The sequence below is a fragment of the Sinohyriopsis cumingii genome, chromosome 15, assembly GCF_028554795.1.
Source record: "Sinohyriopsis cumingii isolate HCF-2022 chromosome 15, ASM2855479v2, whole genome shotgun sequence".
In the NCBI taxonomy this organism is placed as follows: Eukaryota; Metazoa; Mollusca; class Bivalvia; order Unionida; family Unionidae; genus Sinohyriopsis; species Sinohyriopsis cumingii.
The window spans coordinates 36,520,047-36,592,135 of record NC_142975.1 but is presented as its reverse complement, the minus strand read 5'-3'; the positions used below and the strand labels follow the sequence as shown (position 1 = coordinate 36,592,135).

General features: G+C 36.6%; 1 protein-coding gene across 2 annotated transcripts; it reads right to left on the bottom strand.

Annotated features, from left to right (window-relative positions):
- Nucleotides 1-18,849: 18,849 nt before the first annotated feature.
- On the bottom strand, nucleotides 18,850-50,460 carry LOC149781613 (E3 ubiquitin-protein ligase MIB2-like). 2 transcript variants are annotated; one of them, XM_089935658.1, is made up of 20 exons: nucleotides 50,314-50,460; nucleotides 43,456-43,606; nucleotides 41,456-41,657; nucleotides 40,971-41,142; nucleotides 40,304-40,410; nucleotides 38,102-38,299; nucleotides 37,222-37,358; nucleotides 35,688-35,792; nucleotides 34,986-35,090; nucleotides 32,539-32,719; nucleotides 31,901-32,106; nucleotides 31,463-31,614; nucleotides 29,170-29,326; nucleotides 28,355-28,509; nucleotides 27,742-27,868; nucleotides 26,368-26,470; nucleotides 25,601-25,680; nucleotides 24,778-24,956; nucleotides 21,085-21,299; nucleotides 18,850-20,494 (listed from the first exon to the last, which is right to left on the bottom strand). In XM_089935658.1, the coding sequence occupies exons 3-20, from the start codon at nucleotides 41,655-41,657 to the stop codon at nucleotides 20,454-20,456; spliced, it is 2,622 nt and encodes an 873-aa protein (XP_089791784.1). In that variant the 5' UTR covers nucleotides 43,456-43,606; nucleotides 50,314-50,460; the 3' UTR covers nucleotides 18,850-20,453. The 2 variants fall into 2 exon arrangements, with proteins under 2 accessions (XP_089791784.1, XP_089791785.1); XM_089935659.1 differs by having other exon boundaries at nucleotides 50,303-50,442.
- Between the last annotated feature and the right edge of the window lie 21,629 nt (nucleotides 50,461-72,089).

Sequence of the window (72,089 nt, the reverse complement as noted above, 5' to 3'; positions counted from 1 at the left end):
ACAAGCATCAGAAAAAAATATTCCACACAATAAGGAATGTTTGGCTATGATATTGGCTTTGCAACACGTTGAAATGCATATTAGTTCACCAGCTTTTCCAGTTATTGTATTTAGTTGTCATAACCCTCCTACTTTCACTGGCAAGATGAAGAAAAAGAAAAACATTGAAGATCATTAAAGTGGAGTTTGCTTTTGCAGGAATGCAGTATTTGACATCATTCTCGACAAGGGAAAAGCCGATCTAGTATCATTGCACTTTCACGTGTATAGAAATAGTATTCTGTTTCATGTATACTTTGTGTTATCCATTAGATTTCATCTTATGTAATTTTTTATTACATGTAGATTTGGCTAATAGTTTAAAGAAAGCTATATTTGATAAATCTTTCTTTTTCCTTTTACGAATGGAGGTGTGACGTATATTTAATTTGCATTTTGGTATTGCTTGTTTCCTTTTTGTTCTTTAAATTATATGATGATTGTATTTTGGGCTTGACCGTATCCAAAATCAAGTAAATTTTAACCTGACCCTAATCATTAATTTAGTTTTTTTAAACATATTGATCTCATTCTGAGTCCAGAACATTGGAAATTCTCCATGATTTGCCGGTATACCTGTTGTTAATCACAATTTATTTTATACGTTTTAGTAACAGACCTTCTGATTACAACCCAGATTTTATCTTGTAAACCTTTGGAACATTCCAGAATGAAATTTTCCATTATGTACTTGATTTTGTTTATAAAATGCTATAGGACTATATGATCCTGTTTATCCAGAAATATTTCATTTGTACTGTGAGATTTGAGCAGAATTTGTTGTATTATTGTTGTGTACATTATTTCATTTGGTCTGGAATTTATTTATTCAGATTATTAAATTAAAGTTTTTCTTCTCTGTAATTACAAAGTGTTCAAAAATAGCAGTCTTGGAAATATGTAATTTTACTTATATTGTAATTCAAATAAGGACATTTTCTTGGATTGTATTATTATTATTCAACAAAAGATTGTTGGCACATCACCTTTTACACAGACCATCACAGGCATATCAACACGTCCAGCATTTGATTCATTTTGTAATACCTCTGCAGTTTATTCAGAACTTGAGTCATTATGACTTGTGTTGGAAGTTCCAGGATTATTTGGGATTTGATTCGTAATACCTTAAGTTCTTTCTAATTCATCACTTTTAAATTTCCAAAACGTGTTGGTTTTAGCTATTTTTATGACTTAGTTTAAAACCATAGAGTCGTAACAGTAGCTACGAAAGTAAGTTAGTAAGACTGTATGTATGTATGTATGTATGTATGTATGTATGTATGTATGTGTGTTTATATGTGCAAATATATTTGTGTGAATATATGTGAAAAATTTGCTGAATAATATTAATATCCTATCGACTAAATCAAACGATCAAATCAATGTTGTAGTAATGTTTGCGGGACGTAAAATGCAAATAGTTCAAGTTAAAATCGGGACAGTATAATTTTTTCGGGTGTAAAATGTTACCTAAAATTTTCTTAAAATCCGAATTTGCATTCAGTTCAAGAATGTAAATACATTTGCGGTCGATAGGTCTCCCGTTCAGAGTATTGCACATTCCAGGTTTAATCGGAGCAAACAACCCCAGGCTCGTTGTCTCTACGTGTTTACAAGTTTAAAAGCGGAAGTCAACACGGAAGTTTAACTTAATTGGGTTTATACTGGCCAGTGAAACTCGAGCTTTCTGTGGAAAAGGAAATAATTAATGATAGAATTTGTAGAGCACGAAATCAGCACACGTGTTTTCGCTGCCATTGCTTGCTCTTACCCTGTCCATCCCTATTCCCTGTTTATAATGTTTCCTATGATCCCATTACAGACCAAGAATGTACTTGTTTATGCTAAACCAGGTGATTGAGAGTGTGAAGTCATTTATGATGCATTCATCATTTGGACCCAGTAGATGTTTGTATTATGTATAAAGTTAAACATCACGTTTGTACAGTCTTGGTCATGTAACGCCTACAGAAAGTTACTTTCTGAAAATATCATGGTAGAAATTTGACCCTAACTGTAGTAGTATAAACCCTTCTAAATAAATATAAACAAGAAGTCGTACAAGATAAACGATATACGTCGTTTATCGGATCCATAGGGGACATAATTGTCGCCCAGATGATCGAATTTTGATCATGAAGAGTTAGTATGAATGGACTATCTGGATTGAATGGATTCGATAATTGCACGTTGGACTGTATATGCACGAATAATTAAGAAAATAATAATGGTTGGTATACCTTTGTTTAAAAGCAGAAAAATAAGAAATAAATAAGATATTATTCAGATAATTTAATTTTTTTACCTACACTTATCCTTTGAAATTAATGTTAACCTCATCCAATTTTTTTTCACACTATCCATTACCATTGTAGCTACTAACACTTATTTCTTGAAAAATTAGAGATAAAATAAAATTCATTTAATTCACACCTTATATCCACTGAATTTAGATTAACTCAACTTTACATGATCCTTAATTATATCTGAGTTGACATTTAATAAGGATGGCATTTTGGTCATTATTTATAAAAGAATACCTCTTAATGAATTGTAAAATCTTTCAACAAAACTATTCTTCCAAAACGTGTTTTACAGTAATTGGATGCTGAACTTATAATTTGTTTTTAAAATATGACCCTGATAGTCAAATGTTATTTAAGATCTAGTGAATTTGTCCTATAGGAGATAAAAGAAAGCTCAACAAGCTCTCTAACTACCAGTAACAGATGTAACAATGAAGCTTTAATACCCCAAGGCCTAGTCTCCCAACATTTTACAAAACTGTCAGTTAGAAAAAACGTGATTGAAATCGCATAATTAATCATAGTAAAATTAAAATATCCAAGATGATTTTAATGAGTTCCTTCCCATTAGTGAATAAAGAATACAAAGTTTGTTGTGTTTGATTAACAAAAAGAAACCTCATTGCGGCATTGTAGATTAATAATATCTCTGGCTAAGTTTTCATGAAGCTGAAAATTTACTATCGTTTCAATTAAATTTCCAAAACTGAGTTTTGGCAAAACATCTTTACATCCGTGGGTATATTATTGAATGTCAATCATTAGCAGACAAAACTGATTAGACAATAATAGCCATTGTGCATACTACCCAATAAATGTGCGCAAGAATAAAATGATCGCCAAATTTCAAGTGAAGGGTGACTATACGTTTGTGTGTGTACGTTGTTTTCGTTTTGTTCAGCCTGGGAGGGGAATGGGCGTCCTGACCAACACTGACATTAATTCATTACCATGCCTGAAGATTCGAGACCTTTTGACTTTTAAGGTGTGGGCGCCTGACTCCAAGAGATCTTGTAGTTATCATCGAAACACCTCACAAGTTCCTGGGAGGGTGACTAGTTCTCGGACCCATAACCATTCAAAGCCATAGACACCCTTATCACATAGAAATTTGAAATATTAATCATACTTATAGTTCATATCTTAAGAGCAACTATAATCTAGAGCTCCAGCGAAGTCAAAGATGTGTGTGTGTGTGTGTGTGTGTGTGTGAGAGAGAGAGAGAGATATTCCAATAGTGCAACTGATCAAGAAGTTGGCACTAGCGAAACACAGTTTAATTCTTCTTTATCTCGAAGTAAGGAGATTATTAAAGCACGTGCCAACGATTGTTTTCAGCCATTTATTGACTATATTGCCTATTGTGAGCACTGTGCAATGATCAATAATTGAAAGGAAATGATAATGGTAATGCGCTTCCCCGCATCCTTAAGGAATTACGCCCTCCAATTCCTCATGACCAGGCCGGTAAAGTCGAATTTGAGAAGTTAAAAAAAAAAAAAATTGGAAGTGCGCTTAGCGCTTCGTAACCAATAAGAATACTATATGGTATACATTGAAAGTCGTTTTCAAATTAGGGCAATCCATACAAAACTTCTTTCGTTTAGGATGAGGAAGTGAAACTAACAGTTTGCAGCAAGCAATCAGAATCGGGATCGAATGACAGGCATTTTCGCTTGCTGTTGTAAGGCTTGCTTTTAAGAGTCACGAAGAGTCCAAAACCAGGTGTGAGAAAGATCGTGCCGATGATAAAACAGTAATCGAGAAAATCTAAGCGAAAGTAGAGTTAATAATAAAACATAAAAAGAAAGTGGGCGAAGAACATAAGTAGAGATAAAACCAGCTGCGCCAGCAGCAGGCTTAGGGAGCATTATAACATGCCATCAAAATCCAGTGATAGAAATGTAATGTTTGGTGTTAATTACATTATGAGCGTACCAAACATTTAAACATAGATAGTGTTTCTTTGAGGGAAAGCGACCAGGATCAAAGAAAACAAAACATACAGAGAAACACAAGCCTGTAATCCAGTATATGAATGAAGAAACATGATTGTACAAGCAGTGTTTGGTTAGTGGGAAATAGGTCTCTTTGCAAGCGGACACGGGCGCCACTGCTTCTATCATCAGCAAGCCTCCGTATGAACCTTACAAAGACAAAGCTCATCGCCGTTAACAGCCAACTCTTAAGTGTTTCCTGTGACAAGATTGAAACTCGTGGTTAAACTGAATATTTGATTGCATTTTAATTAATGTTTCTCTCCAAGAATATTAGTATGGACTTTGTAATTCCAGTGAATAATACTTTGAAATAAAACATCCACCCAAATAAACAACTGAAGACAGCAATAACACCGATTCTTCTTTAAATGTTAAGGCATGAATGAGTTTTTCCCCAGTAGACAAGGTTATTTACGCTCTACTTGACCAAGGTCGCAAACGCCATTTTCTGAAAATACTCTGTAACGTAATAAGAAATCTCTATTCTGGAAGTTTCTGATGTCAGAATGAAAACTGTAACATGTTTGCTACTGTCAATGAGCTGATTATTTTTTTTCACAGTAATAGGGAACCCTTAGCTATCTATTATGTTGTTAAAATCACTGGTGAGGTACAGCATTAACTTAATTTTGGGTAAAGTAAGGTGCACAATACAGATGTACATAACATATAATCATTAAGAAAAGCACACAAAAAACCGAAATACAGAAATTGATTGCAATATACACTGATTCATGTTGTTTTTCGGGAATTTCATGTTTTCTTTCATTGTTAATATACAGGACGGTACGATATATACAAGAAAGTTTGAATGTCTGTCATTTCAATTTATTCGTTAACTTATTCGATTTTGAAAATTTACTCTATTCCTCTCCATCAGTCTGTATTTCTCCCTCTCCTTTTCTCAGTTTATGATGTAGCTTTATTTCACCAGGACTGGTGATTAAGTATGTGGTTATTAATTAGCGTTGCATACAGTGTTCATAGTTGCATACGTGGAAACACACACACACACACACACACACGCATGCATTAGCATAGGTATAATGCCTATACATTGCCTTTACGACGTGTATGCAAACTAGGCATATTCATTGACGGTGAGGGTTGGAGGCCACAAACTAACATGATACAAAACAGAACTGTCATCAACAGCAACAAAGATAATGATGACGATAATAATGAAGAGAAAAAGACTATTGTTTCCGTAAAGTATCATTTTGTAAAAATGTTCAAAATTGTTTCAAAATTGGAATTTATTTTACGAAGGTGGGCAATATTGTCTTCCTAATTCTCCATAGATGATGACAAACAGTATTAAAAGTAGATCCATTACAAAAAAATTTATGCATCGCGATTATGTACCAAACATCTCTATCTTCTGACAGTTCTAGATTTCTTCGAAATGTGAATTCTGTTATCAAAAGCCCATACAAATGCAGTCAATGTGTACATGATGAAAATACATATCTTAGAATGTTAAGTCAGTGATGTGGATATATATTTAGACAAAAAAATCAAGATGAGGTTAAATGACTTGAGAATTTATTTAACATCATCTTGACGATTTTGCCTAAAAATATCATCACATTTCTGACAAAACGTTCTAAGAAATAATTTTCATCAAATACACACTGTCTACATCAAACTGCCAATGCATAGGCTAATAGTACCTTATAACAATGCAACATGACATTTACCCACCATGTTTTCTTAAATAATTATAGATAGATCATATAAAATAAACACTTTATCTGCTGTAGAATAAACTTCAGGTGATCCAGTTGTGCCTAATATTCTGAACTGTCTTTGTATCTTAGGTCTCACTGGACAGTTTATCTGGTGAATTTTTGTCCGACAATGACCAATTACAGAAAAATGAGAATAATTTTGCACTGAAGATACAAATAAAAACAAACTAATAATTTTCGTAGAAAGCATACATGTGAGATTTTGATTCCAGTAATCAGGTTAATTCCTGATGCAATTGGTGGTTTCTATACTGAATCAACACTGCCACCAACCCATAAATTTTACATTCATTTTTGACAAGAAATGGCTATTTTGAATATTTTTCTGTGACAAGGCAGCTAAAAGAATCAGTATGTGCCTTATGCATTAATAAAGTTCACTAGTACTATAACAAATTAGCATACTTTTCCAAGCCTAACTCAAAGTAAATGTAAAACACATTATAGATTTAGCTTATGTGTGAATTTATAAATGCTAGGATTGTGATAATTTAGGTTCATGCCTTCTACCTTAAAAAATAGGGGGGTGTCAAAATACGAAACTATCCAGTGAGACCTTAAGGCTATGCTATCTCTGTCGAACTTATAGTGACCTTTAGAAATTTTAATTGCAGATATCACTGCTATGTTATGCTTTCTGTTGACTGATCTCGATGGGTTTGCTGCATCATGATAATTGATTCAGACATTGAGTCTATTCTAACAGATATAACTTACAATCTTATCCACGTTTTGAAATAATAGATCCTTAAGATTTTGGATAGACAACAATACTTCTTCTCTGTTCCATATTTTATTATCTATTACTTTATCCAACAATCACTTATGGTTTGGGGACTCCAGTTGGGATTGTGAGCAATTGCAATATGTGTTATATCAATGAAAGTGTGGCCAGGGGAGGAGAAGTGTTCTGCGACTAGGCTTCTGTGCAGCTTCATTGTCATCCAATCAGATCTATAAATGTTGACCCTTTTGTGTAACTTTTCAGTTTCTCCGACATAATGAAGGCTACAGATCTTAGATGTGATGAGATAAATGACATTCTCTGTTTTGCACGTTTTGCTTGGACCATGTATGTTTAATTTTTCTCTCGTCACTGTCTTAGAAAATGTCCTGGTCTCTATCAAATGTTGACAGGTTTAGCACTTTTTATCGCCATAGGGGCCAGATTGACATGGGTGGTCTTGATTAGTGATTGGCGTTAGCTTCGCCCTGACTGGGATATCCTGAGGTTTTTTGGTCACCGGCAGGCCACTACATGTTTGTTAGGGATGATTAACTTTAGTGCGTCCGACGATTCCACGATGGGTCAGTGTTTCCCGATGATTTTACCTACTTTGGGTTGTCTGGATGGTAGGTCAGGATAAATGGTATCCTATCAGCCTTTTTATTCTTTCTATATTTTAGTAGGTCATCGCGGTTTGTTTTGTCGTAATCTCGGTAAATTAAATGTTTAGATAGCTTTTCAGACCTTTTCAGGAATGTTTCATCGTCGGAGCAAATTCTGTGTATCCTCAGTGCCTGGCTATATGGATGTTCCTAATGCCGTGTTTTGGATGACAGCTACTTGGGAGGAAATACTGGTGTTTGTCGGTTGGTTTGGAGTAGATGTCTGTATAGAGCTTCTTTTCTACCAGTCTGATCGTTCTGTCCAGGAAGACGTGGTTGGAGCTGGAGATTTCTGCCGTGAATTTTCATTGACGGATTGTATTTGCCTTTGAAAAAGACTCATTAAAGAGGCGAAACCGCTCAGGGTAGCTAAATACAAGTTTCGCACTGTTCGTTGTCAGTTTATTGTATTTATTTTAATCAATCCCAGACACACGTCATACAAACATACATACATACATACATACATACATACATACATACATTAATTCATACATACATACATACATACATACATACATACATACATACATGCATGCATGCATGCATGCATCCATCCATCCATCCATCCATACATACGTATATGCCTTTGTCTGATACATATATACGATTAGCGATCCTTAACCCAATCATCTGCTATAGTTGTAGACGATGTTTCTCCATAGTGATTTATCTCCCTTACGTCATGATTAGCCCAAACATAACTTCTTTGTCTTCCGTAAAATTAAATTCGTGAAATAGGTCTATAACACTATAATATTTGATACAATCTGGCTGAATATCCTTATAGTTATTACAATCACCCGAAAGTATCATCTTACAGTCAGTATACTTAGTTCACAAGTAAATTATTTCATTTCTCTACCAATGCATTTACATTTTCCTCTGAGTGAACAGAGGAGAATACTAAGCATCGAATCAAAGAAAAATACTGGCTAACATAAATTTATCAATATCGATTCCGTTTGAACGTTCTGATGTGTGTAGGTAATATCACGCAACGCCTCTTATATGTTGTTCAAACTTGGAGATCTTTATAGCGGTTTAAGAATTTCTCTAAATATCAGGGGTGGGAGGGTGGAGCGCTGCTTGGAGTTATGGACACGTGTGAAAACATGTTCCATATAATAAAAGGATAACCTTTGAGAAAATCGTTGGGTTATCGCTGCTTTGTGACAGACTCTTAGTTCGTAGGATTGGATTACATGAAAGGACGATATTAGTCAAATTCCACAAATCTGACTGACTTATCGCCCGATTTGAACCACACGCCCGAACTTACATCTTAAACTGTTAACATGTTTCTTCAGTTATATTGTATTTGCATTCGTGTCCACTGAGCATGATGAATCTTTATTTTTGGTGATGTGAACAATCATAAACAAATAGCTTCAATTATTAAACTGGAAAGAAATCACGCAATTATGTCTGTCTGTCTGTCTATGTGTGTATGTCTGTCTGACTGTGTGTATGTATGTATGTATGTATGTATGTATGTATGTATGCATATGTATGTATGCATGTATGTATGTGTGTTTTTTTCTTTATATTTAATGGAATATTTAACACAATATTGACTCTGTCATACTGACGAAATGGGATGTAAGTACCCTCCCAAAGTTCACATAGAAGCGGCCGACCCAGAATGTATAATGACAAACTGATAGTGATGTAAATGCATGTCCTTTCGAAGTTTGGCAACATTGTTGTTTACCTGCCTTGGCTATCTCTCCTTTTGTCCCCTTTCTTCGAAACTTTATCATGTAACTATCAGTATATCTAATTTGGTGTTATTGTTGTTGTTTTCTTTTACTTCTGCCGCTTGTCAAGTTTGATTTGTTTGTACCACAGTATTTATTTTGGGAAGGGCTTACAAAATATTATGACACTTTGTAGTCCGTCCCATTTGCATAAACTAGCAAATACAATATGTTTAAAGACATGAGGCATGAAGCTGTTAAAAAGAGTCATTCTATATAACGTAATATTCTCGGACAATTTCTCTTTCATAGTCTTGTCACTTTAACACTTGCCAGAAGCTTTAATGGTATTTTCTTCATTGCACAGTTTCATCCCTCAATGACGTTTCATATGATGACTTTTTCAATCAACACAATCATTTTAATGAATTTCGTGTTTAAAACATTTGCATTTAAATGCATTTCTTGTATAAAACATTGGCATTTAATTGAATCTCGTGTATAATGCATTTGCATTTAGATACATAGTTCGGTCTGTAAGTCTATATTTTCTTCAAAACTGGTACTTCTTCTGATTAGCTTTATCAGACGATGGTGATTGTAACGTCTGCGTTAAAACGGTGAGTTTCGTCGGATGCATTTGAACACAAATTTCTTTATAAAAAGGTCCAAAGTTTTACACAGTCTATGATATTTAAATGCAGTAGCTCGTTTATGTGTTGAACATGTTGAATAACGTTTCTCTCAAAAAAGTGAAGAAAAGACTCCTAATGTGAGTCTTTCAATCGAAATAATTGCCTATCATCGTCCTCAACGTCCTGTCTAATGCTAACATCACTTTCATCACATACATAATCCTTTATATTTTGATCTATTGTAGGATTTATTTAATGTAGCAAGTTTCACACTAAGAGAAACAACTCTTTGGAAACCACAACAAAATTCACCATCTGCTGCTATTATTTGCAATGTATGTTACGTTCCCATCTTTATCATTGAAAAGTCCACAACTAAAACATGTATATCAAAAACTGTGCCCATTTCAACAAAAGTCACACAAAATTGTTCGGTGTTACACAGATTTTTAAATTACGTGTGAGGCAAATAGTATTGCCATCATGCATTGTATCGACATTTAATATTTTTTCCAAATTGACCTCCTGCATATTGTACATAAAATCGGCATTGAAATCTCCAACGCAAACCAAATCAGCTTCGTGATATGTAGCATTTATTCCAAGTTCTCAATAGATAATTCAATTCAATTATTTAAGGAGCGTCTTAAAGTGAAATATATACAAATATAAAAACCATAAATTTGATATTATTCGGTAAATAGAAGAAATATCTAACACAACTCAGTCTTGCATATCACTCTTTGTTCTTGATACTATTCCTTCATTTACGTCAAGTGCCTTGATTAATACGGTTAAACGATATCAGTTTCTACCGAGATTTTTTCTTTCTACGTTCAAATCTAACAAAATTATATTCCTCGAGGATATTATGAAAATCTTCTTTCGACATACCTCGTATTTTTTCAATAGAAATCCACTGGGTTTGTCGCGAACTCTTTCCCCTTCTTTGTGTCATCGGCGTTTCTCGGAATTTCGTCGTCAGTCTATGTGCCTTATTGTTAGTAATGGTTAGTACGTCGTCTATGTCCGGTAGGATAGTTTAGACTTTCTTTACGTATTTATTCCGTCCTTCGTAAGCAGTGCCCGATAACCATAAATATGAAACCATTTCTTCTAGATTGTACCTCATATTCGTTCATCTGTTTTTGCGTCTTCTTAACTCGATTCTCCATTTTGAAAGTTTTGTTCACAAAATTCTTTATTCTCCTGCCTTAGATCGGTGTATCGTTCACTGCAATTTTGGTTCATGGTTTTAAGTTCTGCTACAATACTTGTCAGAATCTGGTCAGGTCGGTGGCATCTGTGTGTCCTTGGAAAAACACTTTGCTCCCATTTTCTTGGCAAGATATAGCCTATAACATCCATTGTACTAGCTTTCCGTCCTCACTTTTACACATATTTACTGGTCCAGACATATACTTACAACCTCTTGTTACTTTGAAACATGTCTCAAAGACGCCAATGTAATCTGGTTGTAGCACTAATATTAGTATCGATAATAACATTGCCAACACGATTTGCTTACTTACTTGAATATTCAATTCTTGAAACGTTTATTAAACCATTTTACATGCATTAGGCAACAGCACATCGTCGTATATGCTGATTTTTGTGGCTTAGACATAAGATGCAATGTTACAGAAAGATGAATCGGTGCATGTTATTCTAGCGAAAATTTCGTTGTCAGAGATCAGTCTAGGACTTAATGAAACAAGCGGAAGAGAATTTATTACGGTCGACCCTCAGACGTTGCTGTCCATCTTAACCGCGCAGAATCGTCGGTGAAATCACTTTTAGCCTTGTAATCACGTGTGAGATAGGATTATCTTCCAGTGGCTTAATCTGGATCAACGATAAGTAATAAATGATTTAAAGTTGTAAATCTGTCAATTAATCTATCAATGTTCTTGTTACAAATAACATAAAATGTCGGACTTTCGATCACTAATCTACTAACCAAATTTCTTTCAAACACGTTTGTATCAGAAAATTTAAATAAATCAAAATCTGGTCCTTTTACATTGAGTCCTTACCTTCGACATTGTTCCATTTCTTAGTAGGGATGACACATGGCCCTGTCGATTTTGACGCTGCTGCACGGGAGTAATGCGACAGTTGCCATTACTCACGGCAAGGGTTCAATTATAACGAACTGTAACGCCCTAACATGATAGATCATACTGGTATAATTATATATATGTTTATTAAATATATTCCTGTATCCTAACATACAACTTGGTATCCATGGATAGGGGCTTTTATCTCTGTCTGGTGTATAGGTCTCAATTTATAACATAATTTAATTACGTTGCCTTTTTTTCAAGAGACATTCATTAGGTTTATACATATAGCTGCGTGCTAAATATCGTTTGCCTGTCGAGAGATTTCTCATGTACCTCCAGTCCTTACCTTGGATCTTGTTTCATTTGTTTTTGGGGACGAGTTGCATGAGTTTAATCGCTGGTGCGTAAGAGTTGGCGCGATAGTTGCCGTTACTCGCGACATGGGTTCTCTCTCTCTCTCTATCTATCTATCTATCTATATATATATATATATATATATATATATATATATATATATATATATATATATATATATATATATATATTCTCGAAATGCAAATGCAGATTCTACTACACCTTAGCAGACTTTGAATGGGCGTTTAAAATAATAGAGAAGATTTATGGCACAAAGAAAATAAACCCCTATAAATCAGTAGCCAAATAATAAATAACCTGATATGGATTGAAATCATGTGTTAAGACCATAAAAGAGCAGACTAATGCCTTTGAATTCCCTTTAGGTGCATGTCAATGCTTCCTTGTCAGCATTAATTGCTGTTCTCATTTTATATGACCTTTGCGGTACAGATATTGATGGCTCTTTATAATGCTTTATCTTTTTACTATATGCAGATAATCTAGTTACATTTGCTCACACAACTGTTTAGATAGATCAGTTACGTAATTTACATTAATCTTATTATAATGAATTAAGATTACAATACTATGAACAAATAATGGTCTGGTTGTCATCAAAAGAGGCTTCCTATGAATGCATGATTTTTTTTTTTTAAAATAACACGTTAAAATTGGTTTCATATTACAATACCAAGGACTGATATTCTATTCACGTGCCGTTTAGAATAACTGTATAAATCTTTTATCTGAACAAGCATCAAAGAAGGTATTCAAATCAAAGGCACGTTTCTTAGCTTTCGACAACTACCAATATACATACTGTTTTAGACGATTTACACTAAGATAATGCTACCATATTCTACGGAGCTACAGTTTGGGGCTTAGTAATGTATCTGGCATTGAGAGAGTGCATATATATATATATATATATATATATATATATATATATATATATATATATATATATATATATGTTTTTAATTTACAAAATTTTAATAATCATGAGTCTCATGGTTAAACATTCTTTTCATTTACCAAGGGTATATAAATCTCGAAGACCATCACTGGGGAATGAACACTGGGGAAGCAGATGCAAGACAAGGATATAGGAAAGAAAGAAGTTGATTTTCAATTAGAATGTGTCAAACATCATGTAGAAAGTTAGGGTAGTGACAAAATAAATAAATGATTAAATAAATAAATGGGAACAAAAAGCAAAATTAAAAGTGAACATTGCTTCCTTCAAGGGCGAGTCGATGTGAAGGTGATGGAGAAACACTTGGAAAAATAGTGGAAATTATGTTTGCTGCTGTTCATGACGCGTGCTAGTTTATGTGTAATAGTAACGTGCGATTTAGTCAATCCGTCTGATTTTGTGATAAATTTATGAATGTATCGAATATACGAACGTTGCATGAAGAATTCAAAATTTCCTTTTACTCCGATAAAAATATTTGGGGATATAAGTGTCGCAATCATATAATGTGCTTTTGAAGTTGTAACAAAGTTATTCGACGAGTCTCAATAGATAAAGTATTTCATTCTTGAATGGCGAAATAACGAAACAAGTTGTTATAAGGACTTGTTCTAGCTTGTAGAAACTAGAAATTGTTTACATTACGTCATTCAAAAAGGTAATATCACAAACAGCTGGAGGAATCAGACATGGAGAAAGGGATGGCTTGCAGCGGTTGTCATTTTATAAAAGTTTGAGCTTTTGTCGTCTGGATTCAAGACGTTCCAATCCTGTTTATTATTGTAGCGCTTCACTAGATAGTAACTTTCAGCTTCCTTAACTGTTTGTTTGAACATATACAGTGGTAGATGAAAGCATTTATTAAATTTTCTAGAAATTTCCAGTGATTCAATTTGACAATGGTTGAAAGATACAAGTGAATTATTTGCCCGATGATAATTTTTACCAAATCCAAGTTGAGGCAACTAGCGGTTACGAGGGGATTATCTACGATTAGAAAGAGAATTGTATCATGAGCAGTTGAACTTATACTGGAGTGTCTATCATATACAATATCATTAATGTATATCAATAAAATAAGGGACCTGAAACGGATCCCTGTTGCATACCAGTTATCATAAAAATACCGCTCAGAAAACATGGTCGGAACTATCACTCGCTGTTTGTTGCTATGCAATAGCCAGAGAATCATTATACGAGGCTTATTGTGATTCCGGTAGTTTTCAATCTGTGAACATCCGTTCGCAAAAACAACTTTAATTTTATTAGTGAAAGCTATTGCTTTGCACAGCGTATCATAGAGGTATGTTAACTATTTAACTGTAGAATAACAAGGAATTAAACCAGACTGGATATGTGTAAGAATGTTATTTTCATGGAAGTTATTAACTGTTGTTTAAAAACCAGTCTTTCAAAAACTGCCAGTAGTACTGAGAAGAGATCTTGGTCTGTGATTAGATACAAAGGAAGGGTCGTCTTTCTTTAAAAATGATTCTTTTTATATATCTGGAAATGCTGTTTTCGAAGAGACTGGTTAAAAAGAGAACAAAGTGGATGAGAAGTTTCATTACATTGCGGACATCAAATTTCTGTATTGAAACTTTAAAAAATCTTCTACAAGCAGTTATTGTATGGGTCTTTAATCGACATATATTATGAAGCCAATAACATACAAGTTAAAAGTAACAAAACGTTTGACAGATTACGTCCAAGATTCTATTTTAATATTCAAATTACAGTGGTCGTTCTTCATCCAATTGTAAATTATATGCACATGAAATTATAAAAAATATTAATTTGTTGTGGTTTTGGAGAAACCTGGTAGAACCAAGGCGCAGAAGATGAACTAATATCCCAGAAATCGTTCAAGAAAAGATTTCGTAATACTGGCATAAAGATAATGAATGCGTAAATTGATGTATTAAAAATTTACAATTTAGAAAACTAAAAAGTTAGAATGTAGTTGAGAACGATAACGTGATACTATAGAAAATCGGTCGTACTTTAACATTATCTACATCAATATTATGTGTTTTATCATTCATGATCATAGTTTTATGAGCTAATTAGTTAATATATTTTAAATACTGGTTTTCTAAATGAATGGGTTAGTCCCGTAGGATGAGTCATTCCAATAATTCGTATATTCATTTATACGTTTTTTTATGAAAGGCCAGGCTGACCTAATTTCGGATTAGCCAGTGTAACTCACTTGACCCTGTTTACTTGTTCGATGTGTAATATAAATGAGTCATTGAACTGTCTTTATGTTTTAGATTGCGTTTTATTAATTTATATATCGTAATTATTACGAAGGTTTAGACATTCTTAGTAGCATTACCAGTCTTGGACGTTATTCAGTTATATTGACAGGATTTATTCATTTACTTTTGTTAATCATTCGATGGAATTACAGAGCTATAATTGTTCAGATTAATTGGAATAATTGCTGTACCGATTACGGTGAATTCATTTAAAGACTGTTTGGATTTGTATCTGTCATGGGATTGCTGTGAATTTATTTAAATACATTATGGGATTATATCAGAGTGATTCTTTTGTGCTGTTAATACATCAGTACAGTCTGTAGAGAACATCATTCATAATAACTTTGGAATTCATTCGGATTACTAGATATTTTTGGAATTGATACAACATTTAGAATTGTATGATTTCATCCACCATAACGTAGCGTATTTTTATTTTTCCTTTTGTATTTTAGGGGAATAAATGATAGTTTCAGATATATAAAAACGTATTAGTTTTCGCTCTTTCTTTTTATTTTTTGAAGACCAAATATTCGAACAAAGAAACTGGGTGCTTCGTCCGAAATTTGAACATTTCAGAGATTTAAATATTAAAGAGAGATTGCAATTTCTTTTTTAAATGTAATGTTTATTTTGGTTTGAAATCTTCTATTCCTTGGTATTTTGATTTCACTTGTCTGGAGAATTTATAGCCAGACCAACGTGTTTTTACTATGACATCTAAAGTAAAGGACTTTGGTTCAGATCCTATCCAGGAAGGGGTAGATCCTTTACAAAAGGATTGCTTGCTTGAACTTGCCAAAAAGTATGATCTTTGTGAAGCAAAAAGTAAATAATATATTGATTCATTATTTGGTTTAATAGGGAAGCCTCTATCGGTTCGGACAAGAAATTAAGGGAATGGCCTTTAAAAAAATGCCATATGGAAATTGAGTTAAGAAGGCTTCAGCTTCAGCAATAAGTAATTTCCAGTGCAAATGCAGAGAGAGAAGGAATCAAGAGAAATGCAATAGGATGTTGAAGCAATGCAAATCAAATGCATAAGGAAGAGAGAGAAATGCAAATGCTGAAAAACGAGACAGAGAGAGAGAGACAGACAGACAGAGGGAGATGCAAATATGACATGACGAAAGAGAATGAAAGGAAAATGCAATTTAATTTAACCGAATGAATTAAAACTGAGAAGTAGAGCACACTGTTCCCCTGTATACACAATTCCAGGTTGTGATGCTACCAAAATATTAGATTGTTCCTCTTTTTTAACAAAATGAGGTAGAGAAAGTTTCCTCATTTTGAGAAATTGCTGAAAGTGTGAAATGGCTAAGGGAGCATTATTACAAACTGTACTTACTGGTAACACTCGTGAAGACTAAACTGCACTCTCAGTATAACAAAGTGATAATTATAATGTGGTCAATGAATATATCTTGAAGAGTTATGAGCTGGTACCTGAGGCTTACCGTAAAAGAAATTGTAGAAAGGGGACTAGTCAGACTCATGTTGAGTTTGCATTGGAAAAAGAACAACTGTTTAATACATGATGTACAGCTTAGAAAATTGACAGATTATGATAACCACAGACAACTGATATTGATTGAAGAGTTCACGAATTGTGAAAATAGTGACGTCAAAACGTACCTTGATGGCAAAAAGGTTGAAACTTTGGAGGATACGGACAGCTGATGACTATTCTTTGACTCACAAAGTTTCATTGATAATTAAATCTTCGTTTCAGCAGAATTTTATTAAAAGTTATATTTCAGTGTCCCCCGAGTACTTCCAAATTTCAAACTGATTTAACTATTAGAAATATAACTTCTGATATGACTAATCAGAATTCCTTATCTCTTCCAGCTTGCACTTATTGTAATAAGAAAGGGCACGTTATTTCTTATTGCTACGTATTAAAATGTAGGCAGCAAAATAAATAAAACGTTGTTACGAATGCTCTTGTTTTAAGAGGTCAAGGTCACGGTCACGTATTGAAGGAATTATATTTGTTGGTTCAAACTAACCACAGTCTGACTTTCTTGTGGAGAATTATGAATCTTTCATGTCAAAATATTCTGTATCACGTATTGGTGATTATGTCAAGTCTATTCCTATTATGATATTAAGAGACACAGGGGATTCTCAAAAACTCTTATTGTCAAGCACTGTATTCTGCCTATTTCTGTAAAGTATTCTTCTAGTGAAAGTGTTCTTGTTCAGGAATAGAGTGCTAATTGGTTACTGTTTTTCTCCATTCTGTTAATTTGTTATCAGACTTAGTCTTAGGACCTGTGATAATAGGAGCGGTGACTTCTTTGCCCCTTGTAGGTGATCAGTTTTTTTAACTAAGTAATGATCTAGCTCGAGTTAAGGTTGTGATTAATTCAATTGTAACTGGCAAGCCTTCGTTCGATTAAAGCGTTGATCCTACCGAAATTGAAATCCCTGAATTTTATCCAGCTCTTACAATTACTAGGGTTATGGCAAAGAAAACTCATGCGAATGATGTCGATGAAGACGTTATTCTTATTCCTTTAGCTGCCAATTTTATGGTCAGTCTTTTAATGAGGTTACGTTTGCTCCTAGTATGGACCAATCAAGTGGTATTGATCACAGTGATCCTCTTTTTTTACTCATTCCCTTAATTATATTCAGAGTGAAAACAAAATCAACAGCTGTCTCCCATGAACAAGAGCGTCAGATGTCCCGGTTTTTTCTTCAGAAGGCTATTAGCAAAACTGAAGCCACAAAAGAGCCAACTTGTTATGTTGAGAGAACTGAGATCCTTATTAGGAAATGGAAGCCATTCTGAGGTACTCACTGGCGGGGAGTTGTCAGTAAGCTATCAAATTGCTGTTCCTAAGTCATATGGACAGGACATTCTTACTCTAGTCCACGAAACTCTGTTATTCATTACTTAGGAGTCAGTAAGATTTATCACAAGCATTTAAACCATTTTTATTGGCCGAAAATTAAAAGTGATGTTTCTAAATGCTGTAGATCTTGTTACTCTTGTCAAATGGTAGGAAATCCAATCAGAAGATGCATCTTGCTCATCCGCAACTATTCTTTCATGTGAAGAACAATTTAATAATTGTAGATTGTGTCGGTCCATTACCTAAGACCAAGTTAGGTAATCAATACCCGTTATTTATTTTAAGCCCATATGATTGTAACAGCAATAAATTGCAAATCTAGAGGCTGTTATCCAAATGTTGGTATTAATATGGGTAGATAAATAAAAAAATGCATACCACACCCTTTTCTTTTGAAATTGTTATTGGAACGGAGTGCCGTTTTTCTATGTTCATTCAAAACTTATAAATTGGATCATATATTGAATTTATACAGATATCTGTAAGTACATACTTCCGAAGATACATTTTATTTCTGTTTTGTGAAACAAATGTAAATGTGCATTGAACTCATGACGTAAATATTAATTAGATAGACATAAACATGGAAAGAAAGTCCAATAATTTTGTAATGTACAGTCTAATGAATAAAAATGGCATAGTTTATTATTTGTCTATGTACATATTTTGTTCCATCTCACTCACATAGGTATTATTTATAAATCTTAAACGTATTATGTAATGTTGGTTAGTAACCCTGCATAACCTCTGAAAAGCACAAAACATCTATAAGACATAAAACATATGATGTGACTTATGGGTTATTGATTATATCGATTATATTTTACTTTAAGAATTACAAGTACAGTATATGATACAATCTTACAATGAGTGTAGATTTTTGTAAATACCAAACTAAATCTATTTTATACTCCTAGAACCTCTGTAACTTGAGCAGAATAAATCAATTGGAGATAAAACAAATTTAATATGAAAATCAAAATTCATATTAATATATTTTCCATCAATTGTTTTACCTTACGTTTAGAAAATAAATAATGCATAAAGATTGTTTCAACATAAGGAATAGCATCGATGTTTTTAAATCTGAATTGACCAAAGGGAGTAATTTAATGTCAATAAACACAGCGTTGTAAGATCTCAGGTAAGACAGATATATCAGAGTTCATATAACTGATAAAATTACTGAATTTCATTCTGCATTCCGCATTAATTCATTTGATACAATCACGTTTTTATAATAAGTCTTTTATTTAATTGATTTTTAACGTAAACACTAATATATGCATGGTTATGATGGCATCATGTTTAACAACTTTACTTTTCATTTACAATTTTAATTTCACTATTTTATGACGAGTCCTCATTAATCCATCTTTTTATAACGTTTGCATTTTACGGAAGGAACTATTTGGTATATAAATTTATTTAACATTTTGTAAGCTAGATTAAAGGTACAAGTAAAAGGTATTACATATAGTTTCCTGGGCCCTAATTTGTGTAGTTTCCATGTGAGGGTCCATATTCGTATACTGAGCTCAATTTGTGAGAGTAAACAATAAAGTCACGTAATGCACAATTAGTTATTTCTCAAAGTTTCTATCCCTTGGCATTTCCATCACTAAAAGCCACGTGACCACAATGACATATTCGGTTCTGTTAACTTTTTTTACTTAACATTTCAAGACATACTGAAACCTGAAGAACTCGCCAACAAAAATCCGTACCATGTATTAAAAAGGAAACACTGGAAACAGTATGTACATTTTTTTTAAGCAGGTCAGGCAACATTTCTTGTCTCTGATGAATAAACGTTATTTATTAGATTATATCTTAGATGGTTTGCACTCAATATATTGAGAAAAAAACATATTGGGAATGAAATAATTCTCAGCGAAAAATATCTAAAAACGTCGAGAGTTCAACACCGAGTTTAGTTTTTCTTATCTAACAAGAAAAACGCATAGCCACCAGATTTTAGTGCAAGAAACTCAAACTATATGAGTTATAGTCGAGGTTTCTCAGCAGTCACTGTACGCAAAAAATGTATGTTTGTACAGGTTTGTCTTCTGAATAATAGTCGCGGTTTCTCAGCAGTCACTGTAGGCAACAATTGTCTGTTTGTACAGGTTTGTCATCTGAAAATGTAGAAAACATTTCGTATTGATTAAAAATATTTTAAAATGTAGAAGATAAAACCTTAATGAAAAACAAATATCTGGCTGACCTATAAATAATGCCGAACAGGCAAATCATGAAATTGTAATTGCCAGATTTCAATGCTTTCATGTTATTTTAAAAAACATGTTTACTTATATTACTAATTCGTATCTCGGATAAGAATAGTCCATACGATTCGGTTCATAACGTATGGAACATCAGAAACGTGTTATATATATATATATATATATATATATATATATATATATATATGAGAGAGAGAGAGAGAGAGAGAGAGAGAGGGAGAGAGAATAGGAAACCAAGTAATTGCAAAAATTTACAAAATTATAAAAGGCCTTTTAAAAAAAAATTGTTTTGTCCTTCTCAGGTAATTAGAAACGCTGGAAAGTTACAAAGTGTCAGGCATGTTAACATAATAGACACAATTTATTTTAGAGTTTCTATATAGTCGTCATTTTGTTTTGTCCTGTCGTTTTTGTGTGCTTGTTGTTTCCAGGGTCTGCAAGAAAGGGCACTTTTAACTGATATATTTACTAGAGTTACTTACCAAGACCAAACTTTTGAGTAACCTCCTGTTCACACACTGGGCATCGTTTATATCTTGCACTGCATTTTCTGCACGTGACTTTGTGACCACATGGTTTAAAGCGGACATCAGAGGTGTTCGTCTTGCACAGATAGCATGGCAACTTGGACTGCTTGAATATTTGTTCAGCCACCTTAGCCGTGTTAGGTCTTTCCGTTGGCTTAATCTTCACCTTGCTGAATCACAGAATAGTATACTTGTCAAGTGCATTTATAGATCTGTCACTATATTATTGCATCAGAGAAATGAAATAATGAGACCAATAGGCTGATTATCCCTCTCTGCACATGGCCCTAGAAATTCGAAATTAAGTCGACCTCGAAAGGAAGCCGACCTACGATACGCTGTTCAGTTTTCCGTCTACATTTTTCTCTCGAACGTGAAACAGCCTCGAATATCAGAGGCCATATTTTTAATGCATTCCTATCATGCATTTACAATAAAATTTGGAGATAGATTATCAATTACGAAAATAAAACAAATACATTATAGTATGGCATTTATTCTTTAAAACTCTACTTATATTCATACTTATAATACGCCCATCTCAAAAACATGCCAAACTGAAAAACAACCTGAACCAAAATTACTAATGATTAATACAAGCATGAAATTATTTTAGAATAGTATAACATCTTATATTTGGAATGGATAGTATTGACACATAATTATCATAGAAAATTATGAATGTATAACTCATACATTCATTTTTTTTGTACTGTAATGATGGAATGTCCATGTACGGTCCGAGATTTGATTTATGATGAAAACTTTTCAAATCGTTAACGTCTACCATCTAGCTCACCAGAGAACGACCTAATTTAATATCTTTTTTAAGGGATTGGAAAGCAAGCAATTAATTATGCTCGCATTCCGATTACATTCAATTTTGCCACAAAGCATTCTAATCCATTAACACTGGACAACAAATTTTTACAAAAGTCATGTTACTGAAATAAAATTAGTCAATTCTTATCAATTTTTATGTGCTGAACACGAATATGACAGTCAAATTGCAAAATTGGCTCTAGTTTTTTTGTAATCTGCAAGAAATTAATGTTTACATAACGAAATGCATTCCAATAGTAAAAGGTCAACTGTAATAGCCTACCTATAAAAAATCAAGTCATTGACTACATCTTAGATTTCTTCGCCTGTCTCTTGTACAGCTGTTCGGGAGCATCTCTGAGGAGTGTCCAGCAGTAGTCAGCCAGCATTGTAGTGGACCATTTTCCCTGGTATCTTTGTTCCATTGTTGCGATATCTTGATGAAAACGTTCGCCGTGTTCATCACTAACAATACCACAGTTGCTAGGAAAGAAATCCAAATGGGAATGAAGGAAGTGAATCTTTAGAGACATATTGCAGCCAAGTTTCTTATACTTCATCAACATGTCTTCTACTAGTTCCTTATAGTTTTCTGCCCTAACATTTCCGAGGAAGTTTGTAGAAACTAGGCGAAAAGCATTCCATGCTTGTTTCGCGTCACCTTCCAGCAAGTTGTTGAACCGGTCATCTTTGAAAAGCTCTCGAATCTGAGGACCCACAAAAACTCCCTCTTTAATCTTTGCTTCGCTGAGTCGAGGGAATTTTTCATGCAGGTATCGGAATGCTGGCAAAGTCCGGTCAATGGCTTTCACGAAGTTCTTCATCAAACCTAGTTTGATGTGAAGGGGTGGTAGCAAGATTTTCTGAGCCTCAACCAGAGCTGGGTGTTGGATATTCTTCTCTCCAATGGCTACATTCTGCCTGTGAGTCCATTCCTTCCTCATGTAGTGCATTTCCCTTGCTCGGCTATCCCACTCGCATAAGAAACACATGTATTTTGTATATCCTTGCTGCAGTCCCATTAAAAGGGCAACTACCTTCAAATCACCAGAGGTACCAGCTGTACTTGTTATACTCAATGGAATTCAGTAGCTGCCTTAAGTTATCGTATGTCTCTTTCATGTGGACAGCATACGCTACTGGAATAGATGGAAGAATGTTTCCATTGTGCAAAAGCACAGCCTTGAGACTCAGTTTCGAAGAGTCCACAAATAGTCTCCATTCTTGTGGGTCATGAGTGATTTTTAAAGCATTCATGAGGCCCTCAATATCGGAACAGAATATCAGATTACTTTCCTTTCTGAAGAAAGGCTCCAATTGCTGGTGGCGCTTTCGATATGCAGTAATTGTGACATCTTCTTCTAGAAGATTCCATTGTTGGAGTCTTGATCCTAGCAATTCTGCCTTGTTCTTTGATAAGTCCAAATCACGAATCAGGTCATTTAGTTCTTCCTGTGTTATTCTGTGTGGGGTTGATGATGCACCACAGTGAAAATCTGGATCACTGCATGCTGATGGACCAGGAGAAGAACAGGTCGACTCACCTTTGTCTTCGTCAGATGAATCAAGAGAATATTCTGCTGGAGGTTCTGGAATAGGAAGTCCCTCACCATGTGGAACTGGTCTCAATACAGACGGAATGTTTGGGTAGACTATTCTCGACTTCTTTCGCTTCGTTATTCCGCCGGAAAGAGGAGGAACCAAGCAGAAGTAACAGTCATTTAAGTGGTTGCTTGGCTCTCTCCACACCATTGGGACTGCAAACGGCATTGATGACCTTTTGCAATTCAACCACTGTGAAAGCTGTGTTGTACATGTAGCACAGCATATATGCGGAGCCCAAGGCTTGTCTTGGTCACCAACCTTGCATCCGAAGTAAAGATGATATGCCTTCTTCACTTGAGAATTGATACTTCTCTTCTGGTTGGCAAATGTCACTTCCCCACAAATATAGCAAAAATTGTCCGCGGTATTAACACACTTTCGAGGCATTACTGTTCTTTATTGTACGTAAATGGATAAAATAATAAGTTTTATGTAACAGTAGCTTGAACTGTCTCGCACAACGTCTAAAATATTTTAAATGCTGAACCTATCTGATTGGGCTTTATATAGTACACTGCTTACGTCAGCTTCAGCAGCCGCCTGGCATTAGTATAATAGGCCTACACATGTATAGTACACTGCTGACGTCAACTTACTTCAGCAGCCGCATGGCATTAGTATTGCATTGCATCAGAAAATGATGCAATCAACTGTGGATGATGTGAGCATGATGGTATTATGCAATGTTACATCATTATTCCGGATGTTGCTGCAGTCCTACTGGAGAAATTTACACAGTGAAACATAGAAAATGAGGTATATGAATATCTTCAAAACGAGAGCCAATACAAATTTTTCACGGTTATATTCGTGTTCGGCACACCAAAATACTATAGATTAGGGCCTTTTCAAGTCAGTAATGATTTCACTGTTGACCAGTGTAATTAACTTTAACTGGTAAAATCGCCTTCATTCCTCTATTACACATGGCTGTACATGCCTACATTTTCCCGGTTTTCATAAATACGCTTAATGTGTCCTTTTTATCGAAACAAAAGTGACTATATTTGAAAGAAACACTTTGATTGTTTTTTCAAACGGCGTAAAAGATCATGTTGAGTCACAATAGCGAGAAACATTTACTCACGTTTACAATGATTATCTATGCAGATTTATGCTTATCTATGAAAAGAGAGGAAAAACTCGGCACCGCAACAGGTGATAAAGAAGTATAGCAGATTGACAACAGTGGCTTGCGACAATAAAGGAGTTCAAACTTACTTATTTTCTGCAAATGTTTGGACGGTTTGCCGCAAACGTTCATTGTTACATATCATCAATGGCGTCAGACCTTTAGAATTCTTGACCTCGAGACTAGCCCCGTGTTGTATTAGCAGCTCAGCAATTGTTACCCGTTCGTTGTCCTCCGCCAGACTTCGCAAGCCAAACAAAGCTAGTACCTGCGATGACCAGATATCCAAGTTTAGACGTAATTAAGATAATGTAATATTTAAGCGATTGTACAATAATATAAATGTCAAAAGTTGTTAAAGTCAAACACGATCAATAGAGAATGTTAAATACTTTATACTATGTAATATTCAAATTAACTACCAAAAATAGGAACTTTCCTCAGTCCTTCAGTTGGTAATTATACACAAGCATTTCTTCGAGAGGTTTCACATTTAAATTACAATGGCAAATTTTCAAATGAGCGCAAACGTTTTTAAATATTTGCAAATGATGATCAATTTGGTTGAGGTAACTACACTCACTTGAAATTAAATCCATTCTTGCGTCAGATGGCCAATTATTCCAAACAGTGCCACTTTCAACGAACCACAATCTGGAATTTATTTTACTATATACTGTACACTCGTCATATAGAGGCCGCAGAAGGTCAGGTCATGCCTTACTTCTGGATTTAAATGTTTGTGAACGTTGCTGTCTGTATAATACTTTTCTTTACATAACGCGTGAAAAATACGCGTTTTTTGTCATGGTCTCAGTATTCCCAATCTAACCCGTCAATATACATTAGGGAGAGCGAGAGGGGAGAAAGAGAGATGATAATGATCGCCTTACTCTATAGATGCAAACATACCACGTTATTTCGCCGACGTCCGGCCATACAAATATGCAAAGGCGTATCGCCATCATTGTCCTGGACCTCCCATGAAGCACCTGTTGTCATATTACAAACAAATAGTTTTCAGTTTTGTGCTGTCTCTGTTTGGACTGGGGAGTCATAATTTGCATTACTTTTATCACATGATTATTCTATCGGTAGGTGCACACGATTCTTGGTGATTTATTTCCTTACACTTTAGGGTACCTCCTAGTTAACGTTCGCTTACATGCTGTCATGTTGACGCAATGCACTATTTCCCAAGGATCAATTAAGTTGTTTACATAGGAGTTTCTCATTCTACCTGATCTGCGATTCAGCTTAAGGGTAAGTTACTTTGATCACTAAGAAAACCGGCCCATGCATCCATACTTGATATATTGCAATAAGCTGGCTAACGATGATATCTACAAAATCATAACAATAGAAATAAAAAAAGATGAAATAAACAGTGCAGAACGAGAAATTTTCGTTAAAAGATAGCGTAAATATAAGTACATTTCGAATAACAATAAATATAATAAACATACTGAACGGGCTAAACGAGGAAATGAATATAAAGAATATAAAGAAATGATATCTCCAAAGATGTCTCAAAGGATCTCAGTCACAGTCAACTCCAAAGATGAGAAATGACGCACCCTGTTCAAATTTACATGCACGCATACCCCTGTTCCCAGGAAACTCAAGAAATATTATAGGTAAAGAGAGTTTATTTTTTAGGTGCTGGTTATTTTACTCACCGTGTGTAAGAAGAAGTTTCACCATATCAAAATATGCTTCCAGAGCGGCTAAGTGGAGAGGCGTCATTTTGTTGTTATCCACCTTATTCACATTTGCACGCCCCTTCAAAAAGAACGTGAAAACTCACATTTTATCGACCAAGACTATTCAAACTGTAAAACCAACAACTTAGGATTTACCATACCAGCATGGATGAAATAGAGGATATATATGTTTAGTAATAAAGGCTCGAAGTCTGCACAATCCAAATCAAAACAAAAAAAGGATTTTTGTAAGTCTAAATATTGGCATTTGTCTGAGTGCAATATCATGCCCTTTGGTTTCCTGCACTGTCACCTTCATAAAAAAAAATGCATTTCAGCCAGTCTCCATCTGGTCTTCTTTGATGACCCACTGAGAGTTCTTCAGTATTAACGAGATTGCAATTGTTTCTGACACATGCTACGCACTGGCAGTCAATTAGCGTAGCCATCTATTTTATACATAAACTGTTGAGATGGTTAATAATTGTCAATGAAAATATATAAGCTAGCTTATGACCAGAATTATGATATATTTTTACGTATCTACACAATAAAACGCCGCGCTATTATGAATATCCCAAAAAACAAATGTATTAGCCAGCTATGTCCAGTACACATGATTCATGAGAAAAGCAGAATTATTCTTTGTCACATAAAAGTGGGAGACCAGTGCAAAACTAGTATCTAACTAGCCTAAGCACTTTCGACTCTTAATGAGTCTTTTTCAAAGGCAAATACAAAACATAGACAAGACAAACAAATAAAACACAAAAACTGTTGTGCTTGCAAAACTTTACATGGCAGTTTCTACAGGAATTAAACCTTTAAATGTATTATGTTTAAACTAGTTTATTTTAACTTTTGCGGATACTAGAAAATATTTAAATTGACCTAGAAATCAATGAGCCATAACGACATCAGTTTTGTATGTAAAAATATGTAAGCACACATTACATACCTGATATGTCAATGTTTTTATCGTAGTAATTATAGACTATTAAGCAAATTTATAGAATTATTTAAAAGAAAATTTGTCGGCTGCAAAAGAGAATTTTATTTGTGGATGGCTGTCTTTTTCTAGTCTTCTTGGTTTAAGCCGCTTGGTTTCAATGTTCTAAGGCTTTCTTTATAAATTTTTAATTTAATATGCATGATAGACTTTGAATCGCTCGCTGCCCTTATTAGACGAAGAACTTCAGTGTTATGAAACAATGTAGCAAACGCTGCCGTAGAAAATGATAATGTAATGCATAAAATGTTGAAATATAAAGCTGTGTTGCACATACCTTTGGAATTACTTTAAACTTAAAATAATAAAATAGACTACTGGTGGCAAAGTCATACACGTACCTTCACCAACAGACAATTAGCTTCATTAAGGTGATTATTGACAGCAGCAATATGTAGTGGTGTGAATCCTTCAGAGGTGCTAGTATTTGTAAGGTCCTTATTTCTACTTAAAAGTTTGTCCACCGCCCTGTAAAAATGAAATATAAATACACACACATGATTCTTACTTACAAACTTTATTCAAACTTCAAACATGTTTTTCATCGCCATTAACGAAGTTCATATTTGTAATGTCGTCTGTCGAAAGGCACAATACCATGAAATAATTGATATAAATCACGAGCAACATTTCGTAGCCAAGAATTCAAAAAAGAAAGGAATGAAATATTTAATCTGATAATGCTTCGATCACTAAAGTATTCTTATATTCATAAATTTTTCTTCTTGGATGGTATTAGCTATAAATATCACATTCTTCTGCAAATATTCACCAGGAAAACTTGTACATTTAAAATAACACTGAAATTAAATGAACGTCGAGTTTGATAACTAATCTGAGAAAACACATCTTTACCTATTAAGGTGAAGAACTTTCGTCTATATGGTATCTGTTGTTGAGACTCCATGCCCTTCCCTCAACCTAAATAAAACCCCATAAGCAAATGTTACTTACAGTGCGTGGCCTCTAAGGACAGCAAACATAAGTGTGTTGAAGCCTTTATTATTGCAAATGCTCGTGTCCAAACTTCGGTGTTCAATTAGTAACGTTGCGGCTCCGTCATGTCGTTGGTTAATAGCATCGTGAAGTGGTGTGTCACCTTCAATATCCTGAAGTAAATGTATATATTTAAATTCATTGCAATCATGCTTAAAGATCCGTTTCAACACACTAATAATTATAGATATACAGTTTTCGTGCAAAAAATGTTTTACTACTTAAAACACTAGAACTAAAAAACTAGACAGCACTAGCGTTTGAACCAGTTTGACCATGCAACTTAATGCTAATATCAGTTGGAAGTATAATTTAGAGCATACGATGCTAGACGGTGTACTTCCCGTACAAATACATTTTTTACATCTGCTACTGAAAAACCTATCAGAGGTTAGAGTCACTCAGAGTTTGAGCGATGCGGACGTTTGTTCGACATGGAACCATGTTGTAATTTTGGTGTTGATTTGTCATGAGTTTCATATTACAGCGTGAAAATAATATTCCACGGTGTCGAATACACTTTTAAAAAAATTAGCGATCAACTTAAGGTGGGAACCATGCATTTTTTTCAAGATAAACTCACGGTGGATTTTAGATTTTGATAGTTATAATAAAACGTGTTTCACCCAGACGGGGAGAGTGCACGGCCTGGTGGTTTACAAAAGACATTTGAGACGTCCAAAGTAAGACATAAAAAAGAACCTGCTTCTCAAAGCGGGGTATGATAATGTTTACTCTTCAGGTGTACTTGAACTAGAAAATGATATACCTACCCGGATATTTATATCCACTCCACGGTCAAGGAGAACTTTTATTACTTTTGCAAGATTTTTGAATGCTGCGAAATGGAGCGCCGTTCTGTTGAGTTTGTTTTTGATGAAGACATCAGCCCCCTTTTTTATAAAAAATAATGCTAATTCCTCGTTCTCTCTGAAAATAAGAAATACATTATGCGACACAATTGTTACGATAAAACAATAGCTAGAATAAGTTATGTAATCACACACACATACGCACACACACACACACACACACTATATATATATATATATATATATATATATATATATATATATATATATATATATATATATATATATATATATATATATATATATATATATATATATATATATATATATATTGTATCGGCTGAGCCAGGTCAAGATAATACTAAACAAGATGATTCATTTATTAAGAAACACTGAACAAAGTTACAGTTCATAACCGTGACAGTCTTGCTGATTTTACAGAAAGCCAGAATATTGTCTTGAAGTAAGATTCTTTATATGATAATCTCACACAAGGTCAGGGTATGCTACTATTAATTCGTCATTATACAAGCTCTTTTCATGAATGAAAATTATATAAGATTTACTTTATTTCGATTCGGTTGCAATAAAGTTTACAACGGAAGAGAAAATATGACTTAACTATAATATGTGAAATGTACAATATGCAGGGGGAACACTTATTTGACTTTACACCTCAGTTATACCATAATACTTGTTTGACTTTAATTGACATAAATAGAAATAAACTGGCTTCCAAGTCGGTGAGGCTAACACTCATAATGACTTAGAGTCTTAGACAACTATTAAATTATATATATAAAAAAATAAAAAAAATTATTTTAGAGAGCCAGATTAATTAGGTATTGTTGAATTAAATTTAGAATCACAATGACTTGGACATTTTAACTTTTTATACAAAATGTTGGAATTATGTGTATCAAGTGTTATATTAAATAATGACCAAATTGGATTGAGAATGTCAAATTGGTGAGGATAACGCTCACAATGACTTGGAAATTATATTTCCCTAAGAACACTTTTGGATCTTTAATTTAAGAAAATGATTTATATATTTGTAGCGTAATGAAATTTCTCTGTATTCATTTACATTCATAAAAATAAAGAGAATTAATTTCTTAGAAAAAGCGTTTGGCAGTGAGGTCAACAGTCACTTGACCATATAACTGAGTTATTATAACGAATGATATAACAATATCTAGTTTGGTTGTAAAATAAATTAGAAATGAATAGAACAATGAAAAATTCCTTAATAAATATTGCTTTGTTCTTAAACTTAAAAAAAAACAAAACTTTTTTATCCAAAATACTGCCTAAAGGCAAGTTACTCTATACAGATAAATAAGAAACTAAATAACTAAATAAAACAAAACAAACAATAACCAAATAAAACTCACAAGAACTGTGAGAGCTGTTGAGCTGGCTGTCCACAAGCATCTCATAACGCCCTATATACTTCAGACGTAACCAACAAAACTCACAGCCAACAGAGCCCACAGAACCCACAATATTAAAAAAGTTTGTTACAATATTCAAACAAACATGAATTAGTATGGCAACATTACATTTAGTCAATTTTCACAATGATTACATACAGAAATTACCAGCTCTATATTTTACACATTACTACATTACGATTGTATTGCCCCAAAAATAAAATCAGTTCGTTGTTCGCGGAACATATCGTGTTTACACTGTTGCTCAAAGCAAGGGTTCGGAACATGTGTTAAGCTATGAACTCTAACACTATTACCGAGGTAGACCGCATGACAAGGAAAGTTAGCTTGTGTTCGTACCAAGCGAAATAAAGAAGTGAAACTCAAAATATAAATACAATGATGTGCAGAAACTAAACAATGAGAAATGTAAAAACACATTATGTATCGTACATTCTTAAGTGGTTAACTATAAATAGTCATTTGTCCAATCATAAATACTCATTATTTTCGCTAACTCAAAACATGTAGACTACACCAGCTAACAATTATTCGAATATATATATATATATATATATATATATATATATATATATATATATATATATATATATATATATATATATATATATATATATATATGAGATTTATCAGAAATTGTATGAGTACTGATTCCAAATGGCATATATTAAGCTGAATGATTTATTGTTTGGATCTTTTGTATGGTTGGTACATGCTGGCATAAAGACTGCAACGAACAGATTTCAATCACTCATTCGCCCTATCAATTAATTAGTCCACTTTAATGTACTACTCACCCATCTAAACTAAACAAGAAAGGGGTATTTTCTCCCTGTACGTCCTTGACTTCCAAGTTGGCCCCAGCGTCAAGCAAAATACGAGCGATGGAGATGTGCCCTTTATGTGCGGCCAGGTGTAACGGTGCCACTCCACGAAGTATTACATCCTTCTGTAATCACATCATGATTAGACTAATTAATTCGAAAAAAAGTATATAATCACCAAGCGCCTAAAATAGCAACATTTTATGCAAAAAGTAACATATAACAAAATATCGGACACAAAACGATCTAGCTAAAGCACGCCATGGTAATTGGGAGCCAAAATAAATCTTCAGAAGAGAAGAAAATATGAGACGTAGTGTGAAATTCATACACATTAAGATGAATACATTGTATGTCAGTTATTCTAATCCTTTTCCCGAACTGTACGGAACATTTGTAAATGTTACTAACCAGCCCTGGGCCTTGGCTCAGCATGTTCTTCACCGTCTCTTCATCTCCCTGCAGAACAGCGCCACAGAATTTCCCAGCAATCTCAGTCTTTGCAGCCGACTGCAGAGTCTCTAGTAGAGCTAACTTCATCAACAGCCCCAGAGCATCCCCAATATCTCTATCATCATTGTCTTCTTCTTCTCCTTCAACGTTGTCAGCTTGGCTACCTTGGAAAGGATCATGACACAAGAATGTGGCAACCTTTCACGACTTGATAAGTTCAAACATCTTCCTCCCTATTCGTATACATTGTTCCACCTATAAACGCTTATGTACTTATAGCAGCATACACAAATATTTCAGTTTCTATCAGACGCTTGCAGGCCATATTTACTAAGGAAAACAAGCAGCTAATAAGCTAATGTCAAGCACATACTTAGCCTAAGAAACATTACATGACTTGGACAAAAAAAGATGAAACAATTTAGGTATATCTTATCCAAAAATTGATAAGAAAAATATAAAAGAAAACAGAAATATAATGTGAAGTTGTAAAATACGGTCATGATGTTTCAAAATATCTCATTCTGTTTAGAATCAAGACAGGTTTTCTGACGCTTCGGAAATTAGTTTGAAAAATAAATGTTTACAGGTCGTACTTTCGATTTGTTCATCTTCTTGTTCGTCATCCATTTCTCTATGGGAAGGAATATCACCTGCCCCTTTCCCTGACACCGGAATAAGACATCCAGGATGGAAAACAAACGATTTATCCTCAAACGTCACACCGACATCTCCGTCTCTATCAATAGCTGTGATTTTTCCAATCTTTCCACATACCTTTGAAGACATGAACATCGATTAACTTAAGGACCTGTATCGAATTCATATAGTAATAATAATAATAATAATAATGAGGATTTTGTATAGCGCCTAATCTTTAGAAGCCCTAAGCGCTTTAAAACATTAGACAAAATCTATACCATAAAAACATATATAGAGGATCTCAAATGGGTAATGATATAATATTGGATTTATGTAACGAGTTGAATAGTGTCCAACTGATGCAAGCCTTGGCGAGCAAAAGCTGAATATTATTCAACGAGTTTCATAAATTTATTATTATATCATTACCCATTTGAGATTCGTTTTATCACATAGTTTGTTTTCAGTGGAAACTATTTAGATAAAAAGAAGAACGAATAATTTCGTTTATTCTGACATACGGTGCACCTTTCATTTGATGTGCATAAAATATAGTCCCAAACAAAGTTGAACTAGTAAAAGTAGGTTGTACATTTTTACAAACTATAAATCAAACAAAAAGCTTCCATCCGAATAAACATACCATTTTATAAAGGCAAAATCATTTTTCAAAACAGATTGACCAATGGGATGGGATGCCAATCAGAATTACATAAAGTGATATTTTAACATGTGGTAATATCAGAAATATGAAGCTGCACATAGTATAGGAAAACTATACCTACTATTTGATAAGTGTACTTAAGCTAGATAACAGAAAAAGCGAAACCAACACCTTTAGCAAATATCAAAAAATAATTTATTTCTCCAAGCTATAAAATGGAAATTTAAGAGGGACATACAGTGATGTGAATTAAATTCCAAATAATCCTAAAAGTTATTGCATAAGTCCAAATGTATAGTGTTCTGATTGAACTCCAGGTCTTGATTGTACTAATGTACCAACAGTCTCGAATATTAGTATACCAATAATCTTGATGCATCACAATGATATAATCCAGAATGTTTTTGATTGAATTCACAATTATTCTAAACTAGTGTTTTAGTTCCAAATGTCAACGAGTACTTTGTCATTCTAAAGAATAATTTAAATAAACAATTTTTCTCAAATTATATCAAAACATAACTAAAAATGATTCCAGAAAGACCGATATCAAAATAGGAATGAATAATCTTGTTGATTTCAACATGATATATATCACTATTTGACCTATGTTGCAATAGCTTTTTTAAAATAAAAGACTCAATAAACTTGATGGAAGATTACCCCAAACTGTAAACAGGTTTATTTCTATAATCTTCAAAAATGATAATGAAAGCTAGGTCTTAAACCGAAATACATGCAAATATCGATTAATAACGTACAAACATCACTAGAAACACTTACAGGTATCAATACGCTATCCTCAATCATGGATATATTTATAAGCACGTATGTGGACCGCTTCGGTGGCCTAAATGGTTAGAACGTCCGCCTCGGATGCGAGGGGGGGGGGGCGGCTTCGAACCCCAGTCGGGTCATCTCAAAGACTTATAAAAAATAATACAAGCATCTGCCTCGTCGCTCTGCGCTCAACATTAAGAGGTTAGTGTTGGGACTGCTCGGCCTGGTGTCAGGATAATGTGACTGGGTGGGACATTATGCTACAGTGCTAAACATCAGCTTAAACTGTCACACTGCAGAAATCGTAGCTATGTAACTGAACAATTGTTAAAGCTACGTTAAAAATCTAAATCACACACACACACACACACACCTATCTTAAATATATTTATTTCAATGTATCGTCTCATTGATAAAAAAATAGGCAACAGAAGTGAAAATATATATGAATCTGCACTCTGACCGCCATTTTGACCAATTATTTTTTAAAAATCTTTACACGGAGTTTCAAAGGTCTGAGCTCACTCGGGGTCCAACAAGTTTAATTTAGAAGTGATTACAAGAGGAATTTTATGAATGCTGTGTAACACTTATTGCGTACTGTGATACGAGACCGAATTCTCGAATGTTTTATGGAAGTGTATTTTTCTTTGTGTGTCTGAGTAAATAGCCAACAGAGTCCACGTAACTGTACCCAGGCTGATTTCGGACTTATTGCAAAGGGATGAAACTTGCATATTTTCTTAGAAAATATGTATATTTGTGTCTTTGCATGAGAGGGGTTTAATCCACTTCCCAACTGAACATTATGAAAAATTACACACACACACACACACACACACACACACACACACACATATATATATATATATATATATATATATATATATATATATATATATATATGTCTGTGTGTGTGAAAAAGCAAAATCCCCCCCCCGCCAAGATGCAAAGTACCTCAATAATTTCCTCGTCCCATCCTGTCCGTTTCTTCTGAAGCAACTTTAACGTATCTTTGTCCTCGATGATACGGACGCTGTCACCAACCGCGTGATCTGGGACCTTTGTGCAACGAACAATTTAATAAGTATATGTCTCTTACTAATATATAGTTGACTTTGTGAAGTGAAGGAAACCAAAATATTGGATTCTTGCTTGTGATGGAATGGCGTGGAAGATGGAGATAGGTTTGCCTTAAACGTCGCTTACATTTTCTGACAATTTTAAGTGTAATTTTAAGACAGATTGTGTCATGCATAATTTGTAAGAGCAGTCTTATGCCGCCATTGACAGCAATTTTAATAGCAATCATTTTCTAGCTGTACACTCATTTACGAAACTAATGACGATAGCGTTGTCTCGGGTGGGCAGTCTCATTCTAAAATGGTGATCTTTACAAGAAGGGTGCATCTTTCTCCATATTAATTATTGCTTTAGCAAAGCCCTGGATGGCATATTATCCTTATTTGGTACTTTCGCTGGATCCTAAAACTATTTACCTAGCATCTCATGTCAAAACTCGTATGATTTGTTCCTGAAATGTTTTTAAAATGTATTATGATATATAAAATTGTGTGCTTTATTTAGGAAAATGTGTATGAATCCAAAGTTTACTTTTGCATAAAATTATATGATAAAATGCAACGAAAGCTCACATACCTTTGTAACAGTTGCCGGGTTCAGCCGCCATTTTTCTCCATCATATTTGACGTAGATATCTCCCTCCACTGAGTAAGATTCGACTTCTCCTATGTCGCCTATACACTGAAATATCAAGAATGTTGAGGTCTGTGTTTTGCGTATAAAAAAATTTAAAACGTACAAGGCTGACTGTTTATTTTATGCACACCACAGTGACCAGTCACGTGTAATATTCATACTTGGATGACACAAACTGTATTGGAACGGAAAGAAAGAACACATATATCAGTCTTTAACGAGTTTTGATCGTATACATGTAGCATTGTTAAAGTAAAAGTTATGATAAATCATTCAATTCATCCAATAGGTCTACTGGATCCAGGACTTCAATTTGAGACAAGGCTCAGCCTCTGACGATTAAATAGTGACTACGTTCTTTAGTTTGAGGCTCGTGATCGGAAAAACTCCCACGAAAATATTATAGAAGCCTCCACCACACACAACTACCTTGTTTACGACATGATGGCCATCACCCACCATCATATGATCTATTATGGGCGATAAGAAGGAAATGACTTATTCGTGGCAGAAATATGAACAAGTTTCTAGAGCATTTTCGTGTACTAAACTAGTACAAATGGTTCCATAACTGTATCATAATGCCTTTGATGTGGTTCTGTTTTGCCTAGGACTCTTTATAATCACTAGTGTGACTAAGCTCTCTGCCATTTTCTGCGATGTCCACATCTTTCTGCGGTATCATTCCATTTATCATCATTGCAAACAACAGGCGATATGCCGCTGAGGTCCTTTACCACCCACGGCTTCTTGTGTGTATTTATCTTCGTTTCTGATGAACCGATTACAGTAAGCGCGAGTCAAATGTTCTCGCCATTGTGACCCAGTATGACCATTCAAGCTGTCTGAATAACCAAAGAAAGATTCTCTTCCAAACACGGTCACATATCGATGAAATGGAAACTTTCATTTGTGATTGGAAATTATAACATTGTTTTGCGGTGACGTAATGTTTGTTAATGTGTATTCGCGAATAACGAGAAAAAACGCAGCACATGCAGCCACGGGTGAAAAACAAACGAACAAACAAACAAAACAAAACAAAACATAGCGGATTGACTTTCGAGGCTTTGCAACGATGCTCATAGATGCATTTCCGAGAAGGAATTTTGTAGAAGATCCACGAGGTGTTCCTAATGGTACCGATGATCACGAATGAGAACAATTCAGACAAAATGCTCTAAATTAGAGAGTGTATGGTTAAAATAATGAAAGCCCACAAGTCACATGTGATGCTGATAAAGTGCGAGAGCTGTCTATATAGCTCTTGATAAGGGACTTTGTTTAAAATTGCATCTGAAAGTTACAGTTTTAAAAGTATAACATGGTTACTTAATGCACTTTTTCTAATTCCTTTTCATTCGTCGATAACAGGAAAAGAGATAAACTCCATTACAAAAGGCCCTGAACGGTTGAATGGATACCAACTGACATCGGACTTGGCTTGAAGCGACAGAAAATCGCTCTCGTTTACCTCCTCCATTCTGGCCACCCAATCACTTCTCCCTTTCTGCATGGCGCGAAATGTTTCCTTGGGCACGTGCACAAAAACTTTGTCCCCAACCTTGAGAATGACGGAGAATCGTTCCCACTGCTCTATCGCTTTCAAGTCTGGAATTTGATAAAATTAAACATTTACTAGAATAATGATACGGTTCAGAGAAAAAACATTCTCTCTCTCTCTCTCTCACACACACACACACAGACACACACCTCCCCACCCTCGTTATGGTAGAGACAATTCCGCCGTATAATAATTACGTGTATAGATGAGCTGGTGCAATTACATATATCTCTGAATGAAAATCTATAATTAACTTGAAAACGATTACATAACCCATATTTTTCCCCACCATCTGCAACTGATGATACTTTGCAATGTGCAGCTTCAAAATATACATGCATGATTAGACTGCTTGGAAGGAAATATATACCAGTTGCAACAATCAGTGTGCATGAAAATAGCCTTGATATTTACTGAAAGCTGTCGTCCGTGGAGGATAAGCCGTATTGCAGTATATTCTGATATCTCGATCTCGGATTTCAGTAATATATCTCACTTCCTTTCCCAAGCGTTGAAATACTGAAGGCTTTTCCATTTTATAAGAATTTACAAAAGGGACGGCAGCATCATTTTAGGTGTACCTGAACAATTTATTTAAGAAACAGAATCAATTGACCGAAGTAGTCACATTCGATTTATCCATCCCCAGTCCATCTCGAATCAAGCTAGATCTACAACATTCACCGTAATCCAGTCAAAGTATTTAATCTCCTGCAGATGTGCCAATTATAAATTTTATAATCTCCATTAAATGGACTAATTACATAGCGTGTCCTTTCATGAGACATACTTATCCTCGCCAGATGATCCTTGTAGAATTCTGCACCCGGGGCTGCCTTGACGCAAATCAGGTCCATTTTACCCTGGTATCCGACCCTGTATGTGTTTCGTTCCTTATTGCCCCACTGTACGCGAACTGCATTCCTGTTGGATGAGTCCTTGCGGAAACTAACAAGGTCCTCGACAATTCCTTCTTTTCCTGCACCTCCTAAATGATGGATTTAATACATGCTAATATATAAACCGTTTTCACGTGTAAAGCAAAAATGACTGGCCAAATGTGATAATTTTCTTCCCTCTAACTGAAAAATTGCCAGCTTGCAGTGGATAAACCATATTTGCAGACACACTTGAACAAAATGATAGGTTGCGTCTAATCAATGGCAATGTATTTAAAAATTATTTTATGTGTCTTTATTTAAAAATGTTATACTGTTTTTTTGCAACTGTATGAAATAAAAGGTAAATTATTTTGTTTCAACCAAGGATGTAATGATATGATCACAAAATTAGTTCTCGTTCATCGTAGGAGAGTACACAATTCCTCGTATTTTCTGTACTATTTGCATATTTGTAGCTAATGTGGTCCAACTGGCGACAAATCACAGCATATATATATATATATATATATATATATATATATATATATATATATATATATATATATATATATATATATATATATATGTGTGTGTGTGTGTGTGTGTGTGTGACTTTTGTGAATAATAATCCTAAATTTGTTATTTTCCGTCTATTTAAATTAATCGAACGTATTTTAATACATTACAAAAGGGGTCGTTTTGTAACTAAATATTTAAAATAGATGTGCTCAGTAAAGCCAGTGGATGAGTGAGAACTACTTCTTGAACGTTTCGAGTTTTGTGACCATTCACACGTATACCTAATGCTGTCAAGTTACGATCGTAGCATTAATACCGATGTATTGAAACGGAAAGCAAAACGTGAAATATACATAAAAGCGAACTGTACTTGATATGCGTGACTGTATTGATAATATAAATTAATATGTTTTCTATATATGCGTATAGTCTACGGTAGATGAAAATGACAAACTACCCAATAAACAGTTCGGTTTCAAGAAGGGAGTGGGAGCTACTGACGCTTTTTATGTTTTACATTGTTTCGTTAATAAGTATTTAAGTCCAGGTAAAAGGTTTTATGCAGTTTTTGTTGATTTTGAAAATGCATTTGATAATGTCTTCAGAATGGTTTATGGTTGACGGTTTTTAGACCTAGAGTAAATGGCAAAATGTGAAACGTTCTTCGTTTTATGTAAATCGTGAATGTAACATTGGGATATTTCTAGTGCCTGTTTGGAGTAATTTAATTTGTCAAGGTCAAATTACTTTTTAATTAATCTTGCTTAGAAGGTTATGATAACGTCCAGAGAAAAGTCTAACAAGTTTTCAAAATGTGTAAAGTGTAACAGCTTGAAAATATACCCGTTTTAATGTATACTATTATCTAGTTAATGTTATTAGTCTACGTTATTTCGCTTTTGGGCAATATTGATAATTCGGGACTGATGTAAGAACGAACGGGTTGACAAAACCCAATCAAGATGTCGACCCGCATGCAGTGGAGGTATCACGATTAGAATAAAGATCAGATTGGATTAAGCCAGCTATGTACAAGTGCATAAATAATCCACGAATTAGCAAAACTTCTGTACTACGTTTAAAAATGGGAGGCATTACCACAAAAGTTCACACTAATGATACGTTTGCTTGTCTTTTGCTTTTAACTGTCAAAACTTGTTTTTGATAATTTCTTTTATTTATTTTATGCATACAATATTTAACGCACAGCCTGCGTTAACTTTCAATCGGATTAAATATGTCGACAGTCTTACCTGGAGGTCTGACATACACCGATAAAGGTAAATACTCTGGTGACCTGTGGAATTCCCTTTCCGCTAACATTTTGTCGCCTATCAGATAAAACATTGCATTTTGTGTTAGGGCAAGTTCTCGTGCCTTTATTTTATATGTATATTTCATACACACACATATTATATATATATATATATATATATATATATATATATATATATATATATATATATATATATATATATATATATATATATATATATCATACAAGATTAAATGGAATCCAACGGAATTGTTAAAATTTTATTATGATATTCTTTTCGCTGTGCGATGGGTGGTGGCGAATAAAGTATACGCACCATCTTGATTGCCATATTCCCAGTCTCTTCCTCGTTTAACTTTAGATGTTGGATAGATTCCCAGCGCACTTGATCGTTCGTGTTCACAACGTCTAGACAGGCGAACACTGCAATGGAGAGCTGTGTTTGTAAGTCATCTTATTATCATGTATTTTATCGATAATAACAAGAAATAGTGGAATTGTTTGTCCCCGAATTTATAAATACGGCAACTAAATTGACAATGGAAAAGTTAGTTTTTTTATCTTGCATTTATGTACCTTCTAGTGTACGTAATATTGTAAAATCCGCGGAGTTAATAGTGCATACTGAAATGAAATTCATATTTGGGAGAAATTTTTGGGAAAATTACAAAATCAAAATTGCAAAATATTTGAATTAGTAGCATTTCTAACATAATTTGAAATGAAAAGATGGATCTGATAAAATATATAACTGATTTACTAACAATACAGCCTAAGACAAATAATCAAGGCTGTGATTTTCTAACAATACAGCCTAAGACAAATACTCTAGGCTGTGATTTACTGACAATACAGCCTAAGACAACTATTCTAGGCTGTGTTACTAACAATACAGCCTAAGACAAATATTCTAGGCCGTGACATAATTCAGTTCGATCAAGAACTGATCTGACTACGTCACTAAATGAACAATGAATACTTACGGTTCACTGCCAGGAAGGTCTATTCGATTGAATTCATGATTTGTATAGTGTTCGTTATCATGGTAACAAGGTGTACAGAGATGAACATTTGTGCATTCTGCGCATGTCCAGAGTGTCCCCTGGATGCCAGCCTCTCCACAAGCCACACAAACTGCTCTTGCATGCCTCACACCTGACGTATAATGCAAAATGTAAATATTCAGACCAATACTTCAATATCTATTCTTCATCACAACAGCCATAGTTTGTCCAGTTTTCGTGTTGTCCTCTACCATCAAGCATATTTTATCTCCTATCACATCCAAACATTTTCGTCTACCGCTTGCTATGAATTCACCGATTTCAGTTTAATGAGGACACACACATGTTCTTTAAGTTTTGTATTTAACAATATTGTAAATGTATATATTAATATAGGTACACGCCTATCGACGCATACTGTGCAGACAGACAGTGAGACGCATAGGATGGAATTAGATCCTCACCTATTGTTGCATTGTCAAATACCAGAATGTCATGCTTCCCGCCGTCCCCAACACGACACAGATTCTCGTTTCCCGCGTCCCACAACACCGACACTGAGTTATCACCCCTAACACCCGCAACGGTTCCTACGTGATTGATACCACCATCAATGTTGCCATAGTTCCAGTCGGGTCCACGTACCACTCTTATTCCCACCACCATCTAGATTAAAGAGATGAGCATTACATTTAACAACAATCACTGGTGCCGGAAACTGGGTCTCCAGATCAGTTAATCATGTTTCGGAGTACACAGCAGACATCACAAGAGGCAGGAAACCAGATTTATGGCTGCTGTGCATTATGGAAAAAAGGTCCATAAATTTGGTACTTAGACTAAGATGCAGGACGCTTGTTCTCAACGCTCTTACGAACACATGAAGTGTGAAGCAGATGTCAACAAAATATGAACAACTGTTTCGCAGGAAATCATGCCTCGGCGTAGTTTTATTCAACCAGAATCTCGATTAACTCCGTGATATCTTGGTCCGGTATGACAATAACAACGGAACAAAATATGTTTTCCTCTTAAAGAAAGAGGCTTTCCCAAAAACTGGAAAAGGAGTTCAGTGGTGAATGAGACGATGTGTTACTTTACGAATCGTGATGTCGTACACATGGATATTTTTGCTGACTCGTTAACACCCTGCATCTGTAGTCGTACTAAACTATACTTTTTCACTTTGCAGTATTATTTAGACTTGATAAAAATCAGATGTCATTGGAGTTTCACAACTACGAAGCATTTTCTATCGGTAATATAAATAAATGAAGAGTTTAATACGAACATTGCATGGCGAAAGCTGTCGCATGGCTACGTTAGTGTCTGCATGAACGAGTATCATATCAAACATTGAGATTTCGAGTTATTGTTTATATACTTGTGCGACGCTCTGAATTCGTAACATTTTTTTTTATAAACAAAAGAAACCCTTACGTGCAAGTCAGTCCTAAGAATCCTACTTTTACCTTTGTAACATCTCTCGGAATCAGCGTGAACATTGATAGTGAGTAAACGTATCATGTTATACGAACTTTATACTCTGTCATTAAAAGCTGTGAAGATATCTCAAATTAAAATATTTTAGTAACTGTTCTATCTCCGCTTTGGAAGCTGAATAGATGAAGACAGTACCAAATTTTCACAACATAGTTCTAAAAGTCAAATTTAGAATAAAGATATTTAGATTAGTGTGTGTGTGTGTGTGTGTGTGTTTTGGATTTTTTAACGTAGCTTTAAAATTTTTAGTCATATCAGACATTTACAATTTAGTCAAAATTCCATCACCTTAATTTTTAATGTTAAGCCTGCACTTAATACATTAGACTCATCTACTTGAAGTCATGCTTGGATTTCAGCCAACGAAAACAGCGAGTTCTACGCTTAAGCTTAAATCCGGACTTGAAAGTTTGTTGGTCAAATCCATACTAGATAGCCAGATTGTGGATTTGAAAGTTCACATCAAGGAATTAGTTTCGTTGGGGAAATCTGAACAACGACATGGAATCAGATGACTAATTTCAGTTTACAGAACCACATGCTCATGCAGCTGGGAACATCTTTTCACCGTCACATTATAAAAAAGTCAAAATCAATTTTTGTACAAAAAAAATCAAACAGTAGACGCTAGAAATGAAATGTGTACAGGAGTTTAATAGTTAGTTCATTCGTATTTTTTGTTTTGTTTTGTTTTGTTTTTATAATGGGAGCACCAAAGGCTGAAGCGTTACGTTTCGAATTCACGACCAGAAGGGTCCGATGTTCGAATCATGCTCAGATCAGACATGACCAGAGGCCATGGTTTATCTCTGGGCGCATACTTTATATCATTTGCCTTGGTTCGATATAACTCTTCAGATGCTGATGTGCTTTTAATCATTAAACAATCAATCAGTCTATTAATCAATTATTCAAGCAAATGTTCGTAGCCAGCCTGATATTATAAATATGATGTATTTACCTCGTGTCTGATGAATAAGAAAATATTATTCCGATTCGCAGGTGTAAAGCCGTCACACTATGTCCTTTTGTCGCATCAAGACTGGCAAATCCTGTGACTAAGACCAGTTGTGTATATCATTCAATAACACAATTTGACACATGAGGAATTCCTGGAAAAAATAGAACGCTCAATGACACAATTTTACACACGAGGAATTCCTGGAAAAGATAGAACACAACACCTTTACCGATCGATGTTAATCAATAAACTTTCTTAACCTATTGATAAACCAATACAAATTTCAAAGTATATGGAGCCAACCGTAAATTAATTCCTGGTTGACTTCCAATTATTACCCAGGATATGTTCTAGATTTAGTCTGTTTTATCTCATGTCGATGGGACGATGGTTCCATATCCATGATTCATTATATTTATTCTCATACGTAAGAATATTGTAACACCCATACCTTATGCAAATAGTCGCCCTTTGTGAAAACCTAACAATCGAAATGTGTGTGGTATATATATATATATATATATATATATATATATATATATATATATAATGTTCACCTGCTACACACACACAAACACATGCAAGAGCGAAAATTCATTAGCTTCAAAAATTCATAGTTGGTATATTGCTTAGTAAATAAAGACTCAATTCAACAAAAAAAAATAATAATGAATACAAACTTGTTATCATTCCAAAAAATGTCTAATGTACACTTGGAAAAGCAATAACTAGCTACAGCTTCCTTTTGCACGTTAGTAGTGTTTCCCACAAGCCGTTTTAAGTGGGCACCGCTCTATGCCGTTTTCTCACCGAACCATACTATTGTTTTTATCGGACGAAGCCAGTGTTTTTGCATCGCTTCTTGCCGTTTACGATAACTTGCCCGTTTAATCGGTTGCAAAATAAAGTTTTCCTTTGTAACAAACGTACACACTCGCCATTAACAGTCGATAAACTAAGGCGGCCAAATTAATTTTCCATGTTGTTTTAATCGACGTATGCTGCAAACTATTGCCCACGGGCGTACAATAATATTCGTCTTGCAGGTAAGAACAATCTTGCTTTTAGATATAGCCTATACCTGTTTGTGGGATCTCTTGCATGTCATGTATTCCCAATAATTACACAGGATTTTAGAACACAAAAGGCATAAGTCGATTATCAAGCAATCCTTTGAAAGGTTCTGGATATAGCTGACACTGAGAGATAGAACATCACAAGGTATGTTCCGAAGCAGAGAAACTTTGTTTATAAAGCACCCAAAAGTGGAAGAAACGCGTTGATCTATGAAAATGCAGGGATGTCTAGAAGTGATACCCTGGTTATAGCATATGAAAAACATCCATTGTCCTATAAATAGACCCACATCTGTGCTCAGTAGAGGAGATTGCTGTCAACCATAATGTAATATTTCACTTCTGGAATAAGATCAATGTACAAGTCAACAACGTGACAAAGTGCAGTGCAATGCTTATGGAAAATGCTGGTGCCTTGATACATAAAAACCGATACGAAAGGGAGGAAGCAAATCAGGAGGCTATTGTATCTTGATTTGCATGTTATGGAAACGATCCTGATGTGAATGTATCAGTGACCAACTACACCCAGTATGCAATTGACTTGAAACGCAAGTTCAGAAGCCAGAGCTTTGATTTTATGAATATCACTGAAAGTTCCTCCATTTAAAGTGTGTAGGATTCTAATTATGAATTGTTGTATATTGGCTTGAATTATTTGCAACTGTTGCTTGGTTCTCGACTTAATTCATACTTACGGCTTTTCCAATATAAATAGTTAATTTATGTGAAATCAGAGAATATCTGCACGACTTGATTGATCACTCTTGAGTCACTGACCATTAATACTATTTGGGGATAGGAAATGGTATCACAATGGTATCATCTTTAAAAACCAAGTAAGCACTTTGATTAGATTACTGTGATATCATGCTTGAAGATCTTATTAATTTGTACTGTAATTATTCTTGAGGAAAACAAGGAAGGCATAGCAAGTCCTCGTTTGAAGCCAGAAATGAGTGGTGTTGCAATATGGCAGGCACAGGTGAAAACTTCTTTGACCATGAGGTAATTAGTGTTGGGACACCTGTAATGTTTCGGTGGTCCTGAAAAGCGATACAGACTCTTCTATGCCACCTGTTAGCATCAGTGAATCAAGTACACACATATGGTACATGCATGCTATTTGTACATGTATATTATTTGGTACATGTACATTATTTGGTACATGTAGGTTATTTGGTACATGTAGGTTCTTTTCTTTGGTTAGTTAGTCTCAAATGTCTGATAACTAAATCAGCAGGAGCTTGTTTACTGAAAAATAAAAACCATTCTTTCATTCTTTGAAATAATAATGAAGTCTTCAAATGCTACAATTCTTCTATATAATGTAAATATTTAAGTCTCACATCTAATGATTTGAAAAGGGGAACAATAATAATTATCAACCACTGCTTGAAAGCCAGCTTTCATATTTGAGAACTTAGGTTTTCTTTGTTCTCTTAAGGTAAATGATAATACATTTTGCTCAGATACTATTTTGACTTTGCCGTGTACTTCCATTCATGTTCTTTTTATTTCCGTGTCGATTCGTGAGCACGTCAGTGTGTTTCTTACAAAAGTGTTGCCAGAGCGAAGATAGGATGCAGACGTTAGATGAGGTTAATTTAAGAATACTGATGTATTCCATAGTTTAGGAATTTAATTATGTTATATTTAAAATGTGATCTTATTATAACTTATACTTGTTTACTGTTGTTATTACATTACTCGATTCAGCATGTCTAAATTACAGTACACAGGCCTGTTGTCCTTACAATAAGCATTATTTAATTCAGCATGTCTGCATTACAGTACACATGCTTGTTGTCCTTACGACAAGCATTTCTTGATTCAGCACGTATAAATTACAGTGCACATGCCTGTTGTGCTTACAACCAACATCATTCGATTCAGCATGTCTGAATTACAGTACACATGCTTGTTGTCCTAACGACAAGCATTACTTAATTCAACATGTATAAATTACAGTACAAAGGCCTGTTCTCAGTGGCGTCACTCGGGTTGGTGTCACCCAGTGCGGTAGCTCATGGTGTCACCCCCTTGGTCCTCCTTCCTTAACAGACCATACAGAATCCTTAGTAATGTCATTTTGGTGTCACCCCCTCTGATGGTGTCACCCGGTGCAGTCCGCACCCCCCGTATCCCCCTAGCGACGCCACTGCTGTGCCTGGTAGTCATGTATTTAACTATCATCGGTTATCCGCTTATGAAATCCGACTAGACCGAGCAGTGTGTGCTCTGTAAAATTTGCAATTTTTCATTTTGGTGTCACCCCTCTGAGATGGTGTCACCCGGTGCAGTCCGCACCCCCCTAGCGACGCCACTGTCTGTTCTCCTTGCGACAAGTATTACTCGATTCAACATGTCTAATTTACAGTACACAAGCATGTTGCCCTTACAGCAAACATTATTCGATTCAGCATGTCTAAAGTACGGTACACATGAATGTTGCCCTTTCAACAAACATTATTCAGTTCAGGATATCTAAATTATTTTACACAGGCCTGTTGTCCTTACGACAAGCATTACTCGATTCAACATATCTAATTTATAGTACACAGGTCTGTTGCCCTTACAGCAAACATTATTCGATTCAGCATGTCTAAATTACAGCACACAGGCATGTTTCCCTTACAACCAGCATTACTCGATTCAGCATGTCTAAATGATAGTACACAGGCATGTTGCCCTTCTAACAAGCATTCAGCACGTATAAATTACAGTGCACAGGCCTGTTGCGCTTACAACCAACATTATTCGATTCAGCATGTCTGAAATACAGTACACAGGCCTGTTGCCCTTACAACAAGCATTACTCGATTCAACATGTCTAAACTACAGTACACAGGCATGTTGTCCTTACAACAAACATTACTAGATTCAACATGTCTAAACTACTCTACACAGGCATGTTGCCCTTGCAAGCATTACTAGATTCAGCATGTCTAAATAACACGCCTGTTGCCAACGTACATGAAAAATGCCCATTGATCTCTTAAATGCGTTATTTTGAATTTTCATTCTTGTCTGAAAACTTATTATGTTTTCAAATTATCCTTGCAGTTAATGCTTTTATTCCTTTTTATGATAGGTGATGACTGTTGTCGAATTTTACCTTACTGGCTGGTCGTAAATTCTAATGACCATAAGAAAAAGTATTGACACTGTGATTGTCCAAGGTAGGCTTCGTTTAACGACTAATAATTCATGTCCAGCAATGAACAAGGTCGATAACCATATATATATATATATATATATATATATATATATATATATATATATATATATATATATATATAGCTTTTCATATTGTCAACATGAATATAGATCATGTAGACTGACGACGATGAACAGGGCACTTGCACTTCGTTTATCGTCAACAATGTCCACAATTTACATCTGGAACTAGTATCTTCCGCTCCCCCATCTCTCTTTCTCTCTCTCTCTCTCTCTCTCTCTCTCTGTGTGTCTCTGACTGTCTGTCTGCGTGTCTGTCTGTCACTCTCTCTCCAAACTCTTTTATTATATTGATATTACAAGTCGTATTAATTTATGACACGTCTGCTGTTCAGCTAAATTTTAAATCCATTTGACGAGTCTTATCAATTTACATCATATAGCATATCGATTTGTCCTATCTCAAGACACAATCGTCGTTTGAATTGAATTTGAAAAAATAATGGAATATATTCACCAGATACGAACATGCATAAACTTATAAACTGCAAGCCTTCTAACAATTATGAATCCGTGAAAGATATATTATGGCAGTCAACTAGGTGCCGGAGTTACAGATTTCAAATCCCCAGCAAGATGTTCTTTAGTTTGACAATGACAGCGTTGGTTAGCGGTCCGTTGTTATTTAGATGTAAGAGAGACTGACTTATAAGGCAGAGTGCGTCATGAGTATTTTAACCGCGAATTGTTTTTTTTTTCTGTCATAAAGAAGAACAAGAAGACACGTACTAACCCCATCTTGTCATCGCAAGTGACTGCATTACAATAACAACCTGGAAGATGACAAAAGTGCAATAATATTTACCACAGCTGCATTTCTGTTTTAAATTCAGTTTAGAACTAACACTATGAGCGTATTCTCGGTGACCGATAAGTATGTAAAACATTATTGTCGTACCTTTACACTACGTCTAGAACCTTAATTTAGATGGTTTACTTTTGGGTAAACCCCGTTTTGAGGGTAAACCCGTATAGATATAGAGGGTAAACCCCGTTTTGAGGGTAAACGCCATTTCGATGGTAAACCCCGTTTTGTGGGCAAACGCCGTATAGAGGGTAAACCCCGTTTTGGAGTTAAACCTCGTTTTGGGGGTAACCTTCTTTTTGAGGGTAAATGCCGGTTTGGGGGTTAACCCGTTTTGAGGGTTATCGTCTTCTGGAGGTTAAACGCTGTTTTGAGGGTAAACGCCGTATTATAACAATTACTGATGTTGAAATCTTGAAAGTGAATCTCATGTTTTGCACGCTTTAAATATTTTCTTGCTCAGATGACGGGGGTGGGTGGACTTTTGTCGGCTTTTAATTAGGCCCAGAATATTATTAGGTAGAACAAAATTAATTCAGACAAATCGTCCTATTGTGACACTGAGTTAGTGAAAACACGTGTTTGATACATATTCTTTTTCCAGCTATCGAGTTACTAATTGATGGACTATGTACTGTTGCAGCTGCCAAGTCGATCTTTGTGACACTTTGTTTAGACCACGATAAGCATAATACGTATGCGCGATGGAAACGTTTATGAAAATAATAACTGATCTACATGATAGTACGAGTTCTCTCCCGTACTCCTTCATTTTCGTCTTGATTGGTGTGTATATTTTTGCAAAATGCTAACTATTATTCTTGCCTGGGATATATACAAAATCACCCCCGGTTCAGAAGAAAGACCGATACAGGCTCAGAAAATATCTTCATTATTTTTCAATCTGTTTCATCACCCAGAACGCACTGACATTGGTTTTACATGACTAAACACATTGATTGTGCATTTGGTTGTATGTGCATTGTTGTTGTTCTTTATAACTGTACAGTGGCAAGTATTGGTTTTTTAATAGAACCCATGTCATATTTGAAAAGCACTATAAATGTCTTACAAATACAGTTTGTCTAGTTCTTTGCGATGTACATGCCATGCAAAAAAGCACACTGGTCCGAGTATAATTAAGGGACTTTGTAATGAAAAACTTGACAATGATTTACCCAATTTACATTACCGTATCATACAGTAAGTAGGTAAACGTAACTCGACCTTCTTCATCAAAATTATAATTTGCCTTTTTATGGCCATAAAATATTTCAACCGGATTCATAATTCTGTGAAATCATTTCTCTCAACAGCCCCTTTTAAAGTAATGAGCAAAGAAAACACTCTCTAATACGGACTAGTGTTACGAAGGAGAAATTATATTACTGTAAGTAGTTATAGACTGCATGTCATAAAGATATATATCCGTGTGTATTTGAGCAAATGTATACAGAAGCAAGTGAGGCAGGACGGGGGGGGGGGGGGGGAGGGGGGCAAATTAGGTAGCTGAAATAAATTTGGCAAATCTATTCAAGTTTATATTTTCGGTGATCTAGTATCTAGATACTACTCACTTGCTCTGAATACATGTATGAAAATTATCCTGTATGTATGTATGTATGTATGTATATATATATATATATATATATATATATATATATATATATATATATATATATACGTACGTACGTATGTCTCTCTCTCTACATACATACATACATACATTTCACCAACCTTTTTGGTTAGTCCCAAAGTTCCAACACCAATCTTCACTTAGACGTTTTCTATCATGAACATTAAATAGAAATAAACCCGGACGGAAATCCAGGTATAACGGTCTTCATGTAACACTTTACATGTTCTGACCCATATGTTTGCTTTAGCTGGTGAAATAACCTTTCCAAGGTCATGCATCGAAGCGTTACTCTTCGTAAAGCAGAACTGCAACGTGTAAATTGCAGGTAATACGAGCCCCGTCCTTTATTTCCAAAGGCTTATACGGGTACACGATTATTGATCAGCTATAGACACCAACAATAAGGATCGACTATGACGTTTTTATTTCAGAATACAAAACTTATTACACAGTTGTACCGGCCATGACTTGACTATTTGTTCAAGCAATTAGTATGTATTTATTTAAGTTGAACTGGCAAAGGTTTTGACTCACATTAAGATTGGAATACCATTTGGTATTAGGACAGGTGTTATTTCTTATCAACAACGGCCTTATGTAACTGAAAATATAATAGTAATTACCTGGGAACAAATTAAAACAATGGTTGTTTATACAATATTAGGTCAAATAATGTAAATTGATTATACCTCAGTACTCTTGCGCGCATGAGAGGCTAAGAGAGCGAGCGAGCGAGAGAGAGAGAGAGAGAGAGAGAGAGAGAGAGATTGGGTTTTATCGCGAATCAAGAACATGCATGACTTTCGCATACACATTTTGGGCCCGAGGTAGGTGAAGGCATTAGACATATGCAAATATAAATATGCATGGCTGTTTGATATCGATAAAGAACAGTTAAGGCTTCATATAGGCATTGCGGTATAAATATGTAACGTGTGTTACAGTTAATATCTAGGGCAACGTAGATAATAACATCATGTATTCATGTTTTTAAACTGGGCCAGTTGGTAGCCTTGCCCTTCGTCTGTTTACTTTCTAGTCAATATCCGAGTATTAACTCTAATAGCCAATTCACCTGATCATTTGCACACTACGTGCATATTTGCACTTGTGCAGATTTACTCATCTATCAAAAAGCCAACCTTTCTCAATGCGTTACGTGGATTTTAAGACGGGTATGCAGATTAAGAATTTATTCAGGTATCCTCGATAATCTTCATAATATCCCGTGCACTCAATAGCTATCATATGTACCCCTAATAAACGTCATAATGTCCCGTACACTCAATACTTATCAGATGTACGCTTGATAATTATCGTCACATCCCGTACGCTCAATAATTATCATAAAGGAATTCTGGGCTGAAACCAAACTTCTGCTTAGTTCTTTTCAATTTTTTTCCTGACTAAATTTTTTAGAGTAAGTTTCCCCTCAAAGCAGTCTGTTTCTGACTCAGATTTGTTTATTGTTCAAAAGTTTTGAGAAGCATCGTGGATTGAAACCATATTTGTGCTGGGCTAAGAAAAAGATCACAAAAAACCAACAAAAAAGCCTTAGCTTAAACTTCCCAAAATGTTCCAAATAATTGCCCGTTTTGATTTAAATATTTGCCCTTACATCTAGAACCAAAGTTTATTTAGTTATACTATATTCTTTAGGCCACCATCCTCTGAGCTCATTTCTTGTTTACTTTTCATTTCCTACTCCACTGTGAAAACACAAGTAACGAGAAACATAAAAAGAATTTCATGACACTTGGTCTTATTCAACCACTTTTTGAAATGCCTCGATTTGAATCATTGTATACTTTTTGCAGAATATTTTCACGCTATCTATATTTAATTCTACCGATTGACATACTGCCTATCCACCAGTCCATTTATCCATCTGTACACCAACTTACATATCTATTGATCCCTTAACGTGCTTCGAGTTATTTCTTCAAAGAATGGACATATTAGCCGTCCATTTATAGAAAACAAATATTACAGGAACCGCTCAGCCATCGCTTAAACTGACCTTAGCCAACGTTCTAAAAATAATTCATTAATTTTTCCCTTATAAATATTTAAAGAAATGTATTGAAATACGCGGATTTCATGATCCGATATTTGGATACAGTGCATTTAGACTTTCAAAAAAAAATCTGCTTTTTTACTACTTCTCGGGATGGGTGCATATTTATTAAAGTGTGAAAAATCTGTTTGGATAATAAAATTTGCAAACATACATAAGTATTATACGCTTGTAAATTTGCTAACGTAAGTAAACGGGTGCATGTGGATGGGATTTAAACAAAGAAATAAGAGTTGCCAATAGAGTATGATAAAACCAACGAGATCAATTTTTGAGACTTACATTTTGTTTAGCATATATGAAATATTGTTGGAAAAATGAAGTATAATATTTGAAACATATAGGTTTTAAACAAGATAGCTGGGTTGGATTTCGTATTTATGACAGAACACTTTTGATGGTGATACAAATACAATGTTTAATAACGAATGACTTGAATGACAAAAGAATTATGATTAATACGTGCGTGTATAAGATCCAAATACTGGATATATTAATATAATCAGCACGAACTTAATAATGCAACAAATGAAAATATAAATAAATGACCTTAAACAGTACAAGGACAAAGGTGAGTGTATGTTTGATTTGGACTTTTAACGTAGCTTTAACAATTTTTCAGTCATATAGCTACGATATCTGCAGTGTGGCAGTTTATAGTGATGTCTAGCACTGGGGTATCATGTCACGGACATGTAGCATGATGTCCCACCCAGCCACATTATCCTGACACCAGGCCGACCAGTCCTAACACTAACCTCTTAATGCTAAGCGCCAAGCGAGACAGCTGTTAGTACCATTTTTGTAAGTGTTTGATATACCTGTACCGGGGATCGAACCCACCACCTCCCGCATCCGAGGCGGACGCTCTAACCACTAAGCCACCGGAGCGGTTGACAAAAGGTGAATGATTCACAGTAATTTCACACGCGAAAAGAATGATGTATTTTTACTCAAATAGTAAAACTAAATTCACTCAAATAATGAAAAATAAGATATTTTACTCAAATAGTAAAAGGATGAAACAAAAGGTCAGATATACAAAATATCTTTACAATCCCAAAACAATGGATATTACAAACCCCCAAAACTAGCCCACGGCAAAAAGATTACATATATGGAGTTACACACTCCGTCACCAGCACACCTGGCTACCAGTCACGCTGGTCAATCAAGCAGTCAGTATTCCAGGAGCAGCAGGGGGGGGCGAATCGGACATTTTGTCCAATCGTTATTTTGCTTAATTATTACTTTCTGCACTCAACGATCTAGTGTCGTCAGCGCCTGGTAAAAAAAAAAACGACGTCGGTCCATCCTACACGATGGTGACGTCATTTGGTTTAATTAACACCTTCTGCGCGCCGATCCCCAGCGTCGTCAGCGTCCGGTAAGCACATCGACGACCGCGTCGATGTCATCGCCCCCCCTGCTGCTAAGAAGTTATTTACAATGAAAATTATTTACAACTAACCGAATATTTGGTCAAGTCCGATACGATATCGTGTGCGAGGATCATGTAAATTTATCGTTACGAATCCATGTGGGGTCGACTGAGCATGACTAAAAAAGTTTCGAAAAACATTAAAGTCCATGTCACCGCCGCACCATGTCTGCCAAATATTTCGTAGCGTGTGTGTATCAACGCCGTTGAATACAGCAAGAATATTACAGTTGTCTCTAATTACTTTTGGAATCTGAGTGTATCGTTGAGTGACATATATCACGTCAGTGTTTTTATGCCTGCCTCTGGAAAATATCCTAGCTGGGTTTTTTTGATTGTCTAACATAACATCATCGTACACGACTAGATTGTTAACGTCGCCATCAATATCATCGATACCCGGTGCATCATTGATATCTGTAATAAACTCGATGACATTTTTTTTAGCGATCGCTGATGCATTCTCGTTGAAATCTTTTAACACCTCGTAGCATCGTTGATCATCCATGCTAGGAGCAACTAAATACAACTTATCCCACTTCATCCATCTCATTATTAAATTGAGTAATAATTGCGTCTTGCCGGATCCAGATGGTCCGATGATAATCATCCGGATCGAGTTTGGTAACGCTGCAACATGCTTAACTGGTTCTCTTGTTTTAGTCGCCGAAAAATCAATTATATTCATATCTCTATACATAAATTATGGATCTATATTGTGTGAAGTGTAGAGTACGTACTGGCACAAATGATATGACAACCGCTACAACAAGAAATAACAGATCGGCCCTTACTGGTAAGTGTGCACAATGCGGTACAAAGAAATTTAGATTTATTTCTGCTAGACCCGGGGATGTTTTAAAAAAAAGCGAGGAGGTGACATCGCAGCCAAATTGGCAAAACTCCCCGGAACACCGTGGGCAAAGTATCCAGGAGAAAAGCACCTCCCAGGATATAGCTACTGTGGCCCCGGAACACGATTAGATATCAGACTCGATGATCAAATTCAGCCCAAACCCGGTGAGTATCCAATAAACGCTATCGATAAGGCGTGTCATGCTCATGATGTTGCTTACAAAAGTAGCGATCTGCAACAGCGTCATATCGCGGATGTAAAATTAATTCACGCGTTAAATGCTATTCCTGATAAATCCGTCAAAGAAAAATTGGCCTCATGGTTGGTAAAATCGGCTATGAAAGGTAAATTAATGATGGGCGCTGGTAATTAATAACAACATGGAATCCATCTATTATTCTCCGAGAGGATACTGGAAGGGGAAGGCCGCAATTGGTAAGCTTGCAAGCGCTGCAAAGGTAACAAAGACCACTGCGGCTAATTGGTTATCCAAACAGGCTATATGGCAAATTTATCTACCACCGCCTAAACAAATCAACTTCTCGCGCTTTGATGTCAGCGTACCTAATGAAGTTCATCAGGCTGATATACTATTTTTGCCGCATGACAACGGTTACAAATACGCGCTAACCGTAGTTGATGTTGCGAGTCGATACAAACAAGCGGAGCCGTTAAAAACAAAGTCGGCAACTGAAGTAGCCGCTGCGTTTGAAAGAATTTATCGAAGAGGCCCTCTGCGCTGGCCAAATCTATTACAAGTTGATCCCGGTAGTGAATTTCGCGGCGCTGTTTTATCAACGCTGAAACATCATAGCGTCGCGATACGACGAGGTCATACTGCGCTACATCGTGATCAGGCAATTGTTGAACAATTCAATCGGACTCTCGCTGAACGGTTATTTGGATATCAATACGCTTAGGAATTCATCCAAGAAAAACGATCTCGTGAATGGGTTAAAAGGTTGCCAGGTGTAATTGCAGCGTTAAATAACGAGATTACCCGAGTAATCAACATGAAGCCCAGCGACGCGATTAAATACGAGTATATACCCGGAAAATCAAAAATAGATAGCGTTTCCAAGCCGATTCTTGGCGATGTCACCGTGAGATATCTATATGAACCAGGAGAGCTTGAAGGCGGTAAAAAAAGAGCTACTGATCCTATTTGGAGTGTTACCACACATAACATATCAACGATAACACGATCAACTGGTAGACCACCGATCTACAGACTGGATTCAACTGCTCCTCAGCGCGGATTTACACGCGAGCAACTACAAGTGATACCTGACGATACTCAATTACCCCCGCGTGGTCTTAACTAGCGCCGTTGCGTCTATTGCACTCAAGACATGTCAACCTCACATTGTTTTTAACATGACCGAGACTGTTATCGATTCTGTCCACGGTAAATTGGCGAGCGTCTTTATCCGAATAACGCCAGCGCATTACACAATTACAACTCGCGCAGTGATTATTCTGTTGTTGTCGTAACGCAATTATTAATTCGGCATCAATATCAAAACGCCGCTGTTTTTTTTTATCCTGTTGGCGGTAACCCGAGAGTTTTCTATCAATGACGCTTGCATCGATAATGTCGTTGTCGTTGGTGACTCCGTCACTGGCTTCGTCAATAACAATTCTTCGAAGCTGATTTATTCTCCGTACTCGGGACACTGCAAGATAGACTAGATTCGACCATTCGATGCGATTATCAACCATCCAAACAATTGTGTCCGTGATGGTTAGTCCCTGCGAGGAATGTATTGTTGTTGCGTATCCTAGCGTCCACGGGGATTTATCAGCACGTAGCGCGTCCTCGACGACACCGATATCAACGAGCACGATATCATTCAGCACGAGAATTTGTTTTTTTGTCCCCGACGCTGTCGGGGCTGGAATTTCAACTTCAATGTTCTGCCGCCGTGTGTCCGCGGGTCTATAACATAACGGCACTGGACGCGTTGGAAACTTTTCCTTATGCAACGTAAACAACTTCCGCTGAAGTGTGTCTCTGACTATCTTTCTGCTCGCTACAATCAAATCGTTTGGTCTCCATGTTTCCCAGAATTCATTTAACGGCGTTTCCGGAATCACCTCGCGGATTATTTCACATTGAATTCTATCCGGCTGTAATCTGATTAATTTCTTAACCTCGCGCAGTTGTTCATCAAGTGCTCGGTAATCAGTATCGGTTTCTTCATAATAGTCCACAAAACCCCTTAACCAATCATGTGGACCCTCGCCGACAAATGGTGGTAGTTGGCCATGGTCCCCACACATGATTACCGCTGTATTCGCGCGCAGCAACCACTCAAGAAACATTTGTAAAGTATCTAACGAAACAGTACATATCTCATCCCAGATGATAATGTCGGGAATAAATTTTTCACCCATTCGATCAGGAGTCCACTCGCCACCGCTGTATCGAAAAAAGCTGTGATAAGTAACGGCGTCAACATTTCGTTGTTTTATCTCTCGCGCTAGTCTATGGGTCGGTGTAAGCACGATTATACTTGCCCGCGTTCGAAATAATTCAATTGCCCGAGTCGTCTTTCCTGACCCGCCACAGCCGCTTAAATAAACTGTTTTATGTCTACAAATTGGATCAGAACACGATGGTGCATTAGACCATTCTGACAATTTATCACCGCGTAAGTAGTTGTTTTCAACGGTGACATCTGCTGACGGGGAATAATCGCGTCGTATTTCATTTTTAATTCTCCATGTACCCCAACTCTCGTCCGGACTAGTAAACTCGGCTACGTTTCCCTTATACGCTACGTCAACATAAAACGAATCAACGGCTACTCTAACCGCGGTATCGGGGAATCTATTTATCATCGAGAATAAATTAATAGCGGCGTAACCCAGCATAGACGCCCTCAAATGTGGATACGCCGGGCTGTCTCCATCGCTGTAGGTAACAACTGTACCCAACCTCGTTCCATTGGACAAGAAAGCTGTTTTGCAGTTCACGTATCTATTTTTTGCCACTGCGTCCTTGATTACGAAATCATATTCTGCGTCATCTATAATCAGCCGTGAGCAATATCGTTTGTAGTCGCAGTTTTTTCCACCTTGTGTGAACTTACCGATTATTCTTCTACCGAGATCTTTTGCCTCGCGGTTTCGTTGGTTAAATATCCTCCTGGACCATTCGATGATATATTCCTCGTCGGCATCAATGTTTTTTCTGGACTCGTCAATTATGCTATCTAGACGCTCCGGTTCTGGTAACCAGACTTCAGTCTGTGCCCGGTATGATATAATCGCGTCACTGACAATCAACGAAACTAGCATGCTACAATCAATCATATACCGTAGCAGCGCTATTGGCAGCCACTTCTTTTCAGCCATGTGTCTACCGATCCAAATATAGCAACAGCGATGGAGTCCTGCCGCGAATTCAAATGATACTATGCGAGCGAATCCGGTTAAATCAAAATCAGGCAGTGGTCCATTAATAGCAACACGAGTCATTTCATGACTGGGGTGTCCAAATCGTCTAAAGTACTCGGCGGCGGATCCATACCCGAGAAAACTCGCTGGATAACAGGCAACCATATCAACCGAGATCATAGCGTCGCGGTTGTATTCAGTGTTCCATAATCCACCGTGATAATACTCCAAACAACTGGATTGTACATCCGGCAGAAATTCCTTGCGCGTTGGTCTCCACGCATTTTTCCTTGCTGCAACATGAGCTACAACCGATGGAATCGTAAAACAATTTGTTAGCAGTTGTTCATCATGCTCCTCAAATTCTATGGCGGTTTTTTTCATCCTGTTGTGAAATGCTTCAGTGCGATATAATTCGCCGTTTGGTCTTACAAACTGATCAAAGGTATCCACATCGTTTTCAGCGCTGCGAAGTAACCACACTGATACAGGGTCGTTTTTACACAAGTAGGCAATAGCATCAAATAGTTTCCTCTCCGCGAGAAAACCATCCCTGGAGAATTGTTCTCCTAAAAATTCTTCGGGTATATACTTTACTGTTCTATCCCGTGGAAATATTGTGATCGCGGGCGTCCATGCGTGTTCGTTATGATCAATAATTTTGATTGGGGCTCCCTTCGATTTATACTTCGATTCGTATAATACTTCACCGGTTATCGTTGTAACGGTTATTGGAAATCTCAACGACGTTTCTAATCTCGCTATGTCGCTGATGGTTGCTCCACGCTCTTTTACGGTTAGTTCCCACTGGTTGATTTTGCTACGTCGTAAATCAGTCAATTTGTTTCCTCGACATGCATTTGTAAAATGCTCTATTATTCGTTCTGCTACACAATTTATCCCCGTTGACTGTTTCATCGGTTTCAGTTTTCCGATATCAGGTTTCTTATTTAACGGGTATATTCCATAAACAACTGCTGTTTCAGGATACGCTCGTTCATAGTATGGTCTGTCAATTCCGGTTAACAACCCCGGCTTGGAGTCGCGGCTGACAGTGACTGTTTTCTTGTCGCTGAAAACTGGTTCAAATTTATCACGTATGATCCAATCGCCTGATTCCACCCGGACAATGAATTTTACTCTGAAGAAATACCTTTTACCGTCAAGTTGTGATATTATCATTGCTGCGCGGTTGTCGTTCATGGTAACATCAACAACACCATCAATTCGAAATGTTGACCAACTATGAGATGCACCATCACGTTTGAATTCATTGATACAATCGCGTATTTTATTCAACAGGGTTTTATCGTTTATTAACGCTTTTGGTGTGTCCTTGAGGACTCTATCGAGATTGAACTTAATATTTTTCCAGGGCTTAATTACTGCTAATCTCTCAAACTCATCCATATAATTAAAACAAGTATTTAAATAAAGAATATAGTATAATGAATAAATGCAAATGGTTGATGATTGGGTCGACAACCCCGTGCAATAAATCATGTAGAGGTGAATTCTGCGGGTATCATTTACAAAGCGTTCGTAATGGTTCTCTTGGCCCCCTACCGTGCTTGGTTTGCCACGTCGGTGTAAGAGGAAAATCGCAGTTGTGTATCAATTGTGGCGGAAAGCGATACAGGGAACTAAAACGCTATTATGACAAGCGAATTAAAAACGCCGTCATTGACCCCACCGCCGACTTCGTCATCAAAACCCCCCAAGACTACGTTGAAAGATTCATAATTAAACCAAATAATAAATTAGACAAGTAGTATTATTATACAAATGGACCAAGAATTTCAGCCGCACCCCCTGCTCGTCAATTACGAGGCATCTCGCGACGGTATTGTTAGAAACCGCAGACTGAAGAAGCCGGTTGGATGGAAAAACAATCACGGGTATTTAATGTTTACTGCTGGAGGGAAAAAATATCTCTGTCACAGAATCATCTATGAATGTTTCCACGGATTGATCAAAGATAGTCTCGTTATTGATCACATTGATTCTAATTATCAAAATAACAGACTGTGTAATCTGCAAGCCATCTCTCAGAGTGAAAATAGTAAAAAAGGCCAAACTGGTAAATACTCAAAGAAAGCAAAACCCGTAAAGTCATTTGATACAACAACTCACGAGGAAAAAATATTTCAGTCGATGAATGAGGCAGGAAAATATTTTGACATTTGTATCGCCTCAATACAATTTGTTGCAGAACGAATATATCAAACAGCGATCTCAAAAAAGACGGGTCATAGAATTCGATTTTCATATATAACATCAAAGGGAGATAACTCGTTTTGTGATAGCGTCGCATGACAAGAGTTATGTCCCTTGAAGTCCAATTAATGTTGCGATTAATTAATCATTTTACGATGAAAACTAATGAAATACACGCTATTATCTAACAGCTGTATTCTTTTTTTTAATGTTTTATTCAAATATTTGGTTTCATTTAAATGCCGTGAAACACCATTAATAAGTATTTAAGGATTTAACGATTCAAGGGAATTCAAATTAACACACACCTTGTGACTGACGCCGCTGTATTAGTCACTTTATATACAAGATGACTCGTTATAAGCCTGGGGCTTTCGAAAGCCAATTCAACTAATCAAAACTAACCCACGCTCTTGACCCGGGCGTGTGGTTGTCTTTTGTTCACAATCATGCAACCGGGTTAATTTAATTGGGTTGCTTTTGATTGGTTGAATTGGCCGTAGAGTTCCGCCCCGCCGTTTTATGTTTGTGCTGTCTTGTGCCGTCCCATCATCCATCAATCATTTCATTGTAAATATATTCATCCATGTAGTGATGTCCCTAAGCATATCTTCTGGGAGGTCTACGATGACGTTTGTCACCCTAGGCCTCCCCTCCCGGAGATGTATGTTTAGGGTTCCAAGATGTGAATGTCCTTAATTAAGTATATGTGTATGCCTGTAATCTGCCACAACACTCGAGTGGAGATTTACGGCATTGTACCGTCCATGTATGCCTGTAATCTGCCACAACACTCGAGTGGAGATTTACGGCATTGTACCGTCCATGTATGCCTGTAATCTGCCACAACACTCGAGTGGAGATTTACGGCATTGTACTGTCCATACAAAAAACGGGGTCAAAAATGACCCCCAATAATTTTATTAAATTTTATTAAAATTTTTGATATTAGAAATAAGATGTTTTATAAGAATAATGAATATCGAAGACATCAATAATATATTAACTGAGATTTCAAAATTAAAAAATCAAGGAATTGAATTATCTGATGGTCTCGACAGTGAAAAAATATTATCCGATTATGAGATTATTAACGAACAGTCGAAACGGGGGCGTTTTACCCTGGCCCGCGAGTACTTTTTTATAAAACGATTACAACATACGATTAATGAGAACCTGTACCACAATGACGCAAATGCATTCATTGGACTATTCACTGCCGTTGAAATAATACGAAAAAAACTTGGACGTGTTTATGAACGACGCCGGGAGATTTCTAGTAAGATCAAAAACATTAGAAGGATTATAGACGAAAACTCCGTGGAGCCCCCGATGGTACACTCGGCGGAAAATTAGAAAATTGCGGATCAATTTACAATAATGGTAGGTGAATCACTTACTACTCGGCTAGCCAGAGAGCGGCTAGCAGCGCTTAAAAAGTTTATACCGTTACGAGACAGGGTGAGAGAGAAACTTCAAACGCGACAACAAATGCAAACCGATTTTACTGTTGGAAGCGAACAACTCTTTGCCCCGGTAACTAAAGCGACTAAGGATGTTACAGCGGCAACTGTACCCGTTCTTGGTGCGCTTGAAAAGATAGCGGCAGAGACAAAACAAACAAAAAGGTCTTTAGAAACACTCCCTGCAAAAATAGCGGCTGCTACAACACGGAGGCCACCACCACTCGCTATAACCGAACCACAAGAACCTTATGTTACAATGGCCGACGAGGAAGAATTAGGTGCTACTGCGAAAGAACCAGAAGAAGAAATACCCGAAGAAACACCCGAAGAAACATCGAAAGAAAAAAAGAAAGAGGGAAATATACCCCGTAATGTTCTTAAAAAGTCCGCAATAGATCAAATTAGAGACATCGACGACGATGAAGAATTAGTTAATTTTGTTGCTACAACATCAACTAAGAGCATTCGAGATGAGTATATCAATGAAGGTTACAAGAAAAAAATAACCTCGACGGAGAACTGGGCAAGAATAGTGTATTTAGCGAGTAAACATAGAGAAGCATTACCACATCGTGGTGATCCCGATTACGATAAATTCCTCGAGAAAGTTAAGAGTAGAACACCAAAAAAAGGAAAAGGATACCCTGTTGGTAAAGAATCCTACGGCGTTACCTGCCCTAATAGTGTTCTCAGTGATATATCACGGCTGGAAGTACTAATTGGAGGAAAACGAGCCGGAAATAATTCTACGGAAATAATCAATGAGGCCGCTGATATTTGCAAGCGGTTATTTGCAGGCGGTATTATGGACATTAATGTATATCGAACGCTCATAGACGAACTCGTGGATGATTAATTGGAAAACTGGTGTTTTTAATAAGGATGATCATACACTACAACCATGATAAACCAGTACTCGTCTACGTGGTAAACTCGCGATTGCCTGTTTACCGCGCGTACTATGGAGATGGTCTCGGTAGCACCATTGCGGGGTTATTTACAAGAATGGCTCCAAAAGTAGCGCCGTTAGCCAAACAATTAGGAATGAAGGCTATTGATGTTATTCGTGATAAGGGTATTAGTGCCATTGGAGATGTTGCCGGAAGGGCGTTTTCAGCCGCGCGGGACAAACTAATGTCATTGGTGAAATTCAGGAGAAAAAAACAGAAACCACCGGTAATGCCATCAACGACAGTGATGCCTGCAAATGTCAGTAAAGTAATAAATAACGCCGTGGAAGAAAAATTAGAGTCGTTGGCGACGACTTCGCCATCCGCCGATGCGGCAACCAACGCGCTCATGAACGCGATAGCGGGGAGTGGTTTAAATTCAAAGAATTTACGACGAAAAAATCGCAATTGAAAACATCAACATGATAAATAATAGAATGTTTGCGCGTACCGCTGATCCCGCGTTTGATATGGACGCCCCAGTACGCAGGGATGATTCTGTCCGTGATTATCAATATTATTCTTATTATGCAGCGCAACCTGACCTACGATCGCGAATTGAACTTCAAGTCCAAGATACCAGTAAATATTTTTTGCCGTGTGAAGCGTTTATCGAAATCGAGGGAGAACTCGTGACAAATGCCGCCGATAATGCACCATACGCAGATGACCATCGTGTTCGAGTTGGCTTCGTCAACAACGGTATCATGGCGTTATTTGAGAGCGCCAGATATCTTATTGACGGGCGAGAAATTGAATCAATAGAACGCGAGGTTGATGTTGCAACGACGATAATTGGGTTGGCGAGATACTCGGATGATTATACAAGATCGGCGGGCCCATCTATAATGTTCGCAAAGGACTCCACCGATAACGCTGATCATATTCAGTACATTAACGTGCTGGTGGAAAGAGATACTTCAGTTCCTAATCAAGCTGAAGCAGCCAACCCAGACCGCAGAACAAGACCGGGTGCTGAGTTCAATATCATAAAAAGTACTAACGATAATTTTAATCTAGGGTTTGCAACACGAATAGGAATGTTGCAAGGACCACGCCGAAAGTTTTCATGCGCGATTCCACTCCATCACATATTTGGATTCTGCAGAAATGTCAGGAAGGTTATCTATGGGGCTAAGCATACAATCGCGCTGACGCGAAGGGGCGATGATAACAATGCAATATGGCGTGCTGCTGGCGTCGCTGCCGGTAAAGTCATTTTAACTAAAATGGCATTGTGGATGCCGGTGCTGACTCCATCAGTTACCACGGAAGCACGATTGTTAGCATTTATGGAACAGGGAGGGAAATCGTTGTTGAGTTGGCTAGCGGTAACAACTGATGCTAAAGAGGATAACGTCGCCGATACGTTTACATGGCACCTAGCATCAAAACAGGGTGTTTCAGCCCCGCGTCATATATTCATAGCGCTACAGAATAGGGAACGATTGGGTAATCAAGAACGCAGCCATATGATATTTGATCGATTAGGAGTCATGGAGGTTTCGCTGAGAATAAACGGACAACAGGAACCATCCGAGGATATACAGCTTAATTACGGTGACAACCATGTCGCACGTGTGTATCATCGATTGCTGTCATATATGGGTCGTGATCAAAACGTCGACACTGGTTTGCAAATATCACAACTTGATTTTAAAAACCTGTATCCGATTTATTACTTTTCGTTGGAACATCTTGATTTAACGAGACAATCCGTCGTTGATATACACTTCCGAGCTCGTATAGCCCCAGCTGGTGTTAATTACAGAGCGGTCGCTGTCATTCTCAGCGATAAATCAATGCTGCTAGAAGGTGTTGGTGGACGAATGAGAATCGTTGATGCGCCAGTGGAAAACATGTAATTGAAAGCACAAAACGCGTTTACAATAAAATGTCGTATAGTGTCGTCAATGTAGAGTTGACTGATGGTCAAGTCAAGAAATTACGATCAAAGTCGGCTAAACAATGCGGGATCACAATAACGCTGAAGCCGTCACAGATGGCGGGTGGTAATCATAAGATATCGTTGACGGCGCGTCAAATAAAACATTTCAATGATGCGATGAAGAATAAAAAGGGTGTTCAAATAGATTTTTCAGCCGCAGCAATTAAAAACATGGAAAAGACCGGTGGGATATTTCCGCTGTTAGCTGAGATTCCGGCATTGATTGCCGCGGCCGCACCAGCAGTGGCTAAGGCGGCGGCGTTAGGAGCCGTTGGTACCGTTGGTACCGCGGCGGGGATGGCATTGAAGAAGGCAACCGGGAAAGGCTACAAAAAAAAACGACCCGTGGCCGGAAAGGGTCTAAGACTACCGGGAACCCCGTATTCATGGTACTCGGGAAAGGGTCTAAGACTACCGGGAACCGTTTATTAACTCCAATGTCTAATTTTGATTTAATAGACGCCGCAAACGCGTTAGCGATAAAAAACTTCAGAGGTGTTTTTATGAGGGATCAATTACCGACAAAACCAAGGAATATTGAAACCGGTATAATTAACCTCGATGGGTCCTCCGGAGCGGGAACTCATTGGGTTGCATACGCGATTGATCCGCGTGCGATCGTCTATTTTGATTCATACGGGTTAGCTCCGCCGAAAGAGTTTATGCGGTATATCCGGGCGTGTTCAGCCCGGGCGTGTTCAGCCCGGGTTTTTTATTCCACGCTGCCAACACAGCAATTGAGTGACCCGCCGATATGTGGCCGTGAGGTATTGAACGTACTCGCGGCGATTTCATCATCGCGAAAACCACCTCATATGGTTGTAAACGAATATACTAGTGGGGTCGTAGAGGCCCGGCGGGTTAATTAGAAACGCTGGTTTTTTTTACAATAACGATGATTGATATCTGGGGACGACCGGTTTCGACGCTGAAAAAGCCCACGGAAACGCCCGCCACCGATGACATAAAAAAACTAATTGAGGATGAAATCGCTGATACGTTGAACTTAACCAGTGTTGACCCAGATGAAATAGTTGTATTTCAAGACCGCCAGGGTAAATTGAAATCCAGTAATGTGTCGCTGAATGACGTTTTAATACGACAGCGTGATGCCGCCGAGGGCACTATCGCGTTGTATACCGGCGACGGACGACTCAAACCGGGTGAATCCATCTTGACAATAAATGGAAAAATAAGTACACTTGGCGACAATTATATAACCATGTCAAATTCGTTAAAGGGTTTACGTGGTGAATTTAACTTTCATGGAGAACAGTTCAGGTCGATGATAACGCACGTCAGCGAAATGCGAGACATTGTCAATAGTTTTTTTCGGGGGCCCCCGACGGCAGACGAACCAAATCTTGTAATAATAAAAAATGCTATTTCGGATCTTATGGAGATGTCGGCCAATTTACCCCCGTTGCGAAAAAATGTTAACAGGATCGATGACAACTTTGATAAATTCTTTGGTAAAAAAAATACCAAGCCGGATGAGATTACAATAACTATAAATGATATCACTGCGTATGGACAGGAAATAAAAACAATCAAAACTGATGTTGCAACAAACAAAAGGAGTGTAGACGCGCATGAACGGGAAATAGAAATAATCGGCGCTAATGTTGCAACGATCATAAATAATGTAGACTCGCATGGACGGAAAATAGAAACAATCAAAACTGATGTTACAACGATCATAAATAATATGGACGCGCATACACAGGAAATAGGAACAATCAAAACTGATATTGAAGCGAACAAAAAGGGTGTGGACGCGCATACACAGGAAATAGGAACAATCAAAACTGATGTCGAAGCGAACAAAAAAAATGTAGACGCGTATTGGCGGGGAATAGGATTAATCAAAACTGATGTTGCAGCGAACAAAAAAGGTATAGACGTGCATACATATGAAATAGGAACAATCAAACTTGATGTTGCAGCAAACAAAAAAAGTATGACCGAGAATACACGGGAAATAGAAACAATCAAAACTAATGTTGCAGCGAACAAGAATAATATAGACGCGCATTGGCAGGAAGTAGGAATAATCAGAACTGATGTTGAAGCGATTAAAGACGGGCTACCGAGAGTAGCAGAGCAATTTGAAAAAATAAAAATCCCTCATGAGAACATCATCAACACAGTATACACAATTCGGCATGGATCATTCGATTGGACTCCTACACAGAATACAGTAAATATCACCGCAACTGTTAAGGGCATTTATCGATTGACACTGATTTCAATGATGCAGTTTAATATATTATCGTCGAGTTCATCCGGGTTTAACAATACAATATCAACAATTATAGACAAGAACGCAACTGAAAAGTTTACAATTTATGCCGTTGATAGAAATCTAGCCGGGGCAAACATTACATGGTATGTGGAATTTGTAGCGAATCTAAGTAATTAAAAACACTAGTTCTTTTAAAATAAAAATGACCACCAAGGAAATTGAATCAGAGGTATCACCGACGTCACATCAATATCGATTCGATACCGCAAAAGAATTCTTCGCGAACTTGAAAACGCTTTCCGAACAATACCGTGCAAAAAAAAAAAAATACCGCCGAAAAATAACCGCCATCGACGCGGTCGTGTCCTCGGTGTCGGGTATAGTGGCCGGTACCGGTGTTATTTTATCCACGGTGACCACGATAGCCCCGATCGCTGTTCCAATCGCTGTCTCCGCGATGACAACAGTTGCTGGAGTCGCCAACGCAATCACTAGGAAGATATCATCGTGTTTTCAGAAAAAACTCAACGAGTATACAGTAAAACATCAAATAGTATCCGACGCGTACTCGAAATTATCCGGGTTGATCTCGTTGTCAATTGATAATTTGTTCGTATCCGATGTTGAATTCTCCACGATGGTCCAGTTGTATAGCTCCGCGATGTCAAAAATCGAGGATTTTCAACTGGAAGCCGGAACCACCTGGTTGTTGAAATTAGACACTAAAGACAACAAATAATAATAATGTCGCTGAACCCCGAAGGGTTTCAATTACTTCAGCGGATCGCGGAGAACACCACTCCGGTACAAACAAATATGATATCAATAACGTCAACGAAACCCGAATTCAGTGTGAACTTCCCGTCGCCGGTTCCAGTGAAGGAAATAGCGCTGGCAAAATTGCGAGTATATCACAGTTGGCCTAATATTCGAGCGGACGCATTTAACGGACAACAACCTAATAACTCGCTGGTTTTTGCACGGAAAAATAAACCCGATGGGACCCCAGACTGGGAGGAGGTTACAATACCAACTGGGTCATACCAAATAGAGCAAATCAATAAAGAATTTCAACGCAGAATAAAATCGATCACAGGAAAGGAATCAAAAATCGCTATTACGGTTCATGAACCGACGTTATCATCGACGATTGAAATAAGCACACCGGGGTATATGGTTGATATTTATAACAGTTCAATAAGAACCATACTAGGATGGCCTAAGAATCCACCCGCGGATTTGCACACAAATGTGCAATCGTATCATGAGATTAATCCCAGTTATCTGAATGATTTGTCTATTATAAGAAACACGTTATTACCCAGCGAGTTTATATTTCAAGACAGGAATACCATGCAATGGTTTTTTCCGTATAAGAAAACTCCTGAATTGTCAGCCAAGGTCACAGTTCGTTTAGATGATATCACTGGTGCGTTTGCCGAGATTAATCGTAATTACCAATCACAACTAGAACAGCTACGGAAAACAAAAACACGAAAACACGTTGAGGTGTTAAATCAACTTATATCAGACATGGAATATATTAATGAGCGAATCGTTAAGACAATATCCGATAGCAGCGATGATAATAAACAAAAATTCCTAACCGGGTATAATATCACAGAAGCCGATTTACCCGATTTCAAGTTTCCAGGATACAACGCGCCAGAACTAAGAAAGTCTCTTAATGATTTTCTCAGTCCATCAACTTATATCCTCAGACACGATAACGGGGATGATGGTATGCATATTGCTCCATACAACGTAAATATCGCATCGGTGATAGCAATCAATCTAGTGTGTGATGTTATCGAAGGGAGTTACCAGGTAGATACCAATCAATCAAATCAAGCTCAACAGGGATATATCCTTTATTCATTTTCACCAACAGCCCCTCCGGGATTTTTAATCGTTGAGAATCCGATTAATCCGGTCTATATGCGATGCCATGATCGGTTTTTAACGAGAATTAATTTTAAACTCACCGATCAGTCAAATAACCTAATTGATCTACAGGAGGAGGAGTTAGTGATCACTCTGTTTGTAAGATCATTGTAAATAACTTCTTAGCAGCAGGGGGGGCGATGACATCGACGCGGTCGTCGATGTGCTTACCGGACGCTGACGACGCTGGGGATCGGCGCGCAGAAGGTGTTAATTAAACCAAATGACGTCACCATCGTGTAGGATGGACCGACGTCGTTTTTTTTTTACCAGGCGCTGACGACACTAGATCGTTGAGTGCAGAAAGTAATAATTAAGCAAAATAACGATTGGACAAAATGTCCGATTCGCCCCCCCTGCTGCTCCAGGTAGCTACCGACAACCATTCATTTCCTTGGTCAATCAAGCAATCAGCGCCAACCAATCAGTCAGCAACGCCCGATCACCTGTTACTCGACCAACAACACGGTTCACATATCTACGGTTGCTAAGGTTCAGCTTTACAGCTGCTATGGTCAGCAGCTATGGTTAGCTCTACAACTGGTACCACGTCGACTCCGATAAGCTGAAAATACATCTAACACCTTATAGTATGCATGACACGGGCATATACGATAAAACGTAATGACGTTATATACGGTAATCTATACCGATTACATTATCGGCGCAATAATTACAAAACAATAAACAGGTTCAGAAGTGAACTTTTTACCTGTGCCGAACAAGAATCATATGGTACTAAACGTTTCTTAAAAATGCAACTTTATATTGCTAAAATAAATCTCTTGATTGCCATGCGGATGGTGGGAGGTGGTATAATTATTTGAAGCAATGTTTGGACGTCTCATCTTCTGTGATTTATTTAATTTATCTGATGTCTTGTTTGACTTCCTCAATGTCTTGTGGTAAGAGTCCGAAAGTCTTTGCAGTTGCTTGGGTTGCTTTCTAAATATCTTTTACGCGTTTAGCTATTTTACGAATCGGACTTGGTTATTCTTCTGTTCCCGTTAGTGCTGCCACCTATTCAGCTTTTGCATGTGTGCCTTGTTAGTATCTTCACTACGTTCTAAAATTTCCTTTGTTTGCTTAATCAACGTTACAAATATTGCTTATTTAATAGTGATAAAACTGAAAATCCAACACAAGTTCAAACCAGTAAAGTTCGAAATGCGTTTACGGAACTTGTGCTTGATGAGGAGTTCGCGTTCATTGGACTTTCAAGTTCCACCGGTGGAGGCAAACACAGATTGACAAAAGAGTAGTCGACTGTGATGTTACTGATGCATTAACAAAATTACCTGGAACACAATAACGTAAATATCCTTGTGAAATACATATACCATGACACAACTACTGTGTACCTGCTAAAAGAGACCGCCGTAAAGCTGAGACGCTTTGGCTTTCCACCAGACTCGCTATTCATAAGCAAATCTATGAAGTAGCTAAGAAGAACGTCACAAACATAGTCTATGCAGCAAAATCAGCCCTCTACAGTACTAAGATCATGGAAAGATCGAGCTGCAAAGAACTCTTCGTGATTACTAGCAAGCTAATGTCAAGGAACAAATGTACACCACTTCCAACTACCTTCTCTCTAGTCGACCTTCCGGATCTGTTTGCAGATTTCTTCTGTGACAAAGTACAAACCACTAGAGATACGGTTGACAACACAATTTCAATTGACTTGTCGTCACCATACAGCTGAGATACGGAATTTCAGCAGCAACCACTAGCAGCATTTGAACCCGTCTCTATGGATTTAGTACGTACAATCGTGATAAAGAGTGCACCAAAGGCACGTGAACTTGGTCCAATTCCAACATCACTGCTGCTTGAGTGATTTGATCCAGTATTGCCTTCACTAACTGATGTTATTAATGCCTCTCTCTCTCATCCGGGGAATTCCCATCATTTTTCAAAAATGCCATTGTAAAGCCTCTGCTGAAGAAACCACCACTCGACCATAACGACTTAAAGTACTACCGCCCAGTTTCTAATCTCCTATTCATATAAACAATCTTAGAAAAGATTGTTCTATCCCAGCTTGTATCTCATCTGAATTGAAACAATCTTTTTAGCAATGTACAATCTGCATATCGCCCTTGCCACATTACTGAAACTACTATTCTTAAAGTAGTTAATGACATTGTCTACTTTAGATAGCGGAAAGATTACAGTCCTCACCCTCCTTGATTTGTCTGCAGCATTTGACACAATAGACCATGATATATTACTTCACCGTCTCCAGCATGTATTTGGCATTCATGATACAGCCTTACTGTGGCTCAAGTCCTACTTGGTCAATAGGACACAAATTGTGTCTGCAAATGGAATACACTCCAGCCCAGTTAATTTACGTTGTGGTGTTCCACAGGGTTTTGTTCGTGGACCTGTTCGCTTCGTTATATACACTCAGCCGCTCTCAAGTGTCATAGATCATCATCAACTGTCTCATCAATTGTACGCTGACGACGCCCAAATATACCTGAAGTTGATGCTACCATCCAAGGTGTAGAGAGGTGCATTTCTGATGTGAAATCATGGAAGACATGTAACATGCTGCAGATGAATGATGATAAAACTGAGGCCATTCTGATGACAACACAAAGACTTTCTCATTCACATCCTTTACCTCAAACAATAGATATCAGTATACGAACATTAAATTTACAGTCAGTACGAAACCTAGGTGTCACTCTGGAAAGTACTCTAACGTTGCACCAACAGGTCATGAACATATGCAAGGCTGTATATCTTGAGCTGAGACTCATCAGCTCCATTCGCAAATATCTTTAAGCTGATGCCACTAAAACACTTGTATGTTCATTAATACTTTCAAGACTGGACTATTGTAATTCAGTTCTGTCTGGTTCATCTCAATATCTACTTCGGAAACCTCAAAAAGTTCAAAACACAGTTGCTCGGATCATACTTGGAGTACCACGATTAGATCACACCTCCCCGCTGCTTTGTATCCTACACTGGCTATCCATTCCATCCAGAATCAAACACAAAATTTGTTCTCTGTGCTACGTTTCACTGACAGACTCCAATTCCAACATACCTATCCGACCTCACCCATGTGTACACACCAGCAAGATACTTACTCTCCTCTTTTGACAATCGTATACTGATTATTCCCACTACGAAAACGAAGTCATAAACATTCTTTTGCATAAAAGGGCCCAGCAACGTGGAATGAACTGCCCACTGAACTTAGACGCCAAAACACAGTTATCCCATTCAAAAGTACTCTTAAAACGCACTTATTTCGACTGCAAGAACAAACTTAAAGACCTAATAATGTTCTCTACCCCAAATAATTTCA

Excerpts from the sequence above, each read along its gene's own strand:
- LOC149781613 (XM_089935658.1), bottom strand. The coding sequence starts at position 41,657 with ATGGTGGTGGGAATAAGAGTGGTACGTGGACCCGACTGGAACTATGGC. Across the intron at positions 41,143-41,455 it reads ATTTGACAATGCAACAATAG|GTGTGAGGCATGCAAGAGCA; the intron begins GTGAGGATCTAA and ends ATTATACGTCAG. Across the intron at positions 40,411-40,970 it reads GACCTTCCTGGCAGTGAACC|TGTTCGCCTGTCTAGACGTT; the intron begins GTAAGTATTCAT and ends TCTCCATTGCAG.